Source organism: Mesoplodon mirus (assembly GCF_964341445.2).
Source record: "Mesoplodon mirus genome assembly, chromosome: 18".
NCBI lineage: Eukaryota > Metazoa > Chordata > Mammalia > Artiodactyla > Ziphiidae > Mesoplodon > Mesoplodon mirus.
In genome coordinates, this window is record NC_138994.1 from 40,680,565 (window position 1) to 40,741,512 (window position 60,948).

Here is a 60,948-nt window from a genome sequence, read left to right on the forward strand (position 1 = left end):
AGAATTATTATGAAAATAGTTCTGCTGCTCCAGAGTAACACCAAAATAATAAATGAATGTATAATTAAACTGAATAGAGTAGAAAAATGAGAAAATGAAACATATTTGATTATTCCGAAGAAAAGCAAGAAAGGAGAAATAAAAGAAGAAACAGGCAAAACAAAGAGAAACTTACACCCAAATATATTAGTAATTACATTAAATGAAAATGGATTACACTCACCAATTAAAATACAAAGATTATCAGACTAGATAAAAATAAGACCCAAAATATATGCTACTTACAGGAGATACACTTTAAATGTAAGGACACAGATTAAGTTAAAAGTAAAAGAATAGGAAAAAGACATATAGCATGTGTATTTGTTTTCTACTGCTATATAACACATTAATGGAAACAGCGGCTTAAAACAACAACTATTTATTAGCCCACAGCTCTGTGGTTCAGAAGTCCAAGCATGGCATGGCTGGGTTCTCTGCTCAGGTCTCAAAGGCTGAAATCAAGGAGTCAACGGGTCAATTCTTGTCTGAAGGCTGAGGAAACAGCAACTCCAAGTGAAGTCAACTTGTTAGCAAAATTCAGTTCCTTGAAGTTGCAGGACTGAGGCTCCTGTTTCCCTGCTGGCTGTCAGTCACAAACTGCTCTCAGTCCCTAAAGGGTGTCTACACGCCTTGTCACACAGCCCCTCTATCTTCAAAACCAGCAATGAAGAATGTCGCTCACACTGAGTCTCCCTTATACACCAAATCTCTCTCACCAGGACGAGTCCCACACTTTTTAAGGTCTCAACTGATTGGGTCTGGCCCACTGAGGGTAACTGCGCTATTTTCAGTCAACTGACTTGGGACCTTAATTATATTTGTGAAATCCCTTCACAAAAGCACCTAGATTAGTGTTTGACTGAATAACTGGGAACTGCTTGTATACCAGGGGCTGGGAATCTAGGAACCAATTAAGAATTCTGCCTACCACACCATGCAGACACTAACAAAAAGAAAATTGTTTTGGCTGTATTAATATCAGAAAAAGTAGAATTTATGGCAAAAAACATTACTAGAGTTAGAGGATGCTTGATATCGATAAAAAGGTCAACTCAACAAGAAGATATAACAATCCTAAGTTTAAATGCACTGAATAATATATATTCAAGATGTAGAAAGCAAACATTAATAGAAATAAAAGAAAAAAAAGATAAATCCACAATCATAGTTGGAGATTTGAAGACACCATTCTTAGTAGCTTATAGTTCAAGCAGAAAAATAAATCAGTAAAAATATAGAAGATTTGAAGAATGCTATTAACCAACTTGGTCTAATTAATATTTATAGAACATTACATCTAACTGCAGAAATTTCAAGTGATAATTCTTATTTCCATGCTATTTTCATGTGAACACGGAGCATTTACCAAAATAGACCATTGGCTGAGCCACAAAGTAAGTATCAACAAATTTCAAATGACTGAAATAATACAGTGTGTTCTTTGACCACAGTGGAAATAAGCTAGAATTCCATAATATATAAATAGAAAATCCACAAATTCATTAAAAGTAAGCAACATGCTTATAAATAACCCCAGGGTCAAGGTAGAAATAACAAAGAAGTTTAGAAAATATTTTTAACTGAATGATAATAAAAATACAACATATCAAAATCTGTGGTCAGAAAGATTAACTCAAAATGGATGCTAGGCCTATATATAAAATCTAAAACCATACAACTTCTAGAAAAAAACATAGAAGAAACTCCAGAACCTTAGGGAAAGTGAAGATTTCTTGGAGAGGACCCAAAAAGCATGACCCATAAAAAGGAAATGTTATCCTTCTGATATCCTTCAAAATAAAAACATCTGCTCTTCAAAAGACACCACTAAGAAAAGTTAAAAGGGAAGCCATATTCTGGGAGAAAATACTTACAAAACATATCTGACAAAGGACTTGTATCTAGACTATATAATCATTATCATCATCATCTAATTTAAATGGGCAAAAAACTTAAACAGACACTTCACAAAGGGGAGATATAAATAGCCATTAAACACATAAAAAATGTTCACCATTAATCGAGAAATGCAAACTAAAACCACCATGAAGTACTAGTACACACATTAGAAAAGCTAAAATTAAAGACTGACTTATATACCTGAAACTAATACAATACTGTAAATCAACTATACTTTAATTTAAAAAAATTAAAGACTGACAATACCATGAGTTGGCAAGGCTAGGGGTAACTAGAGCACTCATACATTGTTGGTGGGTTGCAAGATGGTACACTTTGGAAAACAACCTGGCAGTTTCTTATAAAATATTACATACATTTGCCATATAACCCAGCAACTCCGAACCTAGGTATTTATATAATAGAAGTGAAAATATGTCTACACAGAGCTTATACGTGAATGTTCACAGCTGGTTTATTCATAATAGCTCTAAAGTGGAAACAATCCAAATGTCCATCAATGGCTGAATGAACTGTAGTATATTAACGCTATGGGAATGAAGTACCAACCACATAACATGAATGAACCTCCAAATTCATGAGTGAAGAAGGTAGATAGAAAACAGGATATACTATATGATCCCATTTATATGAAACTCTAGAAAAGACAATTCTAATATATAGCGATAGAAAGCAGATTAACGGTTTCTTGGAATCAGAGGTGGGGACAATTTTGGGGTGATGAAAAATGTTCTATACCTTGATTTTGGTGATGGTTATACAGGTGTGTAAGTTTGCCAAAACTCATCAAAATATAAAGTTAAATCTGGTACAACTTATTATGTGTAAATTATGTCCCAATAAAGTTGATTAAAAAAACCTCTACTTGGTGAAGCTAAATAGGAACTTACAGAAAAATTTAGACTTAAATATTTGCAAAAAAGAAAGGTTGAATATCAATTATCTAAGATTTCATTTCAAGAAGCTAGAAAAAGAACAGTGAATCAAATTCAAATAAAGTAGATAGAAGAAAATAAAAGAGCATGAGTCAATGAAAAAGAAATTAGCTGTATATTAGTTAAGAGGTGGCTTTTGAAAAGATTAATAAAGTGTTAAATCCCTACAGAGCCTAACACAGAAAACAAAAAGAGAGTACACAAATTACCAATACCAAGACTGAAAAGGGAACATCACTTTAGATCCTACAGAGATTAAAAATATAACAAGCAGGCATGATCAATTACTTAAAGCCAATAATTAGATATTTTCATGAAATGATATAGACAAATTAGAAATAAAACTTAGCAAAATTGACACGATAGAATATCTCAATAGTCTTATGCCTATCAAAGTAACTGAATCTATAATTTAAAACTTTCCTACAAAGAAAATTCCAGGCTCATTGGGCTTTACTGTTGATTTTTACAGAAAAGATTTATGGAAAAAAATAATACCAACTGCAATAACAACAAACTCTTCCAGAGGGGTGAAAAAGTAATTACCAATTCATTTTACAAGCCCAGCATTATCCCAGACACTAAATCCTGACAAGGCTACTACAAAAAAGGAAACATACAAGACAATCTGGACATAGACATAAAATCCGATATAAAATTTTGAAAATCTAATTGAACAGTATTTTTAAAAGGTAATATATAATGACCAAATAGAATCTATTCCAGGTATGCAAGTTTGCCTTAACATTCAGAAATCAATCCATACAGATGAATTTTGAGAACATTTTGCTAAGTGAAATAAGTTAGTCATAAAAGAATAAATATTTACATAAGGTACCTAAAGTGGTCAAATTCACAGAGACAGACTGAAGACAGAAAGTAGAATGACAGTCTCCAGGGGCTAAGAGAAGCAGGTAATGTGGAGTTATTGTTTAATGAATATTGAGTTTCAGCTTAGAAAAATGAAGAGTTTTGGATGGTGGTGATGGCTACAACAACATGAATGTACTTAATATCACTGAATTGTACACTTAAAAATGGTTCCGATGGTAAATTTTATGTGTATTTTACCACAATTTTTAAAATACAAAAATCAATCCGTATAATTCAACCACATTAACAGGATGAGAAAAAGCATACGGCTATCTCAATAGCTACAAACTACGTATCTGATGAAATTCAGTACCTGTCCATGATAAGAAAACTCAGCAAACTAGAATTTGAGGAGAATTTCCTTAATATGATAGAGATTATCTACAAATTTGTACCTCATATCATTTCTAATGGAATGTTTAGGATTTTCCTTTAAATTATGGGAAAAAGGCAAGGATGTCTACAATCATTACTTTTGAAGGTCCTAGCCAGTGCAATAAAGCAAGAAAAAAATGGCATAAATATTGGAAAGGGTGAGGTAAGAAAGATTTTACTTTATCACAGGTGACATGTTGTGTACGTAGAAAGTCCAAAAGAAAGAACAAACTATTATAATTAACAAGTGAATTTTAGGAAAGTCACTGGATATAAGGTCAGTTTAAAAAAATCTATTATATATAATATTATTACTTATTACATATTATATATTTAATATATTATATATAGTTATATATTATATGTATTAGCAAAAGTCAGAAAATAAAATTAAGATAATAGCCTTTACAGAATCACCAAAACATCAAATATATAATAACCTTACAAAATATTCAAAACTTTATTGAAAAAATACAAAAATTACTAAAATTAAAAGATGTGTATAAATGAAAAGGTATGGCCTGCTCATAGATTGGATGTCTCAATATTGTTAAGGTACCCATTCTTCCAAAATTAATCTATATATTTGATGTAAAATCCATTGAAATCCCTACTTTTTATGGTGGAGTAACTGAAAAAATAATCATTCAAAAATGCATATGAAAATGCCAAGGACAGAGAATTACAGTGACAATTTTGAATAAGAAGAACAAAATTAGAAGACATATACCACCAGATGCCAAGATTTACTATCAATCTGTTTTCACTAAAAATATTTGGTATTCAACAGAACAATGAGTCAGAATAGATAATCTAGAAATAGACCCCCTCACATAATCTGACCATCTGACTTATCACAAGGGTACCCAAGGGGGGGGGGGAAAGATGGTCTTTTCAACAAATGATGTTGAATAAATTGTGTATTTGCATGGAAAATATTAAATTGACCTCTACTCCACACCACACATAAAAATAAATATCAGATGGATTGTAGCCTAAAAATGAAAAGTAAAACAGTAGCTATGCAGAAGTAAATGTAGGAAAATATCCTATGACTTTGAGTTAGGAAAAGATTTCTTAAACTAGGCACAAAAAAGCAGTAATCATAAAAGAAAAGATTGTTGAATTATTCATCAAAGTTAAAGACTTCTGTCCATCAAAAGACAACATTTATAGAGTGAAAAGATGCGGATGAGTAGATATTTATAATACAAATATCTAAAAAATACCTTGTATCCAGAATATATAAAGAATCCTACAAATAAACAGAAAGAGTATCAATAAAAATGGGCAAAAGTCTTGAACAGGCACTTCTCAAAAGAGGATATTCCAAAAGCCAATAAACACCTAAAAGGGGACTCAACATCAGTAGAGAGTAAGGAAATGAAATTAAACCTATAGTGAGATACCACTGCACACTGGAACCAGGCTTTGGCACCTTAGCAGTTCACGGAAACTGCTCTAGTAAAGGTGCCCTGTACCATCTCCATCCCCTAACCTGATGGACACTTTTCAGTTCTTATGTCACTTGAACCTGCTGACCTTACTCCTCCTCTACCTTCTAAGGCAGAGAAGGGAGACGGGGTTTAGGTATGGTGAGGGTTTGAAGGTAGATATGAGCAGCCAACAAAGTTGATCAAGTCATGTAGACTGTTCAACAACAGAGTTTCTCAAGGATAGTATTTCAAGGTCAGACCCTCAAACTTTCCAATCAGAAAGTGGTACATTTTGTCCAAAGTAGACACATCTCCTGGTAATAGTTAATAAATTTCACTATTAAAATTCAATCAGAAATAGTCATTTCAACCACAATGTCAAATTATTCATTTTAAAATGGGAGACAGCTCACATCAGTCACCCAATATCTCCTTCCCAATATTAAAGACTTATCCTAGCATTGTGGGAGGAGTATTTGATTTTCTTTCCTTCAGTCTCCACTGAAGTGTAGCTCTACATGCCTTGTCCTTTTCAGATGTCAGGTCCATGGTCTCTTAGGGCCTTCCAGTACCAGGATCACAGCCTCTGGGTTCCCATTTTGACTCCAGGACTCTCTTAGTATTTCCAGAACTTCCAAGCTTTTATACATGGACTTTGGAGTTCTTGGCTGTTTCCCTCTCTATACTCCAACACACAATGTTCTGCGGGGCTGTACACAGACCTTTTCACCACTGTGATCTTTCCTTTGGTGCCATGTTGAAAGTGGAACTTGTCTCTGAAGCTTGCAAGTCTTCTGGTCTATAACCTGGACACAAGTTCCAGATATTCTCGGATATGTTTTTCATCTACCTGAAATTTCTATTACCTCCTCCAAATGAAACTGAGAGGGTGGGGGGGTCGTGAAGTGCTGGATAACTTCTTTGGAATCTAGGTGGTATCAAGACCAGTTTCCATGCTCTTAGATCCATGACCACTCCTGCCCTGCCAAGGTATATCCAGCACCTAGGGTAATTCCTGGGCTATCACAGGTGTCTAGTAAATTAGCTTCACAAGAAGAATAGTTTTTTTCATGTTTATATAAATATTACATGCTCATTGGAAAGAAAAACTGAGAAATACAGAAAAGCAGAGAGAGGTAAAACAAACAAAAAACACTGGATTCTGCAACAAATCTAAAACAACTGTCATTAAGTTTTTGGAGACTGTCCCTTCATTCACGGCTATCAAAAGTTCACACAAATACATAGTTTCATACCATACATACTGCATTTACATTTTTCTATTTTCCTAGTTCCCCCCCCCACTTATATCACTGCTTCTTCTTTTCTCCCTCACTTCAGGGTAACCAATATTAATAGCCTGATGTATATTCTTCCATACTTGTTTCCATGCTCATCTAATCACATGCACACATATATGCATACATAAATGCATGTGACCATTACTTTAACAAAAATGAAATCTTGTACATATACATCTCTGTAATAAAGCAATTACTTATCAAAAAATTGTGGAAATACCTTCAAGTCAACTAGTGTAGCTATAACTCATTTTAAAAATTACTCTCATACTTTTCCATGGTATGGCTATAGCACAATTTATTCACCCATTCCCCTATTAATTGGCATTCACTTTGTCTCCAGTTGGGTTTCTTCTTTGTCTCTACAAACAATACTTTAATAAACATCCTTATTTATACATATGCTTTTGCACTGATGCTATTATTTCTGTGGGGCAGATTCCCCAAAAGTGAGACTGCTGGGTCAAAGTGCTTTTAAAATTTTACTTAAGAATCTAAAAAATATATACCGCCGGATTGCTGGTGGAAATATAAGTTGATATAACCATTTGATAAGAGTATATGGTTTGCCAAACTCCACTAGCAAAAGATCTCTTAATTTTTGCCAACTCCATGAAGTGGAAGTAACATATCATTGGTTGTTTCAATTTGCATTTCCCTGAGTATTGTTTATTTAGGTTCATAATATTTTCATAGGTTAATGCATTTGGAGTTGTTCTTCTATGAAGAGCCATCTAGTCCAGATGGATTAAAACTTCAATGTAAAAAATAAAATTATCAGAATATTAGAAACAAATTTAGGAGACTACATATAACCTGGGGATTACTAAAAGAGTAAATAAAGAATATAAAAAGGAAAAGATGTAAATATTTTACTATGAAAATCTAAAGACTTAAAAATCTTTTACTACATAAAAAAGTACAAAGACAAATACTAGGTTAAGAAAAACATTTGCAACACATATGACAAATGATTAATATCTCAAATATATTAAGAGCACCTCCAGATTTATAAGAAATATAAACCAATAAGAACATCGGCAAAAAAATAGGCAATTCATCAAAGATAATTTGTTAAATGAATAAAATATGAAATTTGGATGAAGGCTTTCATTTGCCCTTTTTATTATGAAGTTTCTTATAACTTCTAAGATTTAAATATGACCAATTGCTTTTCTACATTCTTATATTTATGAAGTGTGTACTTTCTGGCAAATTGCTCCTGAACATTTTCCCACATTCATAAAATATACAGTTTTTAAGATTCTTGTCATATCTGGATGATAATTTACTGTCCTCTATATTAATTGAGCTTCTCTCTGATGTATTCTTTGATGTACAGTAAGGCTTGAGCTACTCCTAAAGGCTTTTCCACACTCACTACATTTATAGGGTTTTTCTCCAGTGTGCATCCTCAGATGTACAGTGAAGTCTGAGTTAGTTCTGAAGGCTTTTCCACATTCTTCACATCTATAGGGCCTCTCCCCAGTATGAATTCTCTGATGTAGAGTTAGCTGTGATAGAGTAATACAGCCTTTCCCACATTCCTTACACGTATAGGGCTTTTCTCCAGTATGTGTTCTCCAATGCACTGTAAGGTATGAACCTCTCCTGAAGGCTTTTCCACAGACATCACATTTATAGGGTTTCTCTCCACTATGGATTTTCTGATGTTCTGTGACATGTACCATCTGGCTAAATGCTTTGCCACAGTCATTACATTTAAATGGTTTCTCCCCAGTATGTGTCCTTTGGTGGGTATTAAAGCCTGAGTTACTTGTGAAAACCTTCCCACACTCATTACATTTATAGGGTTTTTCTCCAGTATGCCTTCTTTGATGCACAGTAAGCTGTGATGTATTAGTGAAAGCTTTCTCACATTCATTACACTTATATGGTTTTTCTCCAGTATGGGTCCTTTGATGTACAATAAGGTATGACTTAGTTCTGAAGGATTTTCCACAATCATAGCAGTTGTAGGGTTTCACACCAGTATGAATTTTCTGGTGCTCTTTGAGATTTACCATCTTGGTAAATGCCCTCTCACAGTCAGTACATTTATATGGTTTCTCTCCAGTATGAATCCTCTGATGTACAGTTAAGTGTGATTTTATTCTGAAAGATTCCCCACATTCATTACAGAGATAAGGTTTCTCCTCAGTATGAATTCGCTGATGTATAATTAGAGATGAAGAACGCATGAAGGCCTTTCCACATTCATTACATTTATAAGGTTTCTCTCCTGTATGCATTCTGTGGTGTACAGTAAGGCATGAATAATTAATGAATGCTTTCCCACATTCGTGACATTTATAGGGTTTTTCTCCTGTATGAATCCTCTGATGTTCTGTGAAATTTGCTATACGATTGAATGCTTTCCCACATTCATTACATTCATAGGGTTTTTCCCCTGTATGAGTTCTTATATGTACAATAAGGCTTGAATTACTTCTATAGGCTTTTCCACACTCATTACATCTAAAGGGTTTCTCTCCAGTATGAATTCTCTGATGAACATTAAAGATTGTGGTATTCTTGAAAGATTTCCCACACTCAGTGCATTTATATGGTTTCTCTTCAGTATGGGTCTTCTTATGTACACTAAGATATGACTTATTCCTAAAGGCTTTCCCACAATCATTACATTTGTAGGGTTTTTCCCCATTGTGAGTTTCCTGATGTCTTGCAAGTTTTGATTTATCACCAAAAGCTTTCCCACATTCACTACATTTATAGGGCTTCTCTCCAGTTTGAATTCTCTGGTGTTGATTAAGGCGGGCACACTGGCTGAAAGATTTTCCACAGACATTGCACTGATAAGGTTTCTCCTTAGTATGAATTCTCTGATGCACCATAAGGGATGAAGAAGCAATGAAGGCCTTTCCACATTCATTACATTTATAGGGCTTTTCTCCAGTGTGAATTTTTTTATGTTGACTAAGATAAGAAGGCTGGCTGAACATTTTCCCACATTCATTGCATTCATAAGGTTTTTCTTTAGTGTGAGTTCTCTGATGTTGAATGAGTAATGACCTATAACGGAAGGCCTTTTCACATGTACTACATTTATAGGGTTTTTCTTTATTATTGTTTTTTTTCTCTAAGGTGAGTTCTGAAGCAGGGCTTATGACTTTGTTGCCTTCTGTATCCTTGCACATTTTCTTCCCCAGATGGGTATCTGTAATCAAATCTAAATTCTCTGTAAAATTTTCCTCATGTGTTTGGTATTTGCTGTGGGGGTCTTCTGTGATAACTCCTGGTTCTGGAAAAAGAACAGATCCAAATCTAAAGCCTTTTTTAAGAGTGGGGATTTTCTTGTGTTTAACTATTCTTTGACTCAAATGACTTTCTTGACTATCTTGCAATCTCAATATCCTGTCACTCCATTTCCATAATCCTCCCATTTTGGTGTCCCATAGACCTTTCTCTATGAGTTTCTCTACTATGGTCTCCTGTGATAAACATTCTTCAGAAATATTCTCTGTTGGTATAGCATTCTTGGTTGTAGGTTTGGTCTCCAACTCTGGGAGGAAAAAAGAGAGAAATCAAATGACTCCTATTTCCTAGGTTGAGGACATCACACTAAACAGGAAAACAGAAGGGAATCTTGAATTGATAATGAATATATGTTTTTAACTGCTTGCAAATTGCCCTTGTTTTCTAGGAAGGAGGAGATTGTGTTAAGCAAGGCTGATTGAGCAAAGAACCAAAGCAGTAAATTCAAGGAGTTTTTATCCTATTAAAAAAATTCATTTGTGGTAACCCTTCTACAATCCAAGTTTCTCAAATATTTCCTCCTTTTCTCATTCGTTTTAGAGTCAAATTCTTTAGAGAGCATTCTTCCTAAGTTGTAACTACTTCCTTGCTTTCCACTTACTCCACAAACCAGACATTCACCCTAAATAATACTTTCTACTTGTTCTCATTATTTGCTATTTTTTTAAAATTTATTTTATTTTATTTATTTTTGGCTGCATTGGGTCTTCGCTGCTGTGCACGGGTTTTATCTAGTTGCAGCGAGTGGGAGCTACTCTTCGTTGCAGTGTGCAGGCTTCTCACTGCGGTGGCTTCTCTTGTTGCGGAGGATGGGCTCTGGGTGCGTGGGTTTCAGTAGTTGTGGCACGTGGGCTCAGTAGTTGTGGCTCACGGACTCTAGAGCGCAGGCTCAGTAGTTGTGGTGCACAGGTTTAGTTGTTCTGCGGCATGTGGGATCTTCCAGGACCAAGGCTTGAACCCGTGTCCCCTGCTTTGGCAGGCGGATTCTTAACCACTGCGCCACCAGGGAAGCCCTATTCAGTAGCTTTTTCATGAGGGCTTTCTCAAATTTCCCTGTCAGAATAGCTTTTTCAAGTCTTTATATGTACCTTTTTTTTTCTTTCTATTTAGTAGATTTTTTTTATTTAAAAAATTTATTTATTTATATTGAAGTATAGTTGATTTACAATGTTGTGTTAATTACTGCTGTACAGCAAAGTGATTCAGTTATACATATACATATATATATATACATATTCCTTTTAGAAAATATCCTTTTCTATATGTGACTTTTGTGTTTGTGTGTGGTACACAGGCCTCTCACTGTTGTGGCCTCTCCCATTGTGGAACACAGGCTCCGGACGCACAGGCTCAGCGGCATGGCTTACGGGCCTAGCCTCTCCACAGCATGTGGGATCTTCCCGGACCGGGGCATGAACCCGTGTCCCCTGCATCGGCAGGCAGACTCTCAACCACTGCGCCACCAGGGAAGCCCCTCTATATGTAACTTTTTATAGAACATTTGTGGAAGGAGACACTTTGATTTTTCAGGAAGTAGGCTGAACAAGCTAGTCAAAATTAATACAGCTGTGAATATTACAAATAGTGATAATTACTATTATCAAGGGTAGTTTTGCAACCTTTTTATGGGTCTTAAGAACATTTCTGACAGTTTCAAAATTTTCTTAAACAATTATACTGGGGGGTGGTGGTCTAACAATTTGTTTGTATATGTGAACTTAATATTTCACTTTTTAAAACACTTTTAAACTTCTTATAAATTTCTAATTTATTTCCAGGTAATCATACCTGAATGTTTTTTAAAAATTGAATCAAAATCTTCTGTGGTTAGTAAAATGGCTTTATGACTTTAAAACTCAAGGTAAGTAGAACTTTCAATGGATTCACAGGGCTAGACAAAGATTTGAATTCAGGGTCACCAAAAAAGAAAACTCTAGAACCCAAGGATTAAAACCCAGCTCATTTAAGTGTCCAATTCAATTAAGGTGACAGGAATTTTTTTTAGGCAAAAAGAAAAATGGAGACAATATAACATCAGCAGATCTGAATAAAGGAGAATATTAAAGGGCATTCTTTAAGTAGAAGAAAAATAATCCTAGGTAAAAGTTCAGAAATGAAGAAAAAAATGAAGAGAAAGAGAAGGGAAACATCAGTAAATCTGAATGAATATTGACTGCATACAAATTAATAATGAGATTTGACATATACAGAATTAAAATACATAACTTCAATAATGTATAATTGAGGTTAAACTGAATAAGCTGTTCAAGATTCTTGTACTGTTTGGGAAAATCTGTAGCCACTAAACAAATAACTTAAAAATTTATAATTACCAACTGATTACAAGAGGAATAGAAAAATAAAAGATGATAAATCAAAAGGAAGGCATGAATGGGAAGAAAAAGAATATAGAAAAGGCAAGATACTCTCACAGTTAGAGGGTAGATTTAAACATTATATAATTGTATTATGTACAAATGGATTATAAACTCCAGAAGATACAGATTGTCGGATTAGTTAAAATAAAAATTAACAAAATGCAATTATAAGAGAAATAAAATATAAAGATACATAAAAGATGAGAGTAAGCAGATAAAAAAGGTATATCATATATACAATAAAAAGAATGATGCTATAGTAATATTAGTATTAGGCAAAATAGACTTTAAGGCAAAAACAATTAACAAAGATAAAGAAGACGCTTCAAAATGATAAAAGATCCAATTTACCAGAAAGATATAACAATTCTAACTTTGTTTTTACCTAAGAACACAGCTTCAAAATACATAAAGCAAAAATTAAAGAACTAAGACACAGACAGGTCTATACTCACAGTGGGAGACTTAAAAAAATATTTCTCAGTAACTGATAGAATAAGCTGACAATCAGCAAGAAGACAGACTTCAGCAACATAATTAACAAACTTGACATATCTAGAACAGCACTCAGTACCTATATACTACACATTTTTCCAAGTGCACACAGAATATTTACAAAAATTGGCCAGGTGGCAAAGCAAATTTCAAGAAACCTGCAAAGACTGAAATCATACAGAGAATGTTTTCTGACCACAGTAGAACTTAAAACAGCAAGATTATTAGAAAATCCCCATATGGTACAAAATTAAGGAAAATACCTCCAAATAACCTGAGGGCCAAAGACATCACAATGGAAATGATCAAATACTTTGAACTCAATAATTATGAAGGTGTTACATAAAAAAAGTATGGCAGTCTTGATAGCCTTAAATACATTAGCAAAAAAGAACGGCTAAAATCAATAGGTATCCACCTCAAGAAGTTAGAAAAGATCAGCAAATTAAACCCTAAGAAGGTAAAAATAATGAAAGATAAGAAAGTAATGAAACAGAAATCAAATACACATAGCAAGGATTAAAAATTATTTTTTAAAAGCCAAATAAGATAGATAAATCCTATCAAGACTGATTCAGATAAAAGAGAGAAGACAAAAAATTTAGTATCAGGAATGAAAAAGGAGACATCCCTTCAGATCCATATAGTCATTTAAAAGATAAACAGAGGATAGTATGCCCCCAAATTTAAATTTTTATATTAAGTAGATCAATTCCTAGACAAACACAACTTATTAAACTGAAACAAAAAGAAACAGAAAATATGAATAGTCCTACAACTACAAAAGTAATAGAAGCTGTAATTAAACACCTTCCTCAATAAAAGCTTTGGGCCAACATGGTTTCCCTGGTGAATTCCATGAAATTTCTAACTTCCTCTCTCTCACAACTCTTTTCCTTTTTCTTTTTCTTTTTTAAATATTTATTTATTTATTTATTTGGTTGCACCAGGTCTTAGTTGCGGCATGCACGTGGGCTAGTTCCCTGACCAGGGATCGAAGCCGGGCCCCCTGCATTGGGAGCGTAGAGTCTCATCCACTGTGCCACCAGGGAAGTCCCTCACAACTCTTTCGTGTCCTCACTGTAAGCTGATGGCCTTGCTTTGTATTTTACTGAGAATAAAGAAGCTATCATCATAGGATGATCTTCTCACCACCAGTTGACCTATATCTGCTCCCATCTTCTCCATCCTGCCTAGTGTTACTGCAGAAGAGGTGGCCTCCCTGCCTATCAAGGGTAAATCTCTCCTTTTCCATTCGTGATTTTATGCCCTTTCACTTTCTCAGACACTTTAGTTCTTCAGTGACCCTCCCTTTGTCTTGCAACATCAATTTCTCCCTCTCCACTGGAACATCATTCCTACCAGCACTTAAGCACGTCAGAAAAGCTTCCATCTCAAAAATAAAAGATTTCTTTTTTTATTCCTTCTTTCTTCCAGCCACTGCACCATTTCTCCTTCCCTCTTCATATGGAGGGGGGCTTTCTCTAGAGAGTCATTGAAACTATCTCCAATGTCTACCTTTCACTCACTCTCTAAAAATACATATATAATATCTGAGATATAAAAATAATATATGTAACACATGTGCAAGTTATGGATGGCATCACAATAAAATAAATATGCAAATGATCTAGAATCCATTATTCCTTTCCATCTCCACCATCACCCTAATCAAAGTTACTATAGTCTGTTGCCTAGACTATTTTTTAATTTTTTTAATTAAAAAAATGTTTTTTGGCTGTGTTGGGTCTTTGTCGTGGCACGGGCTTTCTCTAGTTGCAGCGAGTAGGGGCTACTCTTCGTTGCGGCACGCGGGCTTCTCATTGCGGTGACTTCTCTTGTTGCGGAGCATGGGCTCTAGGCATGCAGGCTTCAGTAGTTGTGGCACATGGGCTCAGTAGTTGTGGCTCACAGGCTTAGTTGCTCCGCGGCATGTGGGATCTTCCCGTACCAGGGCTTGAACCCGTGTCCCCTGCATTGGCAGGTGGATTCTTAACCACTGCGCCACCAGGGACATCCCTGCCTAGGCTATTTTAACTACCTCTTTACTGATTACCTGCTTTATGCCCTTAAGTTCAATTTCCATCAACAGGGTTATTTCCCAAAGATCCTTGATTAAAACCTTTCAGTGCCTTCACACTCACTTTGATTAAAATCCACTCTCCTTAACATGGTCCACAGAGGCCTGAATAAGCAGTCTCCTGTCTGACTATCTGATTCTATACCAGTCTCCCTCTCCTTATGCTTCAGTCAGGCAGCTTCCTCAGATTTCTAGAACTCAGTACATTATGTTCTGCTGCCTGGAATGCTCTTCTTCTCCTCTTGCCTTGGCTGGCTTCTTCTGACTCTTCAAGTTTCACCTTAAATGTCACCTCCTCAGAAGCCTTCCCCAACCACACTATCTGAAGGAGGCACCCTCATCCCCATCCAAGTTACTCTTTCGTATCCTCATGGCTAAGTTATTACGAGCATTATTTAGTTTGCTTTTGTTTATTTACTTGTCAATTATCTATTTCCTCAAAATTTAATCTTCATGAGAGAAGGGACCTGGTCCATCTTACTGCTGTAGACATAGTACTTAACTCAGTTCACAGTATACAGATAAGTATTAAATATTGATTGTTTAATATTAATAGATATTGGTTAAATAGATATATAATGTATTTTGATTCTCAACTGATTTACTGTTTGTATTCTCAATTAGTTAAGATTCTGGAGGACAGAAGGAGGGTTCCCCTGAAGTTTCAGCAGGCATGTAGGTGAAGAAAGTTAAATAATTAGTCAACGGGTTTAGCTTAAAATAAATCAGTGGTGATCCTTAAGAAAGCACTTTCAGGAAAGTTAATGAAGGAAGGGATATCAAATGATGGTTAAACAAATGAGAAAAATGTAAGGTTAAATGGAGAGGACAGAACTGAAAGGGATATTTTATGCATGTTTGAAGGAAGGAACAATTATGAAAATCATGTTCCCAAGAAAGTAAAGTAGGATGTGATGGGAACTAGAAGTAGAGGGCAGAGATGGTGGGAGAGGGAGAAGGAGAGGGAAACAGAGGGAGAGAGGGAGGGAAGGCAGGAGGGAGGGAGGTGTAGGGAGAGAGAAAGAAGGGGGAGAATTTTTTCCTTTGAGATAGCTTTGAGCAAAGATATCCCCCCAAATATTTCAGATGTTCTGCTCCATCCATGACCTACTGACTTCAAAGAAATCCCATCCTCCTGGTTCTTAACTCACCTGAATAGGGGGTTTTTGAAGTTTCTCTCACTATCACCCATGGTCCTTTTCCATCCTCCAAATGAGATATCATGTCTGGTTTGGAAACTGCAAGCCCTGTTCAGAGAAAAATGAATAGGATTTGATTATGCCTGTGAGCAAGAACTAGGGCCAAATTCAGTCTCAGATCCTGGTCTTCTGTGCAGAGTGGTTACTACAAGAAGTTCTAGGGGTGCACTGTCCAATGCAGCTGACAATAGCCACCTACGGATATTTAATTCTGAATTTAAGTTAGTTAAAATTGTATAAAATTTAAGATTCAGTTCTTCAGTTGGACTAGCCAGATTTCAAATTCTCAACAGCCACAGTGTAGAGCCTGCTACACTGGAAAGCACAAATACAAAACATTCCCATCACAGAACACTCTACTTACTGTACAGCAGTGTTGCAGGGAATTACAAAGGTACCTCAAAGAAGCTCAACATGATGATCCCAGGTTTGGGGATAATCTCAGTTTAGAAAGAAAATAGACATATTTGTTCCTTTCCTTCTAGATGCACTGATAAGTCTTATGGAAGTGACTAGAAAAAACAGTCCTAAATAGGAGGGACTGTCAATAATCTCCAAGGTTCCAATGAAATATGTATTTCTTACTCTACAATGGGTGAACCACTGAGTTAAGAGCAAGAGACAGCATAACTCCCAACAATATGCCCCTGCCCCTAAGATTATGAGATTTTAATGCTTAAATTCTAACCCAAAATTCAGTTAAGTACTTTAGAGGGTCTGTATCTTCAGTAAACCTGGCCCAGTGGGCAGATACATAAACCTGGAGATTACCCTTACCCAAGGAGACAAGATTCCTATAATTCTCTAGCATCACATCCTTGTGCAGTTTCCTCTGTGTAGGGTCCATCAACCTCCACTCTTCCAGTGTGAAGTCTATAGCCACATCTTTAAATGTCACTGATTCCTAAAATAAATACAGAGATCACTCAGAGACTGTACAGTTAGACCTATTAGGCAGATTAATACATACAAAACTGGGGAAGAAAACTAGAAAACTAGTAGTTTCCAGCCAAGTCATCTTTTCTCCCTCAAAATCCTGCCTTATGCATAATATCAACTCTTTTTCAGCTTTATTCTATAAAATATGGCTTAATAAAAGACACAGTTTATCACTCAGATTATAGATATAGAATATTATAAGCTACCTATCTGAGAAAGAAAAATAAGAAATCATGGGACTTTGGGGAGCTTCTCTGGTCAGGATATAAAATATATGTATATATGCTTGTAAAAAAATCAAAGAATGAGCCATAAAATTGTTTTAATGGCTGGTTACCTATTGGAGGGAGGGGAAAACAGAGTGAAGAGGACTGGAATAGAAGCTAGATTCCCTTGAATATTTCTTGTTTTTTAGATTTGACTTTTGAACCATGTAAATATATTATTATAAAAGAGAAACTAAATAAAAAAGCAATTTCTAAATATTAAAAGTAAAATGAAACCAGCTGGTAGCATACACATTCATCAGAGAGGAACTATTTTGAGTATCTTTAAAACACAGTAATTTTTCTGTATATCTCTTGTGAGATATATCCTGAGGAGAAAAAGAACTGTAAAAAACTAAACAACACATTTTCAGTAAATAATCATTATTGTTGGTGGCAGTGATGGAAATGTTATTTTGTAACTGTTGCATGTGTAGTGTTGGATAAAGCAAATTAGTATTGATATCGTTGAGAACTAATAAATTTGACATGGGAGAAAGAAGATATAAATGTAATATCAATGAGATTATGTACAATGAGATTATGTACAATCTAAAATTGCATGGGAAATATTGGTATAAACTCATGAAGTATTTTAAGGAAAACAGGCCACATACTTCCTATCTTCATCCACTCAATAGGTCTATAAACAATAACCAAAAAGGTACCATTATGCAGTCTAGACTGTGGCCCCTACAGATTACTTTCCGCTACAAGAAACCAGGGCTTGGAACTTTCTGTCAAAATAAAAAGCAAGGAAACTATCAAAGACTAGTACTAGGATCACGTCTGAGACTTGCAAGACAACTTCAAGAGGCTCTCACTGGCCAAATTTGGGACAATTTGAACATCCATAAGAACAATAACTGTAGTGGGCTTCAAAAATATCTAATACAGGGCTTCCCTGGTGGCGCAGTGGTTGAGAGTCCGCCTGCCGATGCAGGGGACACGGGTTCATGCCCTGGTCCGGGAAGATCCCACATGTCGCGGAGCGGCTGGGCCCGTGAGCCATGGCCGTTGAGCCTGCGCGTCCGGAGCCTGTGCTCCACAACGGCAGAGGCCACAACAGTGAGAGGCCTGCGTACCGCAAAAAAAAAAAAAAAAAAAAGTATATATATATATATATATATATATATATCTAATACATTTAAAATTATGATTTTACTATAAAACTCTAAGGATACTCATTGATCATCTTTGGAGAATGCCTGGAGACTGGTAAATAAAGAGAAAGAATTAACTCTTTGCCCTCCTTTTCCTACGAAAAGTACATATAGTGTGCACAGTAGTAAAATGTAATCAGATGGTTGATAAGGGGAGGTTTCTCTTTATGGAAGTACTCCAGCTAATACGTGAACATGGAATGAAAAAATTAGAATATCACCATTTTGCTACCTTTAATGAATTAAAGGATTATCAGTGGCTGCTAACACACCAAAGAGGCTTCAACTAGGCATTATGTAGCTTCTGGTAGTAGATACCAGAAATATGAAAATACCAGTGCCAAAAAATTTTTTAAAAATCGAAATCTGAATCTGATCAAGCCTCTAGATTTAACTAACAATATAAAGGAAATACAGGAGACAGAAGTGCATGGTAAAAAAAAACCCCATGGGGATACAATAAATAAAATCCATATTGTGTCAAATTCTAAATCAATGCTGTCCAACAGAAATATAATGCAAGTCACAAATGGCATTTAAAATTTTCTAGCAGTCACATTAAAAATAAAAAGAGACAGGTGAAATTAGTTTTAATAATATATTTTAGTTAGTCTAATATGTACAAAATATAATTTCAACATGCAATCAATGCAAAAATTATTAATGAGATAATTTACATTATTTTTTGTATTAAGTCTTTGAAATATGATGTGTATTTTAAGTTAACAGTACATCTCAACTTGAACTAGTCACATTTCAGGTACTCAACAGCCACATGTGGCTAGTGGCTCCTGTATTGGACATCACAGCTCTAAAATACAAATGACTTGGCTTCTTCAATAAATGATTACAAAGGGAAAAAAAGAGGGAGGGGGAAACCTCTAGATTAAAAGTGACCTAAGAGATAATATCAGCTAATATGACTCCACTGGGGAAACAAATACCAAATTAATATGTGATAATATTAAGGCTTACTGTTCATTTTTAGCTGTAATTATGGTATTATACCTAAAACTAAAAAAATCTGTTATAGATATATAATGAAATATTTATAGATGAGATTATATAATATCTTGGATTTGCTTCAAAATAACCAGTGAGGGAGGGTAGTATTACAGATGAAATATGATTGCAATGGGTGTTAACTGTTGAAAGTTCAATGGGATTCATCAAACTACTCTCTCTACTTTTGTGTAAGTATGGTTCATATTATTTGTCAGGTACTGATATGAAGGCTTTTAATGTAACGATTGAATCCTCACAATAAGGAAGGTGTTATTTACAGATAAGGAAAGTGAGGCACCGAGAGGTTAGGTGCCTTGCCTAAGTTCACAGAAGACACAAACTCTCGATTCAAATCCAGGCAGTTTGGTTCCAAAATTCAAACTCATAAGCACTATACTCTGATCTGGTAAATTAAGAACCCTACTTAGCTGACTAATCAGGCAAAGGTCTCAAGTTAGACTGTATTTGGCTAAGGTATGCTCTGTATCGGAAGAAACAGATTTCCTCTGGAGTGTTTTTCTGCCGTCCAGATATGTATGCTTATCAAATTGTTTAAATCTTTTTATTTATTAGGACCTCAAAGTTTGTGAAGCATGTTTTATATAATTCTACTACTAATAAAACATGGCTAATGTGAGAGATAATGACAGTTCATAAACTGTTAATATTGTTAATCACTTCACACATAACTCAAATTAGAATGAACTTACTGCGTTTGTTTTCTTTTCCCATCTGGAGCTAAGCCCCAGGAAAAATCTAAGAAGGCCCTCAGCTCTCACCTCTGGCTACCTTGAGGCTCTGCAAGCAAGAAGTGAAGTATGTGATACAGGATACTTTATCATTAGGAATTATAATGTGACCATCTGTCAAATTAGGGCTGCTACCACTGAGAGAAATAAAATGTCAAAATGACGCTACCAGCCCTGGGGTTACCACACCTATCGAGCAAGATGGTTCTTATGGTGAACTTGCAATGTGCTGGAACATTAAGAATTAGTGCAGTAAAAGAGGTGCTGTCTCTTCATTCCCCTTAGATACAATGCCAAATATTACCTTTACCAATTCTTGTTCTTCTGCCTGAAGGAGAAGATCTTCATTTGGCTGGGGAACTTCAGGACTCTAAGGAGATACAGGATAAGATCACTCAGTGACAGGCTGCCTATTACCTACAACAGAGTCTCAGCAAGCACCACCAGTCCACTGTGGATGCGGTGTATATGAGATCACCTCTTTTACTGTTTTATTCAGGGATGAAATTAAGGTCCCATAGCAACATCCAAACATAATCTTCTTTCACCTCATTTGAGACAATGATACACACAAGACTGAGAAAGATACAACTGCATAATTTTTAAAGGCGACTTTTAACAAATAACCTATCAAAACAAAAATAAACTTATAATAAGGGGCCATAGATGCTACATAATTCTCCTTTTTCCTATGAGGATGAAACCTGTTTCTCAGAAATAATCTATCTTGCTCAAGAATAACATTCCAAACCTACTAACACTATCTGTTTTCTACAACTGAAAGATCATGTCTGGGGGTTGGGGGGGGCCTGTCTCAGTACTCTTTCAGAGAATATTTCAGGGACCTCTCACAACATTGCTTTCTTCCAAATCTTAGACACTATATGCCTATAAAGACCTGATTTCATAAATGAAATGAAATTTTACTATACCTTCTAGTAGTACTTACTGATTTTAGATTTTTGTGCCATTTTTAAAAGTTATGGGTAACAGAACTATTAAATTTCATTGACAAAAATGTTATCTTAGTTCTTCCCTTTCAAGTTCTTACTTTAAAAAGTACAAATATTCAGGGGACTTCCCTGGTGGCTCAGTGGTTGAGAGTCTGCCTGACAATGCAGGGGACACGGGTTCATGCCCTGGTCCGGGAAGATCCCACATGCCATGGAGCGGCTAGGCCCGTGAGCCATGGCCGCTGAGCCTGCGGGTCCGGAGCCTGTGCTCCGCAACGGGAGAGGCCACAACAGTGAGAGGCCGCATACCAAAAAAAAAAAAAAAGAATCCACCTGCCAATGCAGGGAACACGGGTTCGAGCCCTGGTCCAGGAAGATCCCACATGCCGCGGAGCAACTAAGCCGGTGTGCCACAACTACTGAGCCTGCGCTCTAGAGCCCGCGAGCCACAACTACTGAAGCCCGCGGGCTTAGAGCTGGTGCTCCGTGACAAGAGAAGCCACTGCAATGAGAAGCCCGTGCACCGCAATGAAGAGTAGCCCCCACTCGCTGCAACTAGAGAAAGCCCGAGCGCAGCAACGAAGACCCGACGCAGCCAAAAATAAATATATTAATTTTAAAAAAGTACAAATATTCAGCTTCCAAAAAATTAAGGATGATGTGAACCTCAACCTCTGATAATTAGAGATGTGTTTGATCTGGCCTATACTAGACAAATACTTTAGATCTACTGATAAAGTGAAACATTTTGGTTTTCATTTATCTTTTCAAGGGTATGTCTTAAGAACTATTTTACATGTTTTATATTCTTGCTACAAAAAATAAAAGATCACTACTACAAGTTATTATGGATCATTTCTGTAACAAATTATATTTGTTGGTACTACCTTTCTTCTGAATCTCCTATTTCAAAAAGTCACTTCTAAAACACAGCTTTAATCACATTAATACCTATCTCAAACACATCCAAACACACACACATACATATATACACTTAAATGTCTTCAGGGAAACATGAAAAGATTCAGCTTAATTATCTAAATTCCAGTCCTATCTTTCACAAATTTCCATCTTGAATCACTTGGCTCACTCACTGTTCTCTGCCTCAGAGCCTTGCCTTCTCACCTGAAGTACCCTCACAAATAATTTACAACAATTTAAATCCCACTTGTAATTGGGTACCAGCTTAAATCTAACCATCCTCATGAGCTTTCCATGACCGATTCAGCCCATACTAATATCCCATTTCTTTCCTTACAAAAGCACTCATCAGCTTTATCATACTGCTCAGTAACTATCATTCACCTAAATAAATTATGTAACTATTTCTTTTGTATGCCTTACCTCAGTGAGACTGTAAGCTCCCTACAGCCAAGCACTGTCTTAAACATCTTCTTTCTCTCCATGTCATCTATTAAGCTTGATCACTTCTTAATGGGTAGAAAAGAGGAGAACACTAAGAGTGGGCACAAGGGGAATGGTCTCTATGAATTAAGGGTGTGTGTATGTATGCACATGTATTGTTTTGTTCAAAATTTCCTAAACAAAATTTTCCAGTTGGAAAATATTCCATTCTACTACCCCATAAATAACTGAAATTTCCTGGGAACAATACAAAGTTATCGTCATAAGTAAATTTTCCAGACTGCCTATCATATCTAAGGATAGCACAGATTTTTTTTTGCAAGATTACGTGTCTTGATACTTGTTTCAATATGCATAGTGAATCTTCCTATAGATTACAAGCTTTACAATGATGAACCAAATTTTCATGGATCAAACAACTTGATTCAGTTACCAAAGGGAGTGTGGGTGAGGTAAAGTCACACGACTTCAGGAAAAGTAGTCATGCTCTCAAAGCAGGACAACAGGTCAGAAGCAGAGGAAACCCCAACTTACCAGAGGTCCAACTGAAAAAACCACAGCAGCCATAATCTCTTCCTCTGGGCTCCCCTCTCTGGAAAGAGTGGAGTCCTGCAAAGACATATCTAAGAAAGAGAAATAAGCCATGAAAACCAATCCTGCCTTGGAAATCTCAGACTTACCAAGTTGAAACGTTGACATTACAAATAAGTATGACCTTGCTAAAGAACACAAGATTAACCTGCGCGATTGGCGAGGAAATATGATTCTTACCAGTGTAGAGCTTGAGATTTTAATACCACGAAATGTAGTTACAGCTGGCAGATCAGACATTGTACAAGGAGCTTTGAAACTACTTTCTCACTTGACCGTCACGTCACCCAATGGAAACTAATTCCCGTTCCACCGGTGAGGAAACTGAGGCTTAGAAAAACTAGACTACTGATATTTTACCCAAGCTGTGTAGGGTCCCAGATCAGTCTAGTTCCAGGCCACGCCTGCCCCACTACCTCAACTTGCTGGGAAAGAAAACAATTCCATCTTCCCTCGCCACAACCATCGCCTCCTCTAACCGTGGAATAATCCAGTAATCTCTTTCTTCCCATCGTTCCTCGGAAGAGTCAACTCACTAAAACTTCCACAGGCCTCTGGCTCCATGTAAAGAGAACACCACAACTCCAAACTTAAAAGATATTAGAAGTCTTGTACATGCCTCTCTCAATCTCATATTCAAATAGATCTTTATCTATCCTTTCTATATCAGGCAAACCCAAATAGAAAGGAAGTAGGGATAACAATAATGATTTAAGAGAAAGTGGAATCCAATGCACAAAGCACTGAGCAGTAGTTCTTTTATACTGAAAATAGTTATATGCCTAATAAAGGCTTTACACTGTGGAGAAACAGGGTGGCAGAGATCTTGTTCAGATACCCCAGGCATTGATTCTGCCTTCTGTCTTTGGTTAAAGATATGGCCTTGCTGATGCTGAGTTTGGTTTGAAAACAAGAAGAGCCTGAGGTTAGTAAACGTTCTCTTAACAAGTGCATGGTTGTAGAATGATGTTGAAAGGCATATAAAAGAGCAGTGGCACAGTGAGAAATGAGCTTTCCAAATCTTGTGAAATTCTACTCTTTAATAAGAGTTTCTTAGACAGTTTGACATTCTCACTACCCAATAGAGCTTTTGGGCCCCAAAGGAATCTAGGCCGAATTATGCTGAATCTGTCCCTGCCTTATATGTACAATTTGCCTCCATTAAGAATCCACATCCGGCCTAGTGGGGAAAAAAAGAAGAAAAGAATCCACATCCAAGAGCTTTGTGCTCAAAAGTATAAAGACCAGCAGCATCAACACCACCAGAGAGCTTGTGACACATGCAAGACCTCAGGCCCAACTCCAGAAACTACCGAATCAGAGTCAGCCTTTTGTTAAGATCTCTAGGTGATTCATATGCACACATTGAAGTTTAAGACACACTGATCTAAAATAGATCATTCCAATAAATTGGACAACCTAGAAGAAATGGATAAATTCCTAGAAACAGACAACCTACCAAGACTGAATCATGAAGAAATAGAAAACCTAACAGACTGATCACTAGTAAGGAGATTGAATCAGTAATCAAAACTCTCCCAATGAACAAAAGTCCAGGACCATATGGCTTCACTGGTGAATTCTACCAAATGTTTAAAAAATACCAATCCTGCTCAAACTCTTCCAAAAAATATAAGAGAACACTTCCAAACTCATTTTATGAAGCCAGCATTACCCTGATACCAAAACCAAGCAAGGGTACTACAAGAAAAGAAAATTATAGGCCAATATCCTTGATGAACACTGACACAAAGATCCTCAAAAAATATTAGCAAACTGAATTCAACAATGCATTAAAAGGATCATGTACCATGATCAAGTGGGATCTATTTCAGGGATGCAAGGATGGTTCAACATCTGCAAATCAACAAATGTGACACATCACATTAACACCATGCAGGATAAGAATCATATGATCCTCTCGACGGGTAGAAAAAGCATTTGACAAAATTCAACAACATTTGTGATAAAAACTCTCAACAAAGTGGGTACAGAGGATATGTACCTCAACATAATATATGTTATGGGAAGCCCACATGTTATTGGAAGTTCTAGAGAGAGCAATTAGGCAAGAAAAAGAAATAAAATGCAACCAAATCAGAAAGGAAGAATTAAAATTATCACTATTTGCAGATGACATGATTTTATATATAGGACCCCCCTAACAGATCCTGCCAAAAGCTGTAGGAATTAGTGAACAAACGCAGTATAGTTGGAGGATATAAAATCAATATACAAAATCTGTTGTGCTTCTATATACTAATAATGAACTATCACAGAGAGAAATTAAGAAATCAATCTCATTTACAATTGCTTAAAAAAACAATAAAATACCTAGGAATAAATTTAACCACGGAAGTGATTGGCTGGTATACATTGAAAACTTAAAGACATTAAGTGGAAAGATATTCCATGCTCATAGATTCGAAGAACTAATGTTGTTAAAATGTCCATACTACTCAAAGCAATCTACAGATTCGATCCAGTATCCATAAAAATTTACAAGGCATTTTTCACAGAAGTAGGACAAGTAATTCTAAAATTTGTATAGAACCACGAAAGACCCCAAATTGTCAAAGCAATCCTGAGAAATAAGAACAAGGCTGGAGGCATCATGCCTCCTGATTTCAAACTATATTACAAAGCTAGAGTAATCAAAACAGTATGGTATTGGAAAAAGAAGACACAGATCAATGGAACAGAATAGAGTACAGAAATAAACCCACACATAAATTTACAATTAATTTACAAGAAAGGAGCCAAGAATATACAATGGGGAAAGAATAGTCTCTTCAATAAATGGTGTTGGGGAAACTGGACAGCGACCTGCAAAAGAATGAAACTGGACCCCTAACTTACACCATACACGAAGATTAACTCCAAATGGATTAAGTAATTGAATATAAGGTCTGAAACCATAAAACTCCTAGAAGAAAACATAGGCAGTAAACTCCCTGACATCAATCTTGGCGATGACTTCTCAGGCACTAGAAGCAAAAATAAACAAGTGAGACTACATCAAACTAAAGCTTCTGTACAGCAAAGGGAAGTCCAGAAAATGAAAAGGCAACCTATGGAACAGGAGAAAATATTTGCAACTCATATATCTGATAAGGGGTTAATACCCAAAACATAAAAAGAACTCATACAACTCAACAGCAAAAAAGCAAACAATCTGATGTAAAAAATGGGCAGGGATGAATAGATATTTTTCCAAAGAGGACATATAGATGCCTAACAGGTACATGAACAGGTGCTCAACATCACTAATCATCAGGGAAATGAAAATCAAAACCACAATGAGATATCACCTCACACCTGTCAGTATGGCTATTATCAAAAAGACAAGACATAACAAGTGTTGGCAAAAACATGGAGCAAAGGGAACACTTTGCACCACTGGTGGGAATGTAAACTGGTGCAGCCATTATGGAAAACAGTATGGAGATTACTCCAAAAATTAAAAATATAACCACCATATTTTCCAGCAATTCCACTTCTGGGCATTTATCCGAAGGAAAAGAAAACACTAACTCCCAAAGGTATATGCACCCTCTGTTACTGCAGCATCATTTACAACAGCCAAGATGTGGAAGCCACCTAAGTGTCCACTGATGCACGAATGCATAAACAAAAAGCAGCACGTGCCCACAGGGGAATATTAGCCACAAAAAAGGAGGAAATCCTGCCGTTTGTGACAACATGGGTGGACCTTGAGGGCATTATGCTAGGTGAAGCAAGTCACAGAAATAACGTGCAATCTCACTTATATGTGGAATCTCAACACAAAACAAAACACCCGAGACTCATAGAGACAGACTGGTGGTTGGGAGGAGGTGGGAAAATGGGTGAAGGTGGTCAAAAGGTACAAACTTCCAGGTATAAAATAAGCCAGTCCTGGGGCTATAATGCACAGCACGGTGACCAGAGTTAACAATACTGTGTTGCGGGAATTCCCTGGCGGTCCAGGGGTTCGGACTGGGAGCTTTCACTGCCCTGGCCGGGGTTGGATTCCCTGGTCGGGGAGCTGAGGTCCTGCAAGCCGCGTGGCTCAGCCCAAAAAACTAAAAAAACCCCAAAACTCCCCAAACTGTGTTGCATATTTGGAAGCTGAGCCGGCAGGAAAGGCTGCCTCCATTTCCCAAAGGCAGGAGGGGGGGCACCAGTCAGAGCGCCGCTATCGAACCCCAGTCCCTCCGCTCGGGTGCGGAGCCCAGGATGGAAGTTCTCCGTCCTCCAGCCCGCCTGCTTCCCGCACCGCCCTTCTCGGCCCATTGGGGCCCCCTCTTCCCTCAGTGCAGGCGCGGCCCCGGGAAGAGGGGAAGGCCCAGTGGCGCGCCCACCCTATCCGGCCCCCCGACGCAGCGCTGCCAGGCCGCAGCCTTCTGAGGGAGGTCGGCCCCAGGCGCCTCTGGGGTGGGCGGGTCAGCTCGGGGATTGGGGCTCCGCCGGGAGCGGCCCCGCCCCGGACGCCGCCGGGAGGCGAGAGCCGAGCGCCGAGGGAGCGGCGGCGGGGCCCCGGCCGGGCGCCCGGACCGACAAGTACCTGGCGGCCGCCTGAGGACAGGGCGCTCGCAGAGCAGTGCGGGAACGCTTCCAGCAATGGCGTCGGCGGCCGGGCGGCCGCGGACAGCAGTGCGCCTGCGCAGCCGGCGGGGACCACGGCGCCCAGAATCCTCCGCGCCGCCGCTCTGCTCTTTCGTCCCCTCTGTGCGTGGGTCCTTGAATCGGCATCATTGACAGTTCGTGGACCTAAAAAGTTCTGTCAGGTTGAGAGGCCACGACTGTGTGTCAAGCACTAGCACTAGCAACTCAGAGAAGAATGACACAGCCCTTGCCTCGCAACGCTTCCGTGTGACTAAAGAAATAAAGCCATTGAGAGAACACAGAATCTCCTGCAACTAATTAAAGCCCCAGACGCTGGGGTCGGGGGGAGTTGCGTGTCCAGGCTTCTGCCTCTCATTCAACTTCTTGACAGAAAAATCGTAATGACTTCATTGTAATTTCTGGGTCTTTGAGCTTCTTTCCTTGGCTCATACTAATAAAAAATAATAAATGTTAGCGTTATTATTATTTTTAATGCACGTTTTCCTTTGCCTTAATTCCATGGTTTTAATGACTAAAGGCCATCTTCTCCACATTGGGTCACATAGAATCCTCAAGGTTTCTAGAGCAGCTTCCCTTAATGGTGAGAAAAATTCCTTTCTAATCCTTCCTTCCCTCCCTCCCTCCCTCCCTCCCTCCTTCCCTCCTTCCTTCCTCCCTCCCTCCCTTCCTCCCTTCCTTCCTTCCTTCCTCCCTCCCTTTCTTCCTTCCTTCCTTCCTCCCTCCCTCCCTTCCTTCCTCTTGCCGCACCGCTTGTGGGATCTTAGTTCCCCCACCAGGGATCGAAACCCAGGCCCACGGCAGTAAAAGCACATTTCCTCTAATCTTTTCTTATTCTGTGTGCCTTGGATTCTCTTCTGCTTTGACTGTGTGTGAGCCCCTCCAGATGGAGATCTGCAGGGAGATAAAAAGCTCAGTGAAACTGAACACAGTGCAACACTGGGCTCTTGAGATTTCAGAGCCAATGGGTACCTTTGGAGAAAGTATGACCTAACCCTGTGACCCTTGAACTATCACAGGAGATATGCAAGCGGGAAATCCAACTCCTGGAGGTAACAAATACGGTATATGAAACGAAAAATATACGGGATAGAACTAAGAGCAGATTAGACACTGCAAGAGAAAAGATTAGTGAATGCAAAGACATAGAAATAGAAACTGCCGAAAATGAAACACAGGGAGAAAAAAAGACGGAGAATGAACCAAGCAGCAGTGAGCTGTGGAACAAGATGATGTAGTCTAGTAGTCTAAGTGTAATTAGAATCCCAGAAGGAGAAGAGAGGGTGAGAGAGTAGAAAAATATTTGAAGAAATAATGGCTAAATATTTTCAAAATTTGATGAAAATTACAAACCCATAGATCCAAGAAGCTCAGTGAAATTCAAAGAAAAGACATGAAGAAAACCACACAAAGGCACATCATATTCAAATTGCTACATACCAGTAATAAAGGAAAACCTTAAAAAACAGCTGGAGGATATATCACTTATTTGGGAAATCTAAACTATGACATAAATGAACATATTTATGAAACAGAAACAGACTCACAGACATAGAAAACAAACTTCTGGTTACCAAAGAGGAAAGGGGGTGGGGACAGATAAATTAGGAGTTTGGGATTAGCAGATACAAACTACTATATATAAAATAAACAACAAGGACCTACCATATAGAACAGGGAACTATATTCAATATCCTGTAATAAACCATAGTGGAAAAGAATATGAAAAAGACTGTGTATATATATGTATAACTGAATCACTTCGCTGTACACCAGAAACTACAACAACATTGTAAATCAACTATACTTCAAAAAAAAAAAGATTTAAAAAACAGCTGGAGAAACAAAGATCTGTACGTACTAGAGAACAAAGATAAGTACTTCTCATCAGAAAACAAAAGCAAAAACACACAAAAAAGCAAGCCAGAACACAGTGAAACAACACCTTTAAAGTACTGGGGGAAAAAACTGTCAGCCCAGAAATTTATACCCATCAAAATATTTTTCATAAATGAAGGTGAACCAGTGAACCAGTAGTGGGATGAGGTGGGGTTGACACACTTCTCCCTATACTTCCCACTAAGTACAGCTAAAAACCCTCAAAATTGTCTATAAAACAAATATAAGACTCAAAGTTGGACAGTCCCACTAAGGACATTGCCACCTGAAGAAAGACACAGTGGTGATTTTCCTAGGTTTTCTTTTTGCCTAGGTTTTCTTTTTGCTTCCTATATGCTGGCCTGGGTAAGTTGACAACCTACAATGCCAATGGGTGCAGATTTTTTTTAAAGCCCCCAATAAAGCCTGCTCTTTCCAGCCAGAGACCAAGAAAGGGAAGCCTAACATAACAGAAAACTTTTGAGAAAAAAACCCCACTCCACTCCAGTCAAACACTATTGAAAAAAAACTGTGGTCCCACCTCAAGCCCATCAGCAAAGGCTGAGTGGGGAGCCTAGGCTTCCTTCCTACCCTGACTGTAATGAGGTGCCCCTCTGTCCCTACAGGGGGTGGTGTCAGAGAGGGGATGGGGAGCTGAGATTTTCATTCACACTTGGTCGTACTGAACCTCCCCACACACAATGTCAGTGGCACCATTTGGAAGCAGTAATAGCATGGCTCTCCCCTCAAGACAAGGTGCTGTCGGGGGTGATGGCCCGGTGGGGGTGGCCTAGCAAGAAATTCCTCTCCCCAGGGCTGTTAATAGAGACTGAGTCCCTTAGACTTCCATCTCCACCAAACAATAACCAGGTGGTGGTGACCTTCCTTAGCCCACCAGAGTGGTGTCAGAGGAGGCCTGCTGAAACACAACACTTAAATAAAAATCCAGAATATCATAATACTCAAAATGTCCCCAAATTTGGCAGAAGACATAAATCTGCAAATTCAAGGGGCTAAGAAAATGCCAAGCAGGATAAACACACACACAAAAATCCAGTTTAAGACAGATAAGCAGCAGCTGGACCTTCAGCTGCTCTGCCTTCCCCTGGATTTTTCCCTCAGTTTCTCTGACTCCTGGGTTACACATATGTGTTTAGCTCTGTGATGTAGGGTCCTGGCTTCTGCAGGACACCCTGGTCACAAGGTCAGAGGCAGCAAGAACAGACACAGGTTTCATTCTGTCCTTATGAAGTTCCAGCTCCTGCTCACAGGCTCACAGCCTGTTCGTGATCTTCCCTTGTTTACTGCCTGTGGGTTTCAAGCATCAGATGTGGAAACAGCTTCGCAGAGACTGTGTACCCAGCTCCCACAATTCCCAGAGCAGGTCTCCTTTGATACAGTAGCCAGGCCTCCCCAGGAGAGGATCCATGGCTTTCTGGCTGATAGCAAATTTCCCATTACCTCTGGAAGGGTCATTGCCCAGATCCTGGGAATCATGTGCCTGGTCTTGATGGGCACAGTGGTGACTAAGACAGTCATGTTATTCCCTCTGTCTGTGAAATACTGAGACATAGAAATCTTTTCTGATACCAGGATCACAGGAAGTAATGAAGGAAAAACCTGAAATGAGAGTTTGATGGCCTGCATTCTAAGAAATCTCATGTTTTATAGACAATCAGGAGAAAAACCATATGATAATCTCAATAGATGCAGAGAAAGCTTTTGACAAAATTCAACACCCATTTATGATAAAAACCCTCCAGAAAGTAGGCATAGAGGGAACTTTCCTCAACATAATAAAGGCCATATATGACAAACCCTCAGCCAGCATCATCCTCAATGGTGAAAAACTGAAACCATTTCCACTAAGATCAGGAACAAGACAAGGTTGCCCACTCTCACCACCCTTATTCAACATAGTTTTGGAAGTTCTAGCCACAGCAATCAGAGAAGAAAAGGAAATAAAAGGAATCCAAATCGGAAAAGAAGAAGTAAAGCTGTCACTGTTTGCAGATGACATGATACTATACATAGAGAATCCTAAAGATGTTACCAGAAAACTACTAGAGCTAATCAATGAATTTGGTAAAGTAGCAGGATACAAAATTAATGCACAGAAATCTCTGGCATTCCTACATACTAATGATGAAAAATCTGAAAGTGAAATCAAGGAAACACTCCCATTTACCATTGCAACAAAAAAGAATAAAATATCTAGGAATAAACCTACCTACGGAGACAAAAGACCTGTATGCAGAAAATTATAAGACTGATGAAAGAAATTAAAGATGATACAAATAGATGGAGAGATGTACCATGTTCTTGGATTGGAAGAATCAACATTGTGAAAATGACTCTACTACCCAAAGCAATCTACAGATTCAATGCAATCCCTATCAAACTACCACTGGCATTTTTTCACAGAACTAGAACAAAAAATTGCACAATTTGTATGGAAACACAAAAGACCCCGAATAGCCAAAGCAATCTTGAGAACGAAAAATGGAGCTGGAGGAATCAGGCTCCCTGACTTCAGACTATACTACAAAGCTACAGTAATCAAGACAGTATGGTACTGGCACAAAAACAGAAAGATAGATCAATGGAACAGGATAGAAATCTCAGAGATAAACCCACACACATATGGTCACCTTATCTTTGATAAAGGAGGCAGGAATGTACAGTGGAGAAAGGACAGTCTCTTCAATAAGTGGTGCTGGGAAAACTGGACAGGGACATGTAAAAGTATGAGATTAGATCACTCCCTAACACCATACACAAAAATAAGCTCAAAATGGATTAAAGACCTAAATGTAAGGCCAGAGACTATCAAACTCTTAGAGGAAAACATAGGCAGAACACTCTATGACATAAATCACAGCAAGATCCTTTTTGACCCATCTCCTAGAGAAATGGAAATAAAAACAAAAATAAACACATGGAACCTAATGAAACTTAAAAGCTTTTGCACAGCAAAGGAAACCATGAACAAGACCAAAAGACAACCCTCAGAATGGGAGAAAATATTTGCAAATGAAGCAACTGACAAAGGATTAATCTCCAAAATTTATAAGCAGCTCATGCAGCTCAATAGCAAAAAAACAAACAACCCAATCCAAAAATGGGCAGAAGACTTAAATAGGCATTTCTCCAAAGAAGATATACAGACTGCCAACAAACACATGAAAGAATGCTCAACATCATTAATCAGTAGAGAAATGCAAATCAAAACTACAATGAGATATCATCTCACACCAGTCAGAATGGCCATCATCAAGAAATCTAGAAACAATAAATGCTGGAGAGGGTGTGGAGAAAAGGGAACCCTCTTGCACTGCTGGTGGGAATGTGAATTGGTACAGCCACTATGGAGAACAGTATGGAGGTTCCTTAAAAAACTAAAAATAGAACTACCATATGACCCAGCAATCCCACTACTAGGCATATACCCTGAGAAAACCATAATTCAAAAAGAGACATGTACCAAAATGTTCATTGCAGCTCTATTCACAATAGCCCGGAGATGGAAACAACCTAAGTGTCCATCATCGGATGAATGGATAAAGAAGATGTGACACATATATACAATGGAATATTACTCAGCCATAAAAAGAAACGAAACTGAGCTATTTGTAATGAGGTGGATAGACCTAGAGTCTGTCATACAGAGTGAAGTAAGTCAGAAAGAGAAAGACAAATACCGTATGCTAACACATATATATGGAATTTTAAAAAAAGATGTCATGAAGAACCTAGGGGTAAAACGGGAATAAAGACACAGACCTACTTGAGAATGGACTTGAGGATATGGGGAGGGGGAAGGGTAAGCTGTGACAAAGCGAAGGAGAGGCATGGACATATATACACTACCAAACGTAAGGTAGATAGATAGTGGGAAGCAGCCGCAGAGAACAGGGAGATCAGCTCGGTGCTTTGTGACCGCCTGGAGGGGTGGGATAGGGAGGGTGGGAGGGAGACACAAAAGGGAGGGGATATGGGAACATATGTATATGTATAACTGATTAAATTTGTAAACAAAACAAAACAAAACAAAACAAAAAAAATATATTACCCTTTGGGATAAAAAAAAAAAAAAAAAAAAAAGAATGGATCAACAACAAGGTGCTCCTGTACAGCACAGGGAACTATATTCAATATCCTGTGATAAACCATAATGGAAAGAATATGAAAAAGAATATATATATATGTATAACTGAATCACTTGGCTGTACAGCAGAAATTAATACAACGTTGTAAATCATCTATACTTCAATTTTTAAAAATTAAAAAAAAAGTGACTTCTAAAGTTCCTATCAATTGTCATAGGTTGGATTCTTCTGTGAAAGCAGTTTCATTGATGGGTGTGGCTAACCAGCTAACTTTCAGCTAAAAGATTATAGATTTAGCAAACTGTAAGTATAATTGTGATTTTCTACACTCAAATGACATTAAATCAAACAGTTGTGGATCTTTAAATATATATATATTTATATATTTTTTATATGTATTTATTTATATATGTATATATAAACTTAAGCTCTATAGTTGCAACACTTAAGCTTGGAGTCCTTCTGGTGACCATTTTTCATGAAATGAAAATAAGATTGCAAAGTCTTATTATACTTTATGTTATTTGTCCTTATTACAAAAATGGATTCAAATGCATTAGTGAAGTATTTACAACATACACACCAGTAAGCACAGAAATCATAACTCTACGACTCAATGATTTATCATGAAGCAAAGACACCCTTGTAACTACAACACAGTTTAAGACAATGAAATAGAATAAAACTACCAACTCAGAGGCCCCTCTCCTCGACCTCCCCAATCACTACCCATTCTATCCTGCCAAAGCTAACGATCATCTAGTTTTTAACACCACACGTTAGCGTCACCTGTGTTATAAATGTGTGTACTTAGAACCATACAGTACGAATTATCCTGTGTCTGGCTTCTTTTGCTCAGCATTATATTGGTGACATTAATCTGTGTGGTTTCATGGAGAGATTCTTTCCGTTTCGCTGCTCTGTGTGTTCTTTGAATGACTACCTCACGTTTATCAATTTTGCTGTTGATGGACATTTGGTTTGTTTCCAGTTTGGGGTTATTAGCAATAAAGCAACTATGAACATTCTTGATGGTTTCTCTTGGTATATATGAATAGACATTTTAGGTAAGTATAGCTTACCTAAAAATAAAATAAAATAAAATAAAGTAAAATAAATAAAATAAAAATAAAATAGCTTGGTCATGGTGATTGCAGATGTTCAAATTTACACATCACTAAAAAACAATGGTTTGCTAACTTTACAATCTAGTTAAGTGATGGAGAAAGTCTGGGAGATCTTTCTCTGATCTCACTGTGTGGGGCAGGGGGATTATCACACGCCACCTCCTTTCTCTCATGTGTCTATGCCTTCTTAGGATTCCTCCTACTTTAGAATATCTGGGAATAGATATGGCCAAATTCTCCACCACCACCTAATCAGGTAAACATCAGAAGATTTCCCTCCCCCATTTCCAAGTATATCTCTCACAGGTGATGGAATGGGACTGGAACTGAGCAGTTACACATCCGTGGCTCTAAATGTAAAAGGAGATGGAACTAAGGACTTAGAAACTAATAAAGGAGCTAGAATTCACCCAAATCTGTCCTTTTCTTTTGGGGGGCATGAAAGATCTTTGATATTGATGCTTATGTGCATATGAAGTCCTCTGAAATAAGATCTCTGGAAATAAAAAGCCAAGCTCTTCAACTCTGTTGAGTTGTTCAAAAAGTTCATGTATCTGGAGACTCTAACGGGTGATACCAGAGACGCAGGCACTGCTGGACCAAAGACTGTTTACCTCTATCTCTGTGCACATTTTATGTATAGTAAACTCAATCTAGGGACAGATTATCTGGTTTATGGACAAACACAGTTCAAAAATAACAGGTTACACTGTGAAAAATGTAAAGAACAACAATGCAGGAAAAAAAATCTCATTTTTTGAGGGCATTATTTGGAACTACAAGGTAATCCACAAAAGCCACATTTTATACATTACCACAGGGGAATACCCTTCCCCCTTGTCAATTAAACCTATGGTGAGGGACAGCCCAGGTGGGACCTCAAAAAGAAGAATTAGGTAAGGAAAGGGAGAAAGGGACAAAGAACTTCCAACTAGAGTCCTGTTGTAATAACTTTTAAAAAGTGAGAACTCATTTAATAAAATAAAAAATTATGAGAGCGTTAAATAGGTAATTGAACTAATTAATTGCCAACTAATTTGAATAACATATTCTTAGACTATCGTTTTTATACTTTTGGGTGATGAAGCCAAAAGTAATTCAAAGTTTACCTTAAATCAGTTTTTTAGCATATTTGGCCTAGTTTTAACTGTACTTTTGTGTGTGTGTGTGTGGTACGTGGGCCTCTCACTGTTGTGGCCTCTCCCGTTGCGGAGCACAGGCTCTGGACGCGCAGGCTCAGCGGCCATGGCTCACGGACTCAGCTGCTCCGCGGCATGTGGGATCTTCCTGGACTGGGGCACGAACCTGTGTCCCCTGCATTGGCAGGCAGACTCTCAACCACTGCGCCACCAGGGAAGCCCATTAACTGTACCTTTCACATGAAGTTCTTCCCTCCCTTGTCTCCCCAATACGCCTAAGCGAGGGGTGTGCTTGGCCTGAGGACTTCAAGCATCATTTGGTAGGAACGACCTTCCTTGGCTCTTTCACCTTCTCACAGATACATGGGTTGTGATCCCCCAGCTCATGTCTACAGAGGTTGTGAAGCCCAGATGAACAATTAGAAATGCGATCAGTTTCCTGAATGATGTGGAGATATTTTATAGTTGGGGTTTTTTTTTGCCTCTTAAAACATGCTTAAGTGATAATTTAAAAGCAATTTATAGAAGTTTCTGACAACAAATATATAAATGACATCTTTATTGACAGTGGGCCAATAATAACAATCAAATTTTGTTTACACGTAACCAAAAACATTTGAAAAGCAGAACACTAAAACTTCCAAGATTCCTGTGGGAGCACAAATACACAGTCAGAACTGATCGAACTCCAAGCATAAAAGGAACAAATACTGAAACGCAAAGGGCCAGAGCTCTCAGTAAAACTAGCTTAGAGTAAGTCCTTTGACACTAACTAAACGACAATAATACTTGAGTCTCTGGAACCATGGTGTGGCTCCTGGTTAAGTGATAATTAGAAGGAAAAAAGGCAGATTCCACGAGGTCTCCAGGAGGCGGTGCAGGGAGCCGCACCAGATGGAAGCAAGAGCAGAAAGAAGTGAAGCCCTTCTCTATGATACGCCAGGCAGCAGGATGGTCAGCTCTAGATCAGTAAGTAAAGGTGTGGAAGACTCACTCATTCTTAAGTCATTTCTGATTGATGCTTAGTCACTTGCTATAGACCGAATGTTTTGTGTCCCCCCCAAATTCCTGTGGAACCCCAATCCCCGAAGTGGTGGTATTTGGAGGCAGGACCTTTGGGAAGGGATGAGGTCATAAGGGTAGAGCCCCCATGAATGGGATTAGCACCCTCATGAAAGAGGCCCCAGAGGGCTCCTCTGCCCTTCCACCATGGTAGGACACAGTGAAAAGATAGCCATCTGAGAACTGGGGAGGGGGCCTCACCAGACACTGAAGCTGCCAGGGCCTTGATCCTGGACTTCCCAGTCTCTGGAACTGTGAGAAGGTTGTTTATAAATAAGCCACTTAGTCAATGACATTTTGTTACAGGTAGCCTAAAACAGACTCACCACTTCATTAAGATATATGTAACAGTGGATCCTCCAACAGCATGGGTTTGAACTGCTCAGGTCCACTTATGGGGATTTCTTCAATAAATACTGTCGGCCCTCCGTATTCGAGGGTTTTGCATCAGCAGATTCAACCAACAGTGGATCCAAATTTCCATCCATTGTTGGTTGAATCTGAGGATGCAAAAGCCACAGATATGGAGGGCCGACTGTACTACACCATTTTATACAAGGGACTTGAGCATCTGTGGATTTTAGCGTATGTGAGGGCTCCTGGAAACTAATGACAGAGAGAAAGCGAGGGAGAGGTGGAGGAGGTCTCTCAATACAACTATGTGCCAGGTTCTCTACATTCATTGTCTTTTCCTCACAACAGCCTTGAGAGAGGGTTGATCTGTCCCCATTTTACAGATAAGCAAACTGGGGCTCAGAAACAGTAAGTAGCTTTCCAAAGTCACATAATTGCCAAGTGGAGGTGGCAGAATTCAAACCCATTGATTTTGGGTTAGCCAAATATTGGCTCCCAGATGAATTTCTTCTCACTCAAGCATTTGGCCTGTCGAGAAACAGCAAATATTTTCCGGGACATGTAATCTCTGCTCTAACTACTCAACTCTGCTGTTTTAGCACAAAAACAGCCAAACACATGTAAACGATGAGTGAAGCCCAGTTCCAATTAAACATTATTTGCAGAACTAGGTAGTGGGTCCAGGCCATAGCTTGTCAACTTCCACCTCAGACCGTTAATCTGAATATCGAGGTGATGAGAGGGCTGAGCTCTGTTTATTTTGTCCTGTGTCAGCCATTCTCCGACCCTCACCTCTCAGACCTTGGCCCCTTTCAATGTATTCTTGTTTTTTAAGAATTCTTTTCAAAGCCTCTTTCTTCCCAGTCCTTCCTATCCCATTTCCTACTGTTTTGATTTCCATCGTTGCTGGATTAGACTTGACCTTGATCTCTTTTACTACTTCTTTAAACTCTATTCCTCTTCTTTTCCTCAGTAATAGAACTAAGGTCTACAGAGGAAACTATAAGAATTATAAGAAGTAACAGGGATAATGTGTAGGGGGAAGAGTGTGGGCTGATTGCTGAAGGTCCAAGGATAGGATTTAGGAGAGGAGAAAGAAGAAACCTGTAACTAATCTTTCCCTCTCTATCTTTTCTATAATCTTCTTTTCACACCGTATAACAGAGCAACAATAAAAACTGACATTTGTATAGTGTTTTGCTAAATATTTATTTGAACTTTTGCTTTTGTGTTTCCAATCCCATCACATGGTTCTTTGGTCACCCATGTAACTTATGTCAATTGATCACTATGGCTTCAAGCCTTTTCTACCTTCCTTGGAGCCCTGGGATACAGCAAAGACCAACCGACATACAGGAGGACAACAAAAAACTGTGGGTAAACGGGAGGCCTGAGAAACGGCAACTACTTCCTGGGGTGTGGGGTAGGGGGAGAAGCCGCTTGTCCTCTTGAAGTCACTGTCCTGTGACTCTCTTCCGTATGTGACACAGCGTTTGTGCCTCAAAGCTGCTTCAGTTCTTCTTTTTGTCCAAGACCCTATATGGAACCCATCAACTTTTCACTCTGCACATCCCAGCGGCTTTCTCTCCAAGTGACAAAACATACCTTACAGAGAGCAGAATAAGGTAAAGAGATGAAATCTCCCTAATACTGTGATTACAGAAAACCAAGGATTCATTCAGTGCCAAGGATAAGAAAAGAGGGACTTGATCAAAAACTACAGTTAAGGTTCTGACTCTTTCTCTACCTCAGGATAACTTCCAAGGAAGTGTAAAGTGAAGATGTACCCAGCAGGGGGATAAAAATAATCTAAATCTCAGCATAACCCATGTGAGCATAATTTAGACCTCTTATATTCATCAAATGAGATAGTAGCCTTTGGGGTTGGGAGGGAATCCAAAGCACATTTCAGCTCTTAACCTTTAAGTTTTTATAGTTAATGTAAAAGAAATGACATTCTCTGTATATCTGGGTCTCCACTTTGGATTCAAAGAGGAACAGCTCTGTGTCTTCCCAATGATAAGAATATGAGCCCTCTGCCTCACCTACCAGATAAGAATGTCCTTACAAAGTGAGATGCTATAACAGGCTTTGATGTGACAAAGAGGGGGGAACTGGATTTCACATTGATTGCATTGCTACCCACTCCCAAGGATTTTCTGAATTTCCACAAAAGGGCATTGGGGGGGAAGGGGGGTGGGTTAGAGATCAACCTTTGAGATTCCTGGCTGGAAGCATTCAGAATGATCAAATCAATGGATATAAGGAACATTCTGTTTATGCCTCAAAGCTATGTATTATGTAAGTAGAGTTAGATACACACAGAACTGGTCCTCAGGCAGCAGTTTATGCGTCTTCCACACAAATTGCTCAGGTATTTAACACAGCGATAAAACCAACTCACATTTCTTCACATTCAGTCATTTTTCAGGGCTGCTCTTCCATGTGAATCCTTTGATGCCTGATGAGGGATGAACTGCACTTAAAGCTTTTTCCACATTCGTTACACCTATAGGGTTTCTCCCCAGTATGAGTTCTCTGGTGTTGAATAAGGGCTGATGAATGAATGAAGGCTTTTCCACATTCGTTACATTTGTATGGTTTCTTCCCAATATGAATTCTTTGATGTTTAGCGAAATTTGAGCTCCGGCTGAAGGTTTTCCCACATTCGTTACACTCGTAGGGTTTCTCTCCAGTGTGAATTCTCTGATGCTGAACAAGATGTGTGCTCTGACTGAAGGTTTTTCCACATTCACTACATTCATAGGGTTTTTCTCCGGTATGAACCCTCTGATGTTTGGTAAGGGATGAGCAGTGGCTAAAGGCTTTCCCACATTCCTGACATTTATAGGGTTTCTCTCCAGTGTGAGTTCTTTGATGTTTAATGAGTGCTGAAGAATGAATGAAGGCTTTATCACACTCGTTGCATTCATAAGGCTTCACCCCTGTGTGGATCAGCTGGTGCTGCACGAGGTGTGTGCTTCGATTAAAGCCTTTCCCACACTCACTGCACTCATACGGTCTCTCTCCAATGTGAATCCTCTGATGTATTGCAAGGGATGCGCTTTCTGTGAAGGCCTTCTTGCATTCGCTGCACTCGAAGAGAATTCTAGTGTGAGTTCTCTGATGTTTAGTTAAATTGGCCCTGTGGCTGAAAGACTTCCCACACTCGGTGCAGCTGTAGGGTTTTTCCCCGGTATGGACTCTCTGGTGTCGAATGAGCACTGAATGGTAAGTGAAGAGCTCACCACAGTCATTACATTTATGAGGTTTCTTCTCTTTGTAGGTCCTCTGCTTTTTCATTAAGGTTGATTTCTGTTTCAATCTTTTTTCAAGGGTATGGAAGGCACAGGATCCTTTGGGAACTCTGTCTTGAGTGAGAAGTACTGACTTCTGGTTCAAGTTTTTCCAGTAAACATCATGCTCACGAGCTCTCTCTTCTGGGAGTGAATTCATGTGGGTGAACATATCTCTTAAGCATCTCTCCTGATTTCCTTGCTGATTCTCTAACCGGTTTTCACATGTGAGAGTTGTTTCCAAGTTGGAGTCACAGACACCATTCCTTGTCAGCCTGTCTATGACTGCAACCTGGCATGATCCTTCTTTGGAAAAATCTTGCACTGGAGTTGAATCTTTGCTTCCGGGTCTAGTCTCTGAGTCTGAAACAAATTGGAAATGCAAATTTCCTTTGTTTTCTGAGTTCAACAAAAAGGCAGGTCTGTAACGGGTAAGAGTTAATGAAGGTGAAGAGCATGGCTTCAACGAATAAGTGGATTTGACTCTTAGAAGATGACTTGCAAAGAGAAGCAAATGGAGGGAAACAAATGCACAGTAGATGCAGAGAAAATCAGCAGACCCTACCCAGGAATCAGAATGGGGGAAAGGTGACCAGAAAGACAGGAGGAGGGATGCAGATGAAGCACCATTTCACCAGATGAGCAGGAAATGAGCATCCCAGATCAGGATAGGGGAGGAACAACCTCTATAGAATATCAAGCGCTGTCATAAATTTCCAGCCGGTTACCACCTTAGTGCAGGGCACAGTGATGACTTCTAAGTTTTCAGTTACCCAACCCTACTCACATCCTAATATGCATTCCATTTCCAGTTTAAAATCTTCCCTAAGAATTCTTTTATTATATGTCCCTGTTAAAAAAATCAGTGATCTCCCTAAGATATAATGGCAGATACATTAAATTATATCTGAACAAGGCTAATCATTACAACACTAATTGAGGTAGCAAAAGACTGGTAACATCTCAAATGTTAAAATACAGTAATATTTTAATACTATAAAGAACTGATTAAACTATGGTGTACACATACAATGAAGTATGTGCAACTTAAAATAATATGAGAATGATCTCTACATATTGCTACAAAGTGATCTTCAGGATACATTAAACTTCAAAAACCCAGCAAGCTGTGAAGGAGTGTGTATGGTCTGCTACTTTTTGTGTAGGGGAAAAAAGGGGAGATACAAATATATAGACATATTTGGTTATATTTTCCAAAACTAAGGACAGATAAATGAAATACTAATAAAAATGACTGCTTACAGAGAGAACACCAGAATAGAGAGGGCAAGGATGGAAGCCAACCTCTCTGAATATATCTACTATAAATCTATTAGAATTTTTATATTCAATATGAAACTACTCTATAAGGCTGAAATAGAGTTTGGTTCAAAAGAATAAGTAAATAGACCAATGAAACAAAAGGGCAATTTCAGAAGTCAAGTAAATATAGGAATTAAGGACAATACAAAGGTGGTATTTCAGTCAGTGAACTAAAGATAGTTTGTTTTTACAACAAATGGTCCTGTGAGTGATTGAACATTCAAAAGGCAGTTAAGTTAGATCTGCCCCTCATTCCACACAGCCAAGTGAATTCTGTTCCTTCATCTATGTACTCTTCTATCCATTTATTCAACTATTACCTATTGGATGTTTACCATACACTAGGCTCTGGGGAAAAACACACAGTCCCTATGTACATGAAGGGAGAGAAAATTTAGTCTAACATCTACAAATACATATAAAAATGCACCTGTAGTAAGTACTAAGAAATAAAAGGCGAATGATGCTGTGAAAGATGATATGGGGAACCCAGGGGGATGAAGGGAGGCCTCCCTGAGGAGGTAAATGACTGAGCTGAAACTGAATTGGGTTTGGGGCTCAGGTGAGTGTTCCACGTAACAGGTACAGCAGCACGGGGGTGAGTGTTCCAGGTAACAGGCAGAGAAGAACGGGGGTGAGTGTTCCAGGTAGAGGGAATGACATGTACAGAAGCCCCAAGGTGAGAGGGGACATTTAGGAAGAGCACAGTGGTTGAGAGCAATGGGCTCTGATATCAGAATGCATGAATTTAATCCCAGCTCTGCCACTTACTAGCTGTGTGACCTGGGGCATGTTATTTTACATTTCTACTTCAGTTTCCTTATCTGTAAGATGGAGCAATAACGGTACCTACCTCATGAGGAATAAAAACAACACTTACCTTAAGGAGCATTTAATGAAAGTATTTATCAAACACTTAAAACTCTGACATAGCATCGGTGCTACATTAAGTGTTTGTTAAATCAGTAAAACATAAATTGATATAAGGATAGCGTAGGTAGGTAGAGGCTGTGACCTCAAAGTGTGGTCTGAGGACCCCTGGGAGTCTGTAGGTTCAAAACTATTTTCAGAATAATGCTTATATCTTATTTGCCTTTTTCATTGTCTTGACATTTGCATTGATGTTGCAAAAAGTGATGGTGGTAAAACTGCCCACAACTTATGCACAAACCAGGACAAGACACCAAATGTACTAGTAGTTGTTGTATTTTTCCCCACCATATAGTCTCAGTTAAAAAAAAAAAAAAAGCCAGTTTCACTTAAAAATTTCTGAGGAAACAACAGGAATCATTATTAACTTAATAAATTAATCTTATTTATTAAACCTTGACTACATGCCTTCTTAATATTCTGGATGATGAAATAGGAAATATTCATAATGCAAGTCTGCTCATATCAAAGTATGATGCTTGCCTTGAGGAAAACCACTCATGAGACTATTTGAGAGCTGAACTGGCCATTTATTTTTTCATGGACCATCACTTTTACTTGAAAGAATCATTGACAAACTATGTTATCCATGTTGGGTATTTGGCAGATATTTCCTCAAAACTGAAAAAAAAAAACGAGCCTGTCACTTCAAGGAAAACAACTGACAGTATTTGATAAAATGTGAGCTTTTGGGCAGAAATTAGAATTTTGGAAAACTTATCTACCACTGAGAGCTTGATAGCTTCCTAATACTTAAAGGCTTTTCTGGTAAGGTCAGTGGTGATACTGAAAATTGTGGTTTTTAAAATATCGCATAATGTATTGTGTCAATATTTGGAAGATATGCATAACTCAGTGAACCAATATTTCCCAAAAGATCAATAGATTTTAAGAGTAGGAAAAATTCATGGATATGGTTTCAGATGCACCTTGCACCTAACCTTTAAGAAACTACAATTTGCCCAACTTTGGTGTAGTATCAGAATAGCCAATTATCTGGAAAGTATATTAATTATATTTTGTTTGTGTTTTTTTTCTTTCTTTTTTATTAGTAAGGTTGTTTCTTGATGTGGATGCTAGCTACATGAATGTGTTCAATTTGGGAAAATTCATAAAACTGTACAGTTATGATATTTTAATCTATTTTACATTACAAAAAAAGGAAAAGAAAAAAGGCAAATGAAGCAAATGTGAGCATGTGTTTGATCTCAGTGTTATTTTATTTCCTTGACTTTGTATGTATTCAAAATGCAATATAATTTAAAATAAGATATTTAAAAAATAAAAGCATGTTGGCACTTCTATATTCTTTCTTAAGCACTGAAGAGCGCCACTTCTTTACTGTCTTGTGGGGTTATTCTTTCCGAAGATTCCTGTCTATCTGACTCACCTGAACCGCTGCTTTTGGGGGCTTTTCTCTCAAGCATCAATGGTTCTTTTCCATTCTCCAAATTGTGGTTCTCAGGTTTGGAAACTGGAAGCCCTGCTCATTAAAAAAGGAAAAAAAAAAAGGAAAGAAAAAAAAGAAAGGGACTTAGCTCTTTGTGATGGGCACAAAGCTCTATTCCAGAGCATGGTCCCAACCCCTGGATCCACAAAAAAGACAGGACATCATAGGAAGTTTTGGAATAAGGGAGCGGGGGGCCTCCAAATGAACCTTAAAACAGGTGCAGCAAGAGCCTGGGCCTCATAAGGAGTTACACGCATTTGAAAAGACAAATATTTAGCCTGTAAAAGAAGAGAATTTGTCTTGTTTACTGTGGGAGTTCTGGGGAGATACTGCAGACCAGTCCTCAGCTCAGGGAAGGAGATGGGTGAAGTGGGACCCCAGTGGCAGCACCACAAGCCTGTGACTCTGTGACTATCTGTCTTCTGATGTTTTTCCTTTCTTCCTTCTTCAGTTACTAGAACCTGCTTTCTTAGGGAATTTATTATACGAGGTTTGGGAGGAGCTAACATAGTTCCTTCCACCACTGATACGAACACATACGTGTACATGCATGTGTGTACATATGTACACATGCACATACCTCCCCCCACCAAGAGGCGGACACAGTATCCAAACTGGTCAGAGCATACTGTATCTCCCTGGCTCGAGTTACTGCTTCACTGATGGACATGTGACCCTATCTGCTGAAACTCCCAGGATAGAAGCCTTCTTTTTTTCCTTAGCTCTCTAACTGGAAGAATAATGTAACCCTAGAGCGGCCAATGGCCATCTGTGCCACAAAAGGAGATCAGGACAAGCTATACCACGTAATTAAAAAATAAGTAAATAAAAGAAATTCCTGACAATATATCTGATTCCCTTTTAAGCTGGTGTGAATTCGGTTTCTGTCACTTGAATCCAAAGACTCCAGATACAAAACAAGCCTAGACATTTCACCAAGAACCTAGGCAGAAACAGATTTTCTCTGGGCCCAAAGGGATCAATACTTTACAATTATTGGCTTTGTTATGCTACTTCATTGTCAATAAGGTAATGATGTCCCCATAAGCAGGGGCCAGAGTCACGGCAGGAGCCCATCCTTACAGAGCGAGACCAGGTTCCTGTAGTTCTCCAGCATCACGTCCCTCTGTGCAGGATCCAGCCTCCCCCACTCCTCTGGGGTAAAGTCCATGGCCACATCCTTGAATGTCACTGATGCCTAAGACACAAAACATACTTTTGTTCACCATCTGTCACTCCACAGCCTCCCTTTCATGCCCCAGTTTCTGTTGGCCCTGGAGTAGATGCGTAGATGTATTCAACGGGGGAAATCACTGTGAAAAATGACAAGCATTCTCATGTGTCCTGGACATTCCATGGAAAGTCACTGGGTATCAATTATGTGCCAGGCACACTGTCCAAGATTCAACATGAGAACCAAACGAAACAAGACCACGGTTTCTCCACTGACAGACTAATTTTTCTGGGGAACAAAGAGTTAAAACATGAACCAATGAATCAACAATGTAGTCTGGCGAAGTAAACAAAATATAGGCAGAGGAAAAAAAGGCATGTGTCTGTATAATTCTCCTTGTGAGTCCTCGCCATGGAATGAACAGACTGGCATCAAATCCAGTGAAGCACGGAATCAATTCAAGGCAAGATGCATTAAATTGGAAAATGACAGCAACCAATTAAGGGTACAGATATCACATATAAATGTTTATGGGTAAACACCATAGGATTATTTATACAAGACATAAAATACAAAAACTGTATGGAGATAGACACATACCAGTACTGAACATGTCTCTTTAAGTAAAGACATAGAGAATGGGAATAATATTCCAGGTTACTGAAATAAATATATACCAAATGCTATAACTGGATAGAAAACACCTTCTATTTAAATATTCATGAAGCACTTGCAAAAGTAACAAAATAAATGTTAATAAATTCCAAAACAGAAAAGAAAGAGCAATAACTGATAACTGAAAAAACATATCAAAATAATAATGAAATAAAACGCAAAAATCAATGCCATAAGGCTAAAATTGTACTCAGAGGAAACACTTCAATTTCATTAAAAGAAAATTAATGTAATTAAATGAACAAAGCATACAAATCAAGTTAGAGACAGAACCCAACAACAAATTAGGGAAAACAGAAGGAATTACAGGATAAAAGTAGAAATTAAGGGGAAGAAAAACAAGAAAAATAAGACAGCTGGGAAATCTGAATAAGAGCAGTAGGTTATAGTACTATACCAATGTTAACTTCCTGATTTTGGAAAAAGAATAATAAAAGCGAGGTGAAATGCTAAATTTTGGAGAATCTGAAAGGAGAGCATATGAGAAATCTTTCTACCACTTGCTAAATTTCTATAAGTCTCAAATTATTTCAAAATAAAGTTCCCCAAAATGGAAATAATCTGAGACTTAAAAAATATAAGAATCATCCTTGGAAAATAAAATGTAAAAATCATTAAGCAGCTACTAAATAGACAAGATACTGTGAGAAAAAATGACTTTGATCCTAAAATCTGCATATCTATAGCTAAACTGACAGTGGAAATTAACTTCCAAACCATAAAAGAAAAAAAAAAAAAATCAGATTAACAAAAATGCAAACTACAGCACAAAAGGCAGAAAAAAATACAAAAGAAACAAAGCATAGTAAACAGAATTATAAAAATCACATAGCAGGAAAAATGTGAAACATACAAGTAATCATAATAATATGAATAAATTAATTTCTCTTATAAAAAGGTTTCTTAAAATAGCCACATCCTCTTTACAGAAAAGAGATCCAGACAAAACCCCAAAGTTGGGGATGGAGGGGGGGATGGAAGGAAATATAGTATACTACATATTTGATTACAGTACTTCAAGCTCAACAAAAACATATGGAAAAATATACACCAAACTGTTATCCTCAGTAGGGAGAGGTGGTGGACTGAACTTGGGGAGGTAAGGATGGGTAATATACTTTAATATTTATATATGTCTGTACCGCTCACCTGGTTACGACGAGCAAGTATTAAAACTCTAATTATTAAAAAAGTCTAATAAGTAAAAGATAAACAGCCCAGGCAAATTCTAATAAGAAAGACAGTTGCAGCATTAGCATCAAACAAAATCCAACGCAATGCAAAAAGGACAGTTTTAAAAATTTCCATAAAGGTTTAATCCATTCTGAAGCTATAAAAGCAGTCTTGAACCTAATATTAATGTGCTGAAATGTATAAAGCATTCACCCTTTTTCTGGTACCTGTACTCTGACTTTCCTCTGGCTGCTATGCCTGGCCACTTTTAGTCCGTGCAGTTCAGGTAGTACAGCTCCATCTCTGACCCATGGGTGGGATGTGTGTTTGTATGTGTATGTACAGGTATATTTTCTAGTCTGATCACCACACTCAGATTTGCCAATAATGGTCCAACAATGGGCCTAATACCCATTATAGAGCTAACCTCAGTCCTTCTTCTGGAACGACCAGAAGGGAAGATGCCCCTTTTCTCTGATCTTCAACATGAGAAGATGTAGGCCTAAATTTGTTAGGGGCTACCCTGCACGAGAAGAAAAGCCTGCTTGAGTGCAAAACACACAGAAAGCAAAGAAAAGGTCACTGAAATGGAGAAAATAGATTCTAATGTCACTGCCTGAACTCAATTTTAGCCAGACCTGGATTTTTCACTTATAATAGTCAATAAATACCTCTTTTGCTTAAGCCAGTTTGAATCGAGTTTTCATCAGGTGCAGCTTAAAGCTTCTTGACTAATAAAGTCTTCAATATTCACGTAAGGTATTCAAGAAACCAATGGAGGCAAGCAAGTATACAAGGATCCTGAGAAATCACGTTGACAAACGGCAGCAATGTGCAATGTCCACTTTCACACTTTGGATTAAAGTAGCAAAAAGAGAGGCTAGTGGAGGAATCTTTGCATTGTGGTATGACACACACCATGGAGAACTCTCTTCTCCCACTCACCTTCGTTTAAGAAAAATGTTCAGACATGCAAAAAGTTGAGAGACTAACACACTAATCACCCATATACAACTACCACTTAAATTCAGCAATTCTTAATATTTGCCCTTGGGGAAGTGAGAGTTTGGAAACTGAGTTATAACTTGGTAACAGTTCACCTCTAAAATACATCCGCATTCATCATCTTGCTGGGCTGGATTCTAACTCTTTAAATTAAATCTTCTATAGGCTTCCTATTCCAGCATTCCTTTGAACTATTTGAGTACTCACTATGTTCATAATTCACTCCAGCACTTCAGGTGTTTTCTTAAATTCCTACTTAACAGTCATGTGTATGTTGTTTCCCCTAGTGAAACATACATTTTAAGAGGTATGCACCACATTGTCTTTTAAAATCGTTTCCCAAATAACAAGCATAGAAATTAGCTAATGGGCTAAAGAAGGGCAATGCTCCTTCTATGCCTGCTGAGTGATAATAAATACTAGACGGACAAGATACCACGAAGAAGCAGAAAACATTTTCCACTGAGCCCTTTAGTCACTCGACTTGTCTCTTAGAATTAGAATTCAGCTCTAGTGGACACAGAAACTCCACATCAAAAAGAAAGGAGTGCGTCTGCACTCTGAGAAATAAGGTGGAATTTCAATAACCAGCAGAGACTCACTCACCTGAGATCTGGCTGTGAGGCGCAAAGCTGCCACTTCTCCTCCTTCTGTGCTCTTTTCTTGGGAAAAAGGAGAATCCTGGGAAGACAGAGCTAAGGGCAAGAAAGCAGTCATGATAGGGCCTAGATCTATCTTGTGACTCAGATTTATGAGCTTAAAATTCTCAGGACTTCCCTGGTGGCCCAGTGGATAAGACTCCGTGCTCCCAATGCAGGGGGCCCTGGTTTCATCCCTGGTCAGGGAACCAGACGCCACATGCATGCCACAACTAAGAGTTCGCATGCCACAACTAAGGAGCCCTGGAACCGCAACTATGGAGGCCACCTGCAGCAACTAAGACCCGGCGCAACCAAATACATAAATAAATATATAAAAAAAAAATTCCCACCACCGTACTCTTGGTCGTCCCTACAAACACTGCAACTGAAAGGAGCCCGAAACAACGACGTCCTGGAAGATGGCACTCTCTGATCTGGAAATTAAAATAAGTTTTTTCTCTGAGCTTAATCTACATTAAATTAATATGGGAAAAAGAAGCTCAACCGTTCTGAAAAGTCATCCTGCAAGCTTAGTCCAAATGTAGCTTGCTGGATCCCATCTCTAAATAATTATCACTAGTTGAGACTGGGGTACAATCTAGAAATCCAACAAGCACAGGTAGGGGCGGGGTGTGGATCCTGATATAAGAGGTCACAGACCAAACTTCTAGGAGAACTGGAAGCCAGTCACTGACTCCTCTGCCTGGTGCCTCCTCTATTAAGCAAAAGTATCTGCTCTACTGAAACCAAAGGGTTTTTGTCCAAAGTGGAGGTACAGGAGTGGAAAATACTTTTGCCAACCAAAAACAGCTGAACTGTCAGACCCACTGATGAGGCTAGGATGGTATAATCACCCGGGAGGAAGAAGGTGTGAGACAAAGTATGAGACTATGCTCAAGCCTCAGAAGCTGACATTTCGCTCACATTTTGGGGGTGTCTTTGGAGGGTCCGCTGTGCACCCAGCTGGGATCCCACAGCAAGCCCTCCACTCTCACCCAAAGAGCCCTTCCATCCCCAGACAAAGGAGCCGGACAGCAGTGACTCCCGTTCAGAAGGAAGAATTCGGCCCGGCCCCCAGCACAAGTTCAACACCGGCCCCCCTCACCGCTCTTCCCAGGCATTTCGGCCATATCTGTCTCCATGGTCACCACCTCCTCCCGGCCGCGAAGGTTCAGCTCTCCCCCCAGCGCAGCCCTCTCCGCGCGGAGGAGCGGGAAGCCCCGAGGCCTCGTGGTCCTCCTTCCCGCCTCCCCTCGGGGGGCTCCTCCGAAAGGCTTCGCTCCGTCCTGAGCCGACTTGGCCCTCGAGGCTGGCACCTGGAAAGCCGGGACAACATCCCTGAGGCTGGGCGCTCGCGCCTGGCGCTGCCGCTCGGAGCTGCGCGGGGGCCGCGCGGCCGGAGGAGAGGCGCCGGGGCCGCAGCCAAGCGGCCGCCGCGCAGACCAAGCCCCCCGCCCACCCCGCGCCCCGGGGCTTCGGGGATGGGGCTCGTGCCTGCCCTCGACGTCCCTTTCTCCAGCGCGCACTCCACCCGACTCGGCGCAGACTAATGTCCCGGGGGCACCGCCGAGGCCGATCAAGGAGAGCCGCACCTGAGCAACAACTCACCTCCCACACCGGGCCTCACAAAGGCTACGAACTTCTCTGGCCAGCGGGGCCGCGCATGCGCAATAGCACAGAGCAAGGCTGGCGGGCCTCGTCCGGCCCCGGAACTACGATTCCCAGAAGCCCGCGGGAGTGGCCAGACTCCGCTCCTCGGCAGGTGGGAGCTCGCGTAGCGCGGTTTGGGGAATCCAAGGAGCTGCGGTCTCCCTACCTCTCGCGAGAGTAGTAGTCGCTTAGGTCGTGCGGGATCCTGCGGACACGCGAGACCGTGAACCGCAGAGCTGCGTTGTTGCCGGTCCGGTGCTGTTTCTGCACTTGAGGCTGCTGAAGTTGCCCACGCAAATCACTCCAGTGCAAGGTATCTTAGAGTATATGGCTTTCCCCATAGTCTTGTCCTCCCAAGACTCATCCTTTGCCGTCAAACAATGTGAAAGGTGTACTTTGCAAACCGATGTGCATGCGTCCGTAGGCGACTTGTTATACTGAAAATTCACACGTGTGAGATAGGGGAGTTGAAAAGATTTAACCAGTTTCAACAAATTTGAGCAACAGGTTATTTGCAAGCATAAAAATTAGATTTATCAAAGGAGGTGTTCTCTCAAGGGAGCACGTTTCGTCTCTACTTCTGTTACTGGACACACCCAAACTCAAAATGTCTAAATGCCCCTCTTCTTCTTAGTGAATAATATTACTGCTCACAAACCCATTTGCAAAAGCCAGAAGCAGAATATCCTCAACTCTTGCTATCTGTTCATCACGAAGTCCTATTTATTGTATTCTCCAGTTTGTCCATCTTTCTCTTTTCCCACCAGTATTACCCTAGTTCTAGACACCGACATTTCACTAGGATTACAGTACCAGTCTCTTAGCTGATTTCCCCAAGTCAGGTTTGCTTTCCCACCAATCTATTTGCCACACGTTCTGGCTCGTGATCGTTCTAAAGCAAGAATAAGATGTTACTTAACCCTTCAATGGCTTTCAAAAACTTTGGGAAAGATGATTTTTAGTTCCTACAAGAAGGCACCCCCTTATCCAGTTCTCATTTTCCAATGTGGTTCTCATCATCAGAGCCTCCTGGTATTCACACCTGTGTGTAATCCACCCCCCACTGAGTGTGGATAGGACTTGTGACTCACTTTTAACCCATAAAACATAACAAAGGTGACATGATTCTAATGCTTGTTTTGCTAGGGTAATCCTCTTTGCTGGCATTGGTGAAGCAAGTGTAATGTTGGGGAAATCCACATGACAGGGAACTGTCAGCCAGCAGGGACCTAACCCCTGCCAACAACCCCCAGGTGCTTGGAAGTGGATCATCCCTCGTAGAGTCTTCATATGAGAACCCAGTCCTGGCTGAAACCGTGACAGCTGGCTGCAGAGGACCCAGCTCAGCTGTGCCCGGACCTTCAGCCACAGATACCGTGAGATAATAAGTGTGTGCTGTTTTGAACCACTAAGTCTGTAGTAATATTGTTACACAGAAAAAGGTAGCTAACACAGCATCCTAATGTAAGTGGCTAGCTCCTTGTCCAAAACCCAACCTGGATGCCTCTGGAAGGAGGGAGGTTGTTGGATTGAGAAACTATTGAAAAACTGATCGGAGACCTCCTGGGAGACAGATGGCTACAGTTGGTCCTACGGGTGTGTGTGTGTGTGTGTGTGTGTGTAGGGAATGGTAGCAGCAATGGATAACTCCAGATGCCCCAAGGGGACTGCAGGGAGGTGCTTTCTGTTGTTTTGTGTGCTCCTTTCTGTTCACTCCCAAATTGCCCCAGGTATATCTTTGCCCACTCTTTCACCATCACACAGGGTAACCTTAGAGCTGGTCTGGGAGAGGCGTAGATAGTAATACAAGATACAAGCAGCTCCACCTCAAAGGTTTTTATTCACCTTTCTCCCACCCTGATACACACAAACACCCCCACACACACATATACATGCACGAACACACACACGGTGAGCCAGGTGATTATTACAAAAAAGAGGTGGGATGATGAGGTTCCTTGTGGGATAAGATCACCTGGTAGGAAGAGGGAGGTAAATGGGGAGTGGTCTTGCCCCAATTTTAACATCATAGATTCTCTGCTTTGAAAATAACTCAATTTCTCTAAGCCCCCTTTTCCCTCCCCACATACACATACATACATATAATTCAGCCACAGCTTGTTCCCTTCCTGTTGAGTTGAAGGAGGTATAGGAAATACCCCAGGGTTTTGGTTCCCTTTGTCCCTACATTACCAGCTTATATCCTGGGATTGGGGAATGTGGACTCACAGTGAAAAAATAAGATGTGAAGCATTCTATTGCTATAAAAGAAAATAATTTGAACGATCTATAACAGATAAGGCAGAATTAGTGGGCCATTTAGAATGTATGTATTTTTAAAAAGCTATCCTAAAAGAGTTAAAGGAGGACATAAGAAATATTAAGCAAGAACTTGTCATAGTATTCAATTTTTTATTGAATAGCAGAATATGTAAAACTGAAGAGTGAATTTGAAATCTGGACTCTTGGATCAAGGAACTCTACTTTGCCATAAGATATCAGGAAGGGATAGAAACTTGAAAAATGTGAAAGGAATGTTAAGCAATATAGAAACTGACTAGATATTCACATAATGAGAGTCCTAGAAGGGAAGAAAGAATAAACAGAGAGGAGAGCATGTTTTAAGAACTAACCACAAATTATGGAGAAATAAAGGTTAAAGAACTTGGATGGAAAGTGCTCATTGAAAGACAAACAGGAAAAATAAGAAAAGACATTACACGTTATAATAAAATCTAACACCATAAATGTTGGTTCGCAACTTCAGGAGTTTCCTGGGTGAAATTCGAAACTGGCCCCTGTATATGGGGGGCAAGGAGAGACCAAAGAAAGATGCAGACCACAATCCAGGTTGGTACGTGGCAGGATTAATAAGGGGACTCAGATACGAGCCTTGTCTTGGGCCGGCCACAAGACGAGTTGATCTCTGCACCCAACCACCAGAGTCTTAAAAGTTTACACAGAGGCCTTAACTGGGTTCAATCACGTATTCAGTCTAGATGTTCTCAACAACACTGCTCTCAAGGCTGCATCCCTGAAACATTTCCTGCTGTGGGAACAGTGGGCAGAATGTACATTCCAAGGACAGAGAGGACGTGAGGAACCTCCAGTTGCCTGAGTCTAGTTCTTGGGTCAAAAACCAGTGTCAAAAGCAGTGCCTGGCATTTTGTGGCCCCTCAATGAGTAACAATTGACTAAATAAATCTGACTTGTCAGTAGCACTGACTGCAACAAGAAAATGTAATGATATCTTCAAATTGTAAAAGATAAAACTTTGAATCTAGAATTTGATATTTTACTTAAGAATCATGTAAATGAGGTAAAATAAAGATACTCTTACACATGTAAGACCTTGGAAATATTCTTGGAGGAAGTATTTCAGCAAGAAGAGGAAAAAATGAGGGAGATGCTTCAAGATACAAAGAAAGTAAGGATAAGAATAATTTAGTAAAGGGCTTCCCTGGTGGCGCAGTGGTTGAGAGTCTGCCTGCCGATGCAGGGGACACGGGTTCATGCCCCGGTCCGGGAAGATTCCACATGCCGCGGAGTGGCTGGGCCCGTGAGCCATGGCCACTGAGCCTGCGCGTCCGGAGCCTGTGCTCCGCAGCAGGAGAGGCCACAACAGTGAGAGGACAGTGTACCGCAAAAAAAAAAAAAAAAAAAAGAATAATTTAGTAAAGAGTTTGTTATCGTCTTAATAATCAGGAGCAGAGACAGGGTGACACCAACTACATGTACGTAACAGTGGGATACTAAAATTTTAATGATACCAGTGGGGAGGAGGGTGGGAAGTAGAAATGGGAAAGTGAGAGTAAGTTACTTGTCTTGATTAGAGAGGGGATGTACATATTCACAAGCTTAATAAATGATAGAGAAGAAGCATAGGTGTGGGTTTTACAACTTAGGTACAAGTACCATGAGAATAAAAGTAGAACGTATAACACTCAAACCAGAAGAAAACAATTGATTATTCAATAGAAAACTGGACAAGAGGAAAGCAAAAAACAAGAAAGTGTGGTAAAGGGAAAACACAGAATAAGACCTGTTATATCATTTATCACAATATATGTAAATGGGCCAAACCTACTGATCAAAAGGCAGAGAACTTCAGTTTAAATTAAAAAGAAACAAACAAATGGAAACCCCCCCCACAAAAGACAAACCCCAAGATGCAGCAATATGTTCTTTACATCAGAAACCAAGCAACACAGAAAGATGAAAAACAAAGTGATGGCAAAAGATATAACAGGCAAATATGAATTAAAAGAATACCCAGACCACAATGTTATTATTAGATTCAAGATAAAACATCATATTGGACAAAAGAGGAACATTATATACTTGTAAAACTCATGAGGATAAGTGTAGTCAATTGTATTTGCCCATATTTCTGCTCTTTCCATTTTTCTTCTTTCCTGATGCTCCCTGATTCCTTCCTTTAGCATTCATTTTTTGATAGAAGAACTTCTCTTAGCCATTCTTTAAGGGTAAGTCTGCTAAGTGACAAATTCTTTTAGTTTCCAGTCATCTGAGAATGTCTGGATTTCCTCTTCATTCCTGAAGGATAGTTTAGCTGGATATTCAGTTGTGGTTGACAGTTCTTGTCCTTCAAGTTGACAGCACTTGAAAATGTGCCATTTCTTTCTGGCCTTCATGGTTTCAAATGAGAAGCCTGCTGTCATTCAGATTGATGCTCTCCTGTAGGTAATGCGGCATTTCTCTCTGCTGCTTTCAATATTTTTTTCTTTGTCTTTAATTTGCAGAATTTTAATTATGATGTGTCTCAGCAGGGATTTCATTGAGTTTATTTCTTGAATCTGTTAAGTTTGTGTCTTTCACCAAATTTGGAAACTTATCTGCCATTGTTCTCTTGAATACTGTATCAGCTCCACCTTCTCTTTCCTGTGCTTTTGGGACTCTGATGTTAAGATTGCTGGATCTTGTCATTGTCGCAACAGGTCTCTGAGGCTCTGTTCATTTCTTTTCAGTCTGTTTTCTCTCTGTTGTTCAGATTGGGTACATTCAGTTGATCTGTCCTCAAGTTCAGTGATTTGAAAATCTGTCATTTCCACTCTGCTGTTGAGCCCATCCAGTGAGTTTTTAATTTCAGTGTTTGTATTTTTTAGTTTTATAATGTTCCTTTGGTTCTTTATTTTATAACTTCTTTTTCTTTGCTAAGATTTTCTATATAGTTTGTTTTGAGAGAATTTGTAAATTCTTATTGAACATTTTTTTCAAACAATGGCTGCTTTATTTATTTATTTTATTTTTGGCTGTGTTGGGTCTTCATTGCTGCACGCAGACTTTCTCTAGTTGCGGCGAGTGGGGGCTACTATTCGTTGCAGTGCACGGGCTTCTCATTGCGGTGGCTTCTCTTTTTGCGGAGCACGGGCTCTAGGCCCGCGGGCTTCAGTAGTTGTGCTGCACGGGCTTCAGTAGTTGTGGCTTGCCGGCTCTAGAGTGCAGGCTCAGTAGTTGTGGCGCACGGGTTTAGTTGCTCCATGGCATGTGAGATCTTCCCAGACCAGGGCTCAAACCTGTGTCCCCTGAGTTACCAGACAGATGCTTAACCACTGTGCCACCAGGGAAGTCCATGATGGCTGCTTTAAATCCTTGTCAGATGATTCCAATGTCCGATTTGTCTCAGTATTGGCATTAGTTTGTTTCCTTTTCTCCTCCAGGTTGTGATTTTCCTGGCTCTTGGCATAATGGATGATTTTGTATTGATTCCTGGATATTTTGTCTGTTACGTTAGGAGACTCTAGGTCCTATGTAAATCTTCTATTTTAGAACATCGTCAACCTATTTATAGGTCTTGGTGTACTTTCGTGGGCTGTGGTTTCAATGGCAATTTAATTTTCAGAGCCTTTGTGGTACTAATTTGGTCTGCTTGGTTTATCTGGTACTTCTAGGGCTCCTGTTGGTGCCTGCTGATGCTGCCTGAGTGGGTGGAAAGAGCTTCCCCAGGCTGGTCCAAGGTGGGGAAAGGGGTCTTCAGCCCTTGAGGAAAAAGAGTGCTTCTTGGGTCGGGTGCTTTCTGTGGTGGCATCCCACTGCCAGTACCACCCAACCACCTGCTGTCTCTAGGGTGTGTGTGTGTGTGTATGTGTGTTTTTGGGGGGATGGAGATTCCCAGGTCCGGTTGAGACAGAGTACTTCCTGGGCCAGCCGATTGTCGTGGCAGGGTCCCCCTGCTGGTGCCATCTGGAGCCTGGTTTCTCTCTGTGGGTGAGTGGGGCCTCAGGTTTGGGGGGACAGAGAGGCTTCTCAAACAGGATCCCCCTCGTCAGTGCCACTTCACCCCTGCTTCAGCTCTAGGTGGGGGAGGGAAGACTCAAGTCCAAGGGATAAAGAGGCTTCCTGTCTGGGTGATGGTTGTGACAGTTGCTGACTGGAGCACTGTGATGAGGCCACAGCGTGGATCACTGTGAGTTGCCGCCAGAGGTCTGAGTAGAGTGTGGGGCATGTGTGCCAGGAATCGCCATCCTTGTTATTTCTGCCTGAGGCGGTTGTGGGGGTCACTGGATAAGAGGGGATTTTCCTGTTAACTGAATTTAAAGCTCAGAACCTCACAAAGCTGTGAAGAGCCACCGTGGGTTAGAGTTCACTCCTTCCAGCTGGCATTAGGAAATTATCTCGCAAAGACTTTGCCTCGTGTGAGCTGTTTGTGAGCGAATGAACGAACACATTTTATCTATTTATTTTGCACTCACAAGAGTCTTAGATCCACGGTTCTCAACCAGGGATGTTTTTGCCCCTGAGGGGGACAATTGCCAGTGTCTGGAAACCTTTTTGATTGTCTCCACTTGGGGAGGGGGTGTCAGATCCCGCCCCACGTGGCAACAGTGGGGAGGCTGAGAAACCCTCAGATAGGCAACCCGCCATGGCGGCGTGTGACCACCAGGCGGCAGTCATGCCTGCTGCTGAGATGTTAAATCATAGGCGCTCACCAGCCCCACAGTTGATTGTCATAACAGTCCATCACTCTTAACATACACACAAGTTGTTTTTAAATTACAAAAGTGAAACATTCTTTGCAACAGGTTCAAATAATATAGAAGTATATGAAGTACAACATGAGGGTTCTTCTGTTCTCCTTTTAAGTCTTACCCTTAAAGAATTGAGTTTGAATCTGAGGATCTATCCCAATTCCTTTCTCAGATATGTGTGTGTATATATATGCATATGTTGTGTGTGTGTGGACACACATGTCACTAATATCGTACTGCTTCTTTTGTTTAGCAACTCACTTTTAGTTCTCAACATCATACTGTGGACAAATTTATAAGTACTTTAGAGCTACCTCATGTTTTAAATGGATGCACAGTGTTCTGGTGTATTAATGCACTATAATTTATTTATATATATTCTTATTGATGGGCACTTGAGTTCTTTCCAAAAATTTTTTTTTTGCTGATGCAAGCAATTTTGCGGTCATGCTGCTATTTCTGTAGGATAGATTCCTGGAAATGTGATCAGTCAGAGTGTATGTTCGTTGGAAACTTGATGACACGGCAGCACTAATTCATGTCCTAACAGTGCAGGAGAGGACCTATTTCCCCTACTCTCACCTACATTGGATACTATTGATATTTTACTATCTTTAATTTATATCTTATGGTATGAGTTTGGATATATTTTTATATGTTTATATTTTCATATGTTTATCAGTGTATTTCCCTTTCCCATTTTTATATTTGTTTTTTTAAAAATTTGAAGTAGTTCTTTATATGTTTTGCTTATTAATACTTTGTCTGAATTTTGATTTTGAATAAGGGGTGAGTTAGGGATAAAACTTAATATTTTCTCAAATAGCTAGCCAATCGAACTAACAGCCTTTATTAAATAATTCCTTCCTTCCCCCTTGTAATGAATTGCATGCATCCCTGTGTCTATTTTTGGACTCTGTTCTATCTAATCTTGTGCCAGCTTCACAGTGTTTTGTTCATGGTAGCTTTATAGCTGGTGAGGAGGGGGGGAAGAGTGCTAGGACGAGTACTGTGATGTACAAAAGCCGAGTGGGAGGAGAAGACATGGCAAGAGACTCAAAGTCGCCAGAAGCTGAAGAAGGCACGTAGGCGGGAGGAGAAGGGGATGGAGTTGGAGTGAGAGCAGGCTCAGATCACACAGGGCCCTGTAGGCCGTTTCAAATTGGGTCTTTATCCTTAGAGCCATGGATCCATAGATGGATTCTGACCAGAGGAATAATATGATCAGATCTGTATTTTATTCAGCTTTCTCTGGACTTCTGTTTCCACCCACGATGGAGTAACTGGTACCAGACTAGCCCTCCCACCACAAACCTCCATAAAACTTGATAAGATGTAAGAGATAACTATTTTCAGGCATTGAATGACAGGCAGCACAAGACTGTTGATCCCTGGCAGAAGGAAAAACTCATGAGGTGAGCCCAATGGCCACCCAACTTTCTGTCTGGGAACTATTTCCCAACCATGACACAGAGAGCTGGAGCCCAGCAGAACACAGAGGTCCCGCTAAGCTGAGGGTCTGGAAGAAATCAGGGTCCAGAGCAGCTGAAGCAGCTAGAAACTGTGGGGCCAGGTACACAGAGGAGGGTGTTGTGTAAAGGAACACAACACTCCAATTGCATGTACATTACACCTCAGTAAGGTGGATTTTAAAAACCTTTCCCTCGGGAATTCCCTGGTGGTCCAGTGGTTAGGACTGGGCACTTTCACTGCGGTGGCCCTGGGTTCAATCCATGGATGGGGAACTAAGATCCCACAAAATAATAAGTAAATAAAAAAATAAAAAAGCTTTTCCTGGATGCACTATGGAGAACGGATTGCAGGGAGTGGTGAGTGGATGCAGGGGTTCCAGTTTGTAGGCTGTCACCGTAATGCAGGTGAGAGACAGTGGTGGCTCCGACTACAGTCATGGAACGTAAAGAGTAAAGGTTCTGGAGGTACTTGGGATGTAAACTGGTGATGGAATGGATGTGGGGGAGGAGGGAGGGGCGCTCCCTGGGTATCAGGTTGACTGCTGACAGCAACCTCAGGGAAGAGAACCAGGAAGAGGGCTGGCTTTGTCTGGGGGGGATCCAGAAAGGTCGTCAGTTTCATTCGGGCTGTGCTGGGTTTGAGGTGACTGAGAACATCAAGTCTTTATATTTAGAATGTAGTTGGAGATCGGATTTGAAAGTCTGAGCTGGAGACGTCAGTTTGTACCGACGGTAGCTGAAGTCTAAGGAAGGGGTGAACTCATCGAGGGCAGAGAGTAGGTTGGGAAGGGGAAGTGATCGTGGCTTGAGCTTCAAAGAGCTTCTCGTCTTTACCAGCTGGGGAGAAAGAGAAAAGCAAGAAGAGCAGATGGGAGAGTAGTGGCCGGGAGATGAGGGCGACTGGGAGAAAGGGGGTCCCTGGAAGGCTGTCTAGTCATTATCGAACTTCCCACTACATCATCTTGATTTAAAATTTAGAATCTTGCAATAACCCTGAGAGTTAGACAAAGTGAGTAATTTTACAGGTGAAGGAACTAGAGGCTCGGAAGGCAAATGACATCTGGAAGTGGCTAACGAACAGCTGAGCTGAGTGCAAACCCGTCTTCTGACTCCTGAATCCTGGGCGTCTCTGCTTGGAAGACGATCACTGAGTGGCCCCAGGAGATGTGCCAACAAACAGGTTTATTTTTTGAAGTTGCAGTTTTATGATTTTGTACATTATGAGTTGTTGGTTTAGAAATTGGAAAATATGAGGGCTTCCCTGGTGGTGCAGTGGTTGAGAGTTCGCCTGCTGATGCAGGGGACACGGGTTCGTGCCCCGGTCCGGGAAGATCCCACATGCCGTGGAGCAGCTGGACGCGTGAGCCATGGCTGCTGAGCCTGTGCATCCGGAGCCTGTGCTCCGCAATGGGAGAGGCCACAACAGTGAGAGGCCCGCGTAACGCAAAAAAGAAAAAAAAAAAAAAGGAAAATATGGGAAAAAAGTAACTACCTGCGATAATTTCATGGAGCTCTTTTCCTGCTGTCTACACGTAGACACACATACACTAAAGCT

At 39.6% G+C, this 60,948-nt stretch overlaps 2 protein-coding genes across 6 annotated transcripts; both read right to left on the bottom strand.

Moving 5' to 3' along the window:
- Positions 1-7,968: 7,968 nt before the first annotated feature.
- Positions 7,969-27,953, bottom strand: ZNF624 (zinc finger protein 624). 4 transcript variants are annotated; one of them, XM_082604639.1, is made up of 7 exons: positions 23,285-23,332; positions 22,730-22,815; positions 20,737-20,802; positions 20,394-20,481; positions 17,088-17,214; positions 16,263-16,358; positions 7,969-10,405 (listed from the first exon to the last, which is right to left on the bottom strand). In XM_082604639.1, exons 5-7 carry the CDS (start codon positions 17,155-17,157, stop codon positions 8,181-8,183), a joined length of 2,391 nt encoding a protein of 796 aa, XP_082460765.1. In that variant the 5' UTR covers positions 17,158-17,214; positions 20,394-20,481; positions 20,737-20,802; positions 22,730-22,815; positions 23,285-23,332; the 3' UTR covers positions 7,969-8,180. The 4 variants fall into 4 exon arrangements, with proteins under 4 accessions (XP_082460765.1, XP_082460762.1, XP_082460763.1 ...); XM_082604636.1 differs by lacking the exons at positions 20,394-20,481; positions 22,730-22,815 and adding an exon at positions 27,888-27,953 and having other exon boundaries at positions 23,285-23,373; XM_082604637.1 differs by lacking the exon at positions 20,394-20,481.
- A 10,704-nt stretch (positions 27,954-38,657) lies between these two features.
- ZNF286A (zinc finger protein 286A) lies at positions 38,658-50,937 on the bottom strand. 2 transcript variants are annotated; one of them, XM_082605522.1, is made up of 7 exons: positions 50,891-50,937; positions 50,388-50,598; positions 49,633-49,716; positions 49,248-49,336; positions 45,698-45,812; positions 44,555-44,647; positions 38,658-41,274 (listed from the first exon to the last, which is right to left on the bottom strand). In XM_082605522.1, exons 2-7 carry the CDS (start codon positions 50,422-50,424, stop codon positions 40,043-40,045), a joined length of 1,650 nt encoding a protein of 549 aa, XP_082461648.1. In that variant the 5' UTR covers positions 50,425-50,598; positions 50,891-50,937; the 3' UTR covers positions 38,658-40,042. The 2 variants fall into 2 exon arrangements, with proteins under 2 accessions (XP_082461648.1, XP_082461649.1); XM_082605523.1 differs by lacking the exon at positions 49,633-49,716.
- Positions 50,938-60,948: the final 10,011 nt, after the last annotated feature.

What these genes read in the sequence shown, in the direction of transcription:
- ZNF624 (XM_082604636.1), bottom strand. Translation starts at nt 23,371, where the DNA reads ATGTCTTTGCAGGACTCCACTCTTTCCAGAGAGGGGAGCCCAGAGGAA. An exon ending in TTTTTTCAGTTGGACCTCTG is followed by an intron (nt 20,803 to 23,284) that starts GTAAGTTGGGGT and finishes GTATCTCCTTAG; the next exon opens with AGTCCTGAAGTTCCCCAGCC. An exon ending in TTCAAAAACCCCCTATTCAG is followed by an intron (nt 10,406 to 16,262) that starts GTGAGTTAAGAA and finishes TTTTCCTCCCAG; the next exon opens with AGTTGGAGACCAAACCTACA.
- ZNF286A (XM_082605522.1), bottom strand. Translation starts at nt 50,424, where the DNA reads ATGGAGACAGATATGGCCGAAATGCCTGGGAAGAGCG. An exon ending in GGACGACCAAGAGTACGGTG is followed by an intron (nt 49,337 to 49,632) that starts GTGGGAATTTTT and finishes TCTTGCCCTTAG; the next exon opens with CTCTGTCTTCCCAGGATTCT. An exon ending in CAGGAACCTGGTCTCGCTCT is followed by an intron (nt 44,648 to 45,697) that starts GTAAGGATGGGC and finishes TTTAATGAGCAG; the next exon opens with GGCTTCCAGTTTCCAAACCT.